This window comes from Cyphomyrmex costatus, unplaced genomic scaffold (assembly GCF_001594065.2).
Source record: "Cyphomyrmex costatus isolate MS0001 unplaced genomic scaffold, Ccosl1.0 scaffold61, whole genome shotgun sequence".
Lineage (NCBI taxonomy): Eukaryota > Metazoa > Arthropoda > Insecta > Hymenoptera > Formicidae > Cyphomyrmex > Cyphomyrmex costatus.
The window spans coordinates 544,896-607,692 of record NW_017280167.1 but is presented as its reverse complement, the minus strand read 5'-3'; the positions used below and the strand labels follow the sequence as shown (position 1 = coordinate 607,692).

General features: G+C 34.0%; 1 protein-coding gene across 2 annotated transcripts; it reads left to right on the top strand.

Moving 5' to 3' along the window:
- Positions 1-17,914: 17,914 nt before the first annotated feature.
- Positions 17,915-62,591, top strand: LOC108779743 (Rap GTPase activating protein 1). Of its 2 annotated transcripts, XM_018547219.1 has the most exons (10): positions 17,915-18,018; positions 18,180-18,272; positions 48,356-48,670; positions 56,341-56,523; positions 58,447-58,685; positions 59,301-59,579; positions 59,753-59,918; positions 60,070-60,378; positions 60,649-61,182; positions 61,267-62,591. In XM_018547219.1, the coding sequence occupies exons 3-10, from the start codon at positions 48,434-48,436 to the stop codon at positions 61,426-61,428; spliced, it is 2,109 nt and encodes a 702-aa protein (XP_018402721.1). In that variant the 5' UTR covers positions 17,915-18,018; positions 18,180-18,272; positions 48,356-48,433; the 3' UTR covers positions 61,429-62,591. The 2 variants fall into 2 exon arrangements, with proteins under 2 accessions (XP_018402721.1, XP_018402720.1); XM_018547218.1 differs by lacking the exons at positions 17,915-18,018; positions 18,180-18,272 and adding an exon at positions 26,195-26,462.
- The last annotated feature ends 206 nt before the right edge of the window (positions 62,592-62,797 follow it).

Here is a 62,797-nt window from a genome sequence, read left to right as displayed (position 1 = left end):
AAAAAAAAGAGAAAGAGAGAGAGAGAGAGAGAGAGAGAGAGAGAGAGAGAGAGAGAGAGAGAGAAATCGTGTTTGCATCAAACAGACGTTATCGAGCACGTAATCTGTCTGAATGGAATCGTACGCCGTAACCGCAATTCCGTCATATGTGGAAGCTCCAGCATAATGGTTATGTCGGGGGACGGTTCGAATGGCATACGTATATTATATATGTGTACGCCACAATGGTAATCGGAGGGGTGTGCGGGACAGTGGGCACTTTGTGAGTCATGCGTCATCCATCTCGTGTTATGTGCACCCCTCTCAAGATCATCATCGAGATGTACGGGCCTTCCCTTCTCTTCCAGGGCGCGAGGTTTGACCACGTTTCTCGCTTCCACGTAGGGGTACTTTGTATTTTTTTTAGCTGCCTCTGCTTACCCTTTAATTATGTCCCGACCGCTGCCTAGCTCGATGTGATATTATACTTGCGTCGATCGTTGAATGCGCAAGCTAGGAGAGTAAAGTTACGAAACGTTGAGTTAGAGCAAAAGTTCGTTCAACGGTATTTCATTTATATGTTTACATGTCTAAAGAAAAATTTATTAATAACGCTTTTCATAAATCTTTACGAATTTACGCTGTTAAATATCAAAAGTACAATGACAACTCATTATCTTGTGTTAAATAACATTTTTAACAACTTTCATGTATGTCAAAATATAAATTAACACATTTCTGTGGTTATTTGAAATTATATATACATAATTTCAAATAAACAACATTCATATTAATATATATACACTTAGTAAATAGTAAACTAAATTTAATTCAAATATAACACATTTCAAACGGTCAAGTGAATCTTTAGTGCTTAAATAATTTGATGTGAATTTATATACATATTCAATCCTACAAACCGCGCGCCGAATGTAATCTTCAGCCTTGGAACGTAATTTTAACAGAACTAGGGTAGTAATATCACAAATTAAATTGACAAGCAATTTAACTGCATTTCAAGATTGAACATTAGATTCGTCGCTCACTTTACAAAATTGGATAGATATATGTGTATCTACATATACATTCACACTGAATTATTTAAACTAAAAAATTCAGTTTGCCCATTAAGAATTTCATTTTCTAGTTTTTGTACATTTATATCACACGTTACGATCTTCAAAAATATTTTTGATATTTAATATCGTTAAAACATTTTCTTAAGTTAAAAATCGTTTAATTTCATTGTTTAAATTAAATTAACGACATATTAGAGTAGAAGCAGTGGTGGCGATCTATAGAAATGGTTAAAAATCCATCGAATTGTGTGTAGGTATAATTTGACATTATCAATTTGGCAATGCAGACTCATCCTATATACGTATGTATATTGAAAAAATACGCAGATAGCCCTCCATCAATTTGTGATGACTTCCAAAAAATTCTCTCGAATGATTTATAATTTATAATTTAGCCCGGAAGCATGCATTAGACAGATGGAGTGAACAAGTATGGACTTAACGTAATGGACCAGAAAAAGAGAACTGGTCACACCCTTTTAAGCACGCCTGAGTAACGAACGGACAGAGGAAGAGAGGGGAGATGCGATTCATCGGGATTTTGGCTGGACCAACCCTCGAGATTATTGCCACCCGATAATTCGTTCCGAGAGTGGCTTTCGAACTCGTATTTTATCTCGCGACGCGCGAACGTCCAACGGCTGCGCCACCCGTTGTTTGTCCATACGACTGCAACATTGAAGTCAAATATCAATTAGAGTCAGATATCAACGACGCACTTATTGATTTTTATTTTGCATTTTGTGCGATCAGAGTAAATAAGTCCTCTTCAGTGTAGTATTGTTGAATACATTTATTTTATTACAAGTTTTTTTCTTGCTATAACAATTCCAAAAATTATTACGCGAATTAATTTTCACAATGTAGTATATTTTAAAACTTACTGAGGAAAAAAATTCTTCCGTGCATTTTTATTATTATTTTTAGAAATTAAAGATATATATACCATTATATAAAATGCTAAAACGGAAATGGAATATTTTACGTTGACCTACTCTTTATAAATTCGATCTGGACCGTGAAAAAGTTAATGTGTTTAATTAAGAAATACATGGCTTAATTATCAAAACAGTTGGTAATTAAATTCAAAAGGTTTTTATCGAGATAGACGGTGATGCGCAACTTCAATGAGAAATCCGTGCACCGCGTAAAGTTTGAAATTACCGGCTAAACTATGTGGAAATAAGCATACGTGTGGCGGGGTATAATGATAACTTCATTTATGCAACCACTGCACATAGGGCCCGTAATGCAACAGTGGGGAACGAGAAACTTACAGCGATGCGTTGATGTGTGTCGGCCGATAGCATCAATCGCCACGCACGCATTTAATCTCCAACCGCCAAAGAGAGGAAAAAAGAAGAAGCAAATGGACGATACGTTCATTCAACATCATTATTTGCGCTCTGTTTAATCAATGATCGCATATTCCAAATTGAATTATTTTTGTGTAATTATTTATTACATATCCGATTTCTATTTCCAAATAAGTAATTTTACGTTATTGTCATCGAATAAATGCACAAAAATTTTAGTAATTCGAAGTAATGAAACGTGAAGCTAATTTCCTCGTCAAGTGTCACACTTCGGTGAATTATTCGTTCGAGAGTTTAACGAATCAACATTTGAGGTTTTGGGGTTTAACGGAACGATATAACGATCCGCCATATGGAAGCAAAGTGTAAATAACCGCAAATTACACGATCATGAATCAGCGCGCGTCTTCGATCGAAATCGAAGCGTGTCGATGTGGTCGGGTGGTACTTAAAACGTCAACGGACTTCAAAGCGAATTACCGCTGTTGTGGGCGCGTGCGACATGTAAGCACTCTAATTCTAATCCCGTTGGCATATGGACGTACCGTTGAATAAATCGGCGGAGCGTAGGCTCGGGCAACCATCACAAATGGCGTATACGCGAGTCGTTTTGCATGAATCACACTGAGTCAAACTTAGCCCGGAAAACTAATTAGGGTATACCAGAGAATTAAAGAAGGAAAAAGTCGACAGAGTGCGGAAATCTTGTATTTAATATCGCGTGAATGAAGTAAAAAGAAATTAATTAAGACTAATAATTATGTTGAGATTAATGAATGGTAGATGAATAATAAAATTATTTCGTTGTTAAGAGAGTTTTGAATAGAAAGTACTTTGAAATTTACTGACATTACTAAATACAATAGTACTTTGCATAAAGATTATAATTATATCACTCCGGCTTTTCGATTTAGAGTTGTATTTCAAAGACGAATTTGTGGCGCACAGTTCGCTTGAACTGGAAATTGTATAAATTCTGCAACTCTCTTTCACAAGAAATAAATATTATTAGACACGAATTACTTTTCTATATTTAAATAAGTAAAATTTCAAACTTTTATTACTTATTATATCACATAAATTCATTCTCTATAATTTTAAAATTTTGAAAATGTAAGAAAAATAGGAATAAAAGTAAAATATAGATGAATTAAAAACACAAGAAGAATGCAAGAGAGAGAGATTTAATATAGATTTATTTATATATTTTTTAAAAAAATTGTATTTATTTCGTATTTCGTATTTTTTTGTTTCCATAACATTTTGTAAGTTGGACTCTAAGTAAATTATATTCTAAATTGTATAAAATTCTATTTTATATAATAATTCTTACACTTATTAAAAATCGTAAAACTGTTTATCCGATAAACGACAAACGAATGAATTCATTTATATGACACGTGACTCCAATTAGTCCTCGTGTTATCATTTATTTATTTATGTCTCACCTAAGCCAATTAATTTTATATCTGACGTTAATTCGACCGAGAAGTGACCCTTTTCACGCACGTGACGGATACGAGGAACGTTTTGCTGGGCTTACTCCCCGTATATCTTGATGGAAACCAGAGATAGGTAATCCACACCGCGTGTTGCACGCTCTGCCCTCGCTAGCCCTCAGTATTGGCAACGTCATCTGCTTCGAAGAGCTACCTAGTAAGATATCGTTACGTATTGCCGCGACCGCGCGTGCAATCGCAATACAGTTTTGTATTTACGACTTTGACGAGCATTTGTATTCGATTCTCGTTCGTTCATTCGTATAATTTGCATCCCTGCATACCTCCATATTGCCTTTTCGTCGGCGAATCGAATCGGAGTGTTGCTTGTAAGACCGATTGTCCATGAATGCGATTCGACTCGAATTGAGTACAAAAATACGAGATATATGGACGAGTGCACCACATTGTTGTTAAGACGTTCATTTGAAGGGCATCGTCTTCATTAGCGAGTACAGAAATCTATTTACAATTTTATGTGCTGAATACAGTAAAGAAGAATCAAGGTACATACTCGTATGTGCATATATGGAATTTCGGTCTCCCGAACAGGATGCACAAGATGCTCATGAAACTATAAATAGGATTCCGGTCCCGAATTTAATCGCGAGTCATAAATATCTAAGGTGGATTTAATGGACTGGTTAATTGATTCCGAGTACTCCACGAGATGAGAGAAACCTCACTAAAGATGTTCCTTCTTTTGTGCTATTTTTCTGTGTATCAGGTTGATCATTCGGCAGGAAATACATATAAATGCATGCATCTTCCTCGAGTGCACGGCGGCGATAATGCATTACATTGCGCTTTAGCACGATGAATCGGCAGCGAGTGTTCTCTCGAGTGTAGAATTTCGAGGGTGCCATTGAGAGATAGAAAGGACAAGAAGGAGAGAAAGGAGGCGTGAATGCTCTCTTTGTCGGGATGCAAATGTCAGTGTGATGCCAACGGGGTTAGCGGCATTATGCCCGATGCACAATGCCGAAGTGCTTATAATAATGGTAATGAGAGAAGAAATATGGTCTATGCAAATGCAAGGATTTATAGTTGCCGTATCGTTAGATATGTATGTGGAATAGAGTCCCTGGATCTAAAAGCGAAATGGAGCCATCATGCAGAAATTAAATTGTCTTTTAAGTTAATTACTTTTCAATTTCTTTTTTTTTATTATTTATTAGTAATTTGTGTCGATATATTTAAAAAGTAAATTTCAACAATATATTATACATTTCTGTGATGATTTTATATATAAGGATATTATGACGTATTTGAAATATCGATTCTTTCTATTATTGCTGCTGTGTCTCTGAGAGACATCTCTTCCGTGCATTTACGAGTGTCGCGTACTTTTCCGACATTATAGAGACCGGAGGTACGCGTTAACATATACATATACAGCCACGACATATGCTACTGCGCATATATCACGTCTTGTCGTCAACCCCTCGAGCAACCGAGCTCCGGAACCCCCGAAATTACGAGAGAGTCTGTTTATTATTTTTCTCTCCCTCTTGCCTCTTTGTCCTCTGTCCAAACACATGACGCCACGCGAATGACAGTATTCATCCTTATTTAATTATTTTCTTTGCACGATATTTTCTAAAGATAAATATAGTGATGGAGGTTTTTCGAGGTTGTATCTTGGTTCATATCTTGTCTCGAAAAAAAGCAATAATGTCGAGGATGTTGGTTTATTTAGATTTGAACGTTAAGACTTGTTCTAACTCATATTATTATTAATAACATATATATCGTTTAAGATTAAAAATGCATACCTTAATTCTTAAAACTCCAGTCGAATTAAACCTGATAATAATATTTCATTTTAACAGCTGCAACGTTGAATTATACTCGACATAAAGTTTTTACATATCTTTTAGAACTTTTTAATTAAAAATAATTTTTTACTTATTTTTTTATACGATTTATATAATATATATATTGAAGCTAGGTATATCTATTAATATTTCACTTGTACGATCTCGTTATTCCATCGTTAAATGTTTAACAAATTATAACTTTTTTGACACTTTAATGTAAAAGAAAACCTTTTTCTGTGAAAAGAAACTTAGACTTTAGGCAAGAGCTTTAATTCAACGGTATATTATACATTATTAAAATTTAAAATAAAAGGAGGGTAATTAATATATTTAAAAATTATTTTTTAAATACGCGCGTATATGAATTAATATAAAATATTTAATATTATTCTTCTTTTTCTATTAAAAAAAAATCTAAAACTTTTATTGTGTGCAGAAATCTATTTTTAATGAAGCAAAATGTTTTTGTTGTGAAATACACAGGATTCATTTTAGATGATATATTTGTGAGATATTTTTTGATAATTTTAGATTAGTTTAAAATATATTTATGGATAATTTTTTAAAATAATTTTTAATAATATGTAGAAATTGATTTATCTTTTAAAATTAAACATCTGGCACGTGCCAAAAAGCGGCGTCACTAATAACATTTTAAAACGTAAAATATTTTTCTAAGATTGTTATATGAATATCAATTTTACTGTTTGTTGATTTGATTTGTGGTATTACTACTCTAGTCCTATTAGGATTACGTTTCAAAACTGAAAATTAAATTTAGCGCACAGTTTGTAGGGCTGGATATGTATATATAAATCCACTCCGAATTATTTGAGCACTAAAGATCCAGCTTGACCAGTATAAATTTAAAGCTTTCATTTCCAGTTATATATTCACATTATTTAAAAAAATACTTCGTTTAATATTGTTTAAGACATAAGGAATTGACCAATCACAATTGATTATTCCGCTTATATTTGATTGTGAATGATCGATTTTTAACAGTTTGTTATTGCCTTATATTCTCTATTATGATTAGCTAATTCACTTACTGCTTAAGTCTTATGCATGTCTTACATTTTTCTATATGCTATGGACTTTATACCGCATTTGTAGAAATTCCATACGAATAAACAATTCTCGAATTATATGGTCGCGCTATGCTATAGGCGGGAATACGTCTCTCTTCTTATTCTATTCTTGCCTCGTATATATACCACTAGATACGAAAGGCTGGGCTATGGTAATTCTGCGTTACGACACGACCGCGAACGTATTCTCCAGTATTTTGTAAGGCTCCATTTGAAGTCTAGCATGTAGGTGTGACAGAAAACTACACAAAATAAGAGATCGTAGAGATCGGTCGTTTTCTAGAACGATTCAAGATTCTGACGAAACTAATACGAATACGAAGTCTATAACAGTAACATTCTGACGAAACTTTCTATTGTCTTGATTGAGCTTTTATTCAAGTTTTATTTGCTTAGAAATTTTTTTAACTATTTACTGTTTCGATTTGCTTTGGAAATGTACTGGATAAAAAACCACCGCTTGATTGACAAATGATCATCACAGCGTAGCGAATATTCTATAACTGTATTCGATGGGGCACACGAGTATGTTGCTTGATTGATTTATCCGAGGGGTGACGGACGATCACCTGGACGTTCGAAAATCAGTCCACTGGCAGAAAAAACGTATCGCTAATATAGACACATCATAAATCATGGGTCGACAATGTCAACGTTGATACACCGCCGGCAACGATTTATCGATTCATCGAATTTGTATGTCGCCGTGATGAAGTCGTCGACAATAAAACAAGGGAGAGAGAATCCTAATAATTTTGTATAAGATAAATCAAACATGTAAACACATCTATAGTATATTTGCTAACGAAGGCCAAGGTACAGTCATATTATCGGTCATACGAATAATTTTGCGTAGTCTATTAAATTGACATAGCTACTGTAATACAGTAAAATTATAATAATACAAGACAGACATAAATTATTTGTTGTTAATTTAGAGTCTTATTCGCGATTTTATTTCATTTAAAAAAATTTGATTACAAAATTAACATAAAAGTAAAATATTGCGAAATGTATGCAAATATGACTTTTTTGCATATAGATTGCTCAGTACTAAAATCTATAATATATATCAATTTTAAATTAATAATAGAGTTACAATCAATTTGTGAAATAATTTCATTATACAATCTCAAAAAAAGAGGCCGTGTTAGTAATCAACATGCTTAAGGGAGTCATATTAGTAAAGTGCTATTGTTTAATTTAATATAACATGAAATACAGCTAAATATAATATTAAATGACGAATAATACACACAAATATACATATCTACAATGGCTATTGTAGATATGTATATTTGTGCCAATTTAGACATAGATCAATAATTTATGCGTCGAGCATAACAAGAAATACATCTTACACAATTATAATTTATAATTACAGCTCTCTTTGTAATTAATATCTTTATTTTTAATTTGTAATAGTTTTATTTAATTTGTAATAGTTTTTAATAATCATGATTATACTTAAATTTATTATACTTTAAATGTGAGAACTCTTTTCGACGTATATTTATATTATTTTATACATCTACCGTTTTTATTTTTTCTAATCTGAAAAATAAATGGTATTAAAAATACCGTTGTACTTGTACGACAGACGGATTATCTATCGCATTTACACGAGAAGCAGGTACACGTAGATCGGATTTCTATATCCAGTTGCTCATTTATACAAAGGATATCCTCATGTGTTCAACCCCTTTATTGCATACGGCATTCAACCTCGAAGTGTACCCTAAAGAGACGTAAAAACGGGTTAAATGAGAAAGTAGGAATAAATTTGGAACGGATAACTGCATATCAATAATAAATTAGATCGTACAATTTACGGAGAATCTTTGAAAATTAAAATAGACAAAAGATGATTTTTGAAAGTGTAAGAGAGGGTTCGAAATGGCCATATGGAGCTAGACAGGGAAGGTTAGAAACAAAGATGAAAAAATTTCGCTCACGCATCAATCATTAGTGACTATGAGAATATGATGTCGCGCGTGTGTATGTGTATTAACATATTCATGCGTGACGAACTGCGCGCAAGGACTCTCTTCCTGGACACATCTGTCTGTCAATCTCCGGGACCCTTTCCGCATCGTGAAAAGTGTGAAACCGGACGAACGAGACTGTCGAAAAAAAAAGAGACATTAAATTTTTTTACTTTTCTCCCAGCGATCTGATCACATGCCCGACGAGATGAGATCAAAATAAAAGAATTGCATTTCGAACTGTACATATTTAAACAGTTAGTATATTTTATATATATATACATATAATTTATTATATTTTAATATTTATATTTACAATTATGGGGGGACTACATATGTAGCATATAAAAATTCACATATATTTATTATTAGCACTTTGATCCAGCTTTGACCGTTATAGGCGGTAATTCTTTCCTTGTTTATATTTACAGTTAATATTTATTATTTATTACTATTTTTTTAATCTCTTCCAAGAATTATTGTTAATTTTATAACATTTATACACCAAGTAAAGTATGTCAGAACTCAAGTCGCAATGAATAGGGTATCCTTGCATCCGATGATATTTTTTCGAGATCTATTGCGTGCCTGGATCGTTCAGAGCGCTGTATCGATCAGATAGATCGGTCCTGACCCGTGGAACGGCCGATGTATTACGTAACGGAATTCATGGAGAATGCATAAGAAACATGTGCTCATCGATCAATCGACGAAGATACACACGCCACATTATTAGCCAAAGAAAGTTTCGATGATGTAATTAATTTGTATTTATATTATACCTATATAATACGGATATTATTTAATATAAACTTATTAAATAAAATATAAAATTAAATAGTATGTGCGCAATGATCGAAGTATAGACTGGTATAATTCTTGCTTAAGTTACAATACATAATTACATATATCATTGAATTGAAAAAGATAGAAAGATATTGTAACGTCTTGTCGTTAATTTATTGAATACGGACGAAGTTCTAAATACAAATCACGTGCGTTCCTTTATACGCCTACATTCTAGTCGGTTGCACATTTTTGTCGAAAGTGATAAACCCGTTGTATCTATACTAAATAAAGACAGTCACGCGATAACTTTCACGAGATAAAATTCTTGCTTGGGCCTGGGCACGATTTATCGAGCAGTAATCGAGTCGCAGCGATCGCACGAATTCCCGGATCACTTTATTTATCTAGCATATCTCGCGGGAAATCCGTAAATACAGCTGTGAGGTATACAGGTGATTTTCAGGTCCGAAAAGCTTACGTTTTTTAAATTTAATAAAATAATGGAACGATTGATTGAATAAATTGGGATTTGTGTTTTTAATTTGTACGTGAATAAATTCAGAATTTTCGAAAATGATAGAACAATAACAAATCTCTCTCTCTTCTTCTCTAATTCTGGTTACAACTTTCACTAACACTTCTATTATACAATTATAAAATTTGATTCGGTCCAATAGACAATTTTTTTTAATATTACACAAATATTAAAAAGTAGATTTTCTCACGAAAGTTTAATTTTGATAGTATTTTAATTACATTTACATTAAAAATAGTATTTTAATATCCGTTATATCGTTTTTGTAATATACTGACATTTTTTTTAGTTAATTATAAAAATTCATTGAAGTTTTGATTGCTTTCTACGGGATTTCGAATTGTCTGTCACTCTGTGCGCGCATTGCAAAATTGATTTTGCAACACGCAAGTGGCACGGCATCTGCCACGGAACTCGTTTGTCCGGTTACTTTCCATTCGCGGGTGCACTTCGGCTCGCGCTCGCATTGATCGCTCGCATTTTTTTTTGTTTTGCTTTCCATAAACGCACGAGGCCACGGCCCGGAATATTAATCGTTTTTTGACCGTCAGGACACTCCGAACGACGCGGATGAAGAATTTCGTGACATCCTGAGCCTGTCATGCATGACTTCGAGGTTGCTGTCAATTTCATAAACCTGAAATAAATGATCTTTAAGCTTCGGTGCATCTCGTTAACATTTTTTAATTCAAAATCTGTTAGTTTTGTGTTTGCATTTTAATATTAAAAAACGAATATGACTTCACTCTATTACTCGTACGCGAGCTCCTATTTTTCCAACTTTTATCCGTGGCCTACTTTCAGATAATAATGATAAAAATGGAAATGCGATGTTACTCTTTCTATTTATTACATTTCATTAATTATTATTGTTATACAAAAATACCTGTTATTGTAGATACAATTATCGATATCCTTTTTGAAGTTAAAAATAAGCTTTTAAAAGAGATAAATTTTCTAATTAAATGTTGGAGATGAGCGAAACTCTTGGAGCGTAATCTTCGTGAGTGTACGAGATTACGAACGTGATTATTAGAACGTTCATCCTGGCATGTGCTAATTTTTCCTTTGTTCGTCCTGCGACGCGCGTCCGGTCGCTTTCGGTTCAGAGCTCGTCATTCAAGCGTTTTATCAAATTAACTCGTTTAATTGGGCGCGTCCATTATTCCATGGCACCCACGGGATACGAAGAAACACGATCCTATGGGAAATATGTGCAATTCTGTGTTAGATCCGAATGACGTAAGCTCTTTCGCTTTTTTACAAACGCTTGTGTGATTATAAAAGACCTCAGATTTTTCGGATAAAATATATTTTGAAATTGGAGATAATTAATTAGTTTCTCTGAAAAATGTTTTGCAGACATGCTTTAAATTAAATAATTTCTGCGTGGCATCAAAAATTTTATATGGTATAAATTTTTTTTTATTTTGCTTACTAACCTGCTTATAAATTTCTAACTATTTTGACGCTGTACAGAAATTATTTTAATTTAAACCATCTCGCAAAAAATTTTAAAAGCCAAATTTTATCCGAAAAGTCCGAGGACTTTATAATTCTATGATGTATTGCGTTTCTAAATAAATTATAAAACTTTTGCTATATTTTTATGTCATATTGAAAATTGCTTTCTGAAAATGCATTTGAGTGACACGGATGTGCAAAGACCAGAGCGAAACAAAAATGTCCGTGAAATTATTTATTATTATTTCAATCGACCTGTTAACGGGTGATCTCGTTTGCGTAATAATCAGCTTGGGAATGGAAAACGACAATGGCAGCCACGACGAAATACGCGGCGCGACTGTCGATGGATATGTACAGACGATAAATAAATACCACTCATAATGAGATTGTCTTATTCGTTGAGAGTTAATAAATACCATCAATTGAAAAAAGATCGTTAAATTGTAATTGTTAAATTTAACACAATTGTTGTATTGGAAATTTACTTTGCAATCGATGCTTACATTAAATTGATATTGCCATTTTTGAATGTTATTTAGAAAGAAACATGATATATATGTATATATTTAACAAAATATTTAACAACAATTTTTGTAACAAATTGAAATAAGCCGTAGTTATTTGAGGAATTGTTTATAACTGTCTTCCTCTTTTTTTTTTTTTTTTTTTACTCAATTTCCTTTTCACTGCCCCTTTTTTCCTTGGCCAGTACTAAACCCAGTTATGGTGCGGTACGAGTTACGTTCGGAGATGTAATGCAAACAGCGGGTCTTTTATGGCATTCGGCCGAGTGTACTGAACCTGCAATTATTGAACACGACATAAATGCCAGCCGCGAGAAGAAAGATCACGGGCCATTGTAGAAGTGTACCGATTTCTTCTGTCGATAGAGACACGAGATTGCCGGCTTGTCACTTTCACGAAACTTTTCTTTCGTAATATCGCATCGTGCGCAACAATTGCTTGTTATTTCTCGTCCTGTCGCATTTGCATGCTGCATCAAAATTGTCTAATAAATCTTGATTGCATCGAATTTTGCGAATACTAACATTTGCCCAGACTTGCTAAAACGTACATTTTACTTGTTAAAACATTACATGAATGATAAATTTAAAAAATATCATAAGATAACAAATATGTTAAATGTTATAAATAACGTAAATTGTTAAATTAAACTCTGTATTAAGTTGAATATTAAAATATGATGATTTTCTGCAACAACTTCTGTTTCACTCGTATAATTATAATATTAATCTGACTTTTCTTGCACAGAGAGAATTCTCTCTTGCAATTTACCTTGAAAATTATAGTAATTGCAGGATAATATGATATTCCAGAGAATGTTACATGATTCTCTGTGATTCTTTAATTAATATCTTCACAATGAAGTATAAAGTTTAATTTATTTTACTAAAAAAACATGTAAAATTTGAAAATAAATTAAATAGTTTTATTCTTTATTGTTTTAATAGAATAGGGGAGGGGGGGGGTGCCAAGTAGTGATATCTAAACATGAGAGAGAAAACTCTTATATAAATTTTACAATATATTATGATGTTTTTTCAATCTGGTTTAGATGTTTGTGAAAATTTTGTCATGTTACATATTTACACACCACACGCGCACACACACACACACACACACACACACACACACACACACACACACAACACACTATAGTAATTATTTGATTATATCTAAAATGATATTTACCTTTACTATTTTTACGACGCGTTTTGTAAATATTTTACATTAAGACAATTTCCAATGTGCTTAGTAATTTTTATTGTGTATAGTTTATAAAATATCTCTCTTCTGTATTTTAAAAAAATTTATATTTTTACAACAATATTTAATAGGTTGCCAAATTATCCCATATTTACCATTAAACATTGTAAAATTTGTAGCAAATTTTGCGTTAAAAATAAAATGAAAAATTCTCTATGTGCAAATTTAGAATACCGGACTGCGATTATGTGGCAATCTCCATTCTCTTTTTTTTCTTGAGCTGAGTGAGGACAACGCAATGAGTCTCAGAGGAAAGGATGCCACCGCCGAGACGTTGTCATCATTGCGATCCGAAAAAGTCCGCAGCTGTTGTCGCCAGATGTAACCGCTCGATTTAGTTTGTTCCATCTTCATTTTCATTTAGAAGATATCTCGTATTAGGAATTAGGTGCTCTTAAGACCCGAACGTTTGACTTGAATAACGTTTCCAGAAAATCATTCCGACCTCGAATGTTAATATAATATTTAGTTTTAATCTTTAATTTTAAATTATAGTTTAATCGTTAATTGGTAACCTCTCATACAGTTCCTTCTCTATAAAATAAATATTTATATGTATATATAGATATTATTGCATATAATAAATGTTTTTTTAATAATAAACTACTGAATCAAAATATTACAGTTATTTAAAATTACAAAAATATAGTTAATTAACGATACAATATTAAGCTGAGGATTCGTTTAAATAAATTTAATATTTTGTATTAACAAAGATACAATTTTACACATACAATTTTAATACTGTTTTACAAACAAAATTTATATTTTATTATTTTTTTTACCATGGATTTATATTTTATTATTTTAACCAGGGATTTATATTTTATTATAAGTTTATAATAAAAGTTTAATATATCCACATAAAAAAATCGTTTTCCAGCTCGCGAATTTCTCGCGTTTAATTATCTTTGGTTCAAATATTGATTAATCGAAGATTTTAATTGATTTGATTGTACATAGCCATATATCGTTTCATGCGCATTTTATTCATTTATTCAACAGTTCTTTGCTTGAGTAAAGCCGCTTGTCCTTGAATTTCAAAGAGTGACCAACGAATCGACGGCGTAAAGCCAGCCATTCGCGCTTTACGTGCGTGATTTTCTCGTGTGCTTCTCGATCCTCTGGCGAGGCGAGTTCTCTCTGCCGCGCGCAATAGAAATACGATCGTACGAAGCGATTATTTCTTTGCGGCACAGAGCCTGGATAATTGCTATCTCGCTTATTGCGTCTCGGTTTCGCTCGTTGCGTTTTGGTCAGCGAGTATTTGGAATGAACGCAATAGTGTAGTTCGAATCTTTTACTGTTAATATTACTTGATGGGTCTTTCTCTGCTTTTTATCAAGATATAAATTGTTATTCTATCATTCATCTAACAATCAATATCTTAATAATAATTTGTATCATTAAATAATTAGGAGGTCCATAACGCTGTTTAACAAAAAAAATATGTTTAAAAACGAAAGTAATTATTTCTAGCAGCTCTGTTTTGAAGTCTTGTTGTGCCACAGAACGTTCTGCTGCTGCCCTTTTCTACTGATTATACGAATAATTCATACTAACCTTTATTATAAATCCAAATGAATCCTTTACAGTACAAAACATTGTGTATTTGTGTTAGAAACGGACCATTCATGTTTTTATTCACTATTTGTGTTAAATTTTTTAATATATTTCAGTGTCAATTTAATATATGATGTGATTATGCTACTTAAAAAATTAATTTTTTTAAATTGATATTCAACGTAGTTCTTTTTAGTATCGAAATAACATAATTTACAAGTAAGTGAACAAGTAATATAAAAGTAGTAATATATTTTATAACATAAATTCTAAAATGAATGAAATACGTGTTAATTTAACATGTCATAAATATTATACTAAAAATTCTCTTGCAAAGCAATCGTCCAGGTGCATTAAACTCTTTGAACTCCAGCTTGAGTTTTTCTATCTTGTGATTTTGAATTATGCGGTATTAATTTCCGCCGTGTTCATCTCGCAATGGAATTTTAGTAGAAAATGGACAAATCTGAATTTTTTAAATTAATTAAATCTGTTATAATTTTAGTCGAGAGAATCAAATATTAATAAATAATTGTGATAACTAGAATTGTGATTGATATGATCAGAATCTGGCTTGTTTATTTTTAACCAGAAATTTTTTTTCTGTAACTGTTACATTGACATCTGTATGAGAAAACTAGTTAAACTCTTTAAAAATATTTTTCTTCTATATTTCTGGGTTTTACATTAATTGAAAAGAAAAGGAACTAACTACGTTCCTGATGCAAATTCTCGTCTCGCAGTCAGTTGGCGGTTATGCAGAAAAGAGCATTCCAGTAAGTACTTGGTGCTCGATTCGACGGGATCCTGGTACCTTGTTAGAATTTATATTTCAGAGTATTTCAGGAAATTACACGGTGCCTTTCAATCGGATATTTTCTGATGAATCTAGGATCTTTTTTTTTTTTCTTAAAAGATCGGTCGTTAAGTCGGCGATTGTTTAGTAATATAGAACTCTAATATAAAATTTTGAAATATAGGACTGAACACATTAATTAAATTTTTTTCTTTTAATTATAATAAATTTATAGTATCGCTAATGTAAGCATTATTATGCTCGATTTTACGTCATGGTTGATATTGCTTTTCCATAAAAAAAGAAATAAAGAAGAGAACTAATTAATTTATCCTATCTCATAATGTCTGGAATATTATCGGCAAAAAGATAATAGAGAATATTTCCGGAAAATAGCAACAGAAGAATGAAAGATACTGACTAAATTGAACAACTTTTGTTAAGTAACTTGTGTTCAGTAATATCTTGTTCGAAGAAACACTAGACATCAGTTTTTATTGAATGCTGCTTTCAATAAAATTTCTATTATATAATTATCAATTAAAATAAAACACAGGTTGTTTTCGAATTTTGTTTATTTTTTTTTATTGCATTATCTGATATCTTCCAGTTTCATTATCCAATTATCAACAATGTTTAATGGACATCAATGTCTAGCATCTTAAGGAGATGTCGCTGAACATGTATTACTTAATAAAATAAAAGTTGTTCAATTTTACGAGATCTCTCAATCTTTAATTTTATCGGAATCACTTTCCGCCGTTACCTTCTATATATACGTATAGAGAAAGAGAAGTATACGAAATGTCCTTCGCGATTTCACTTTACCTTTGTTATTTATCGCGTGTTGTTCAAGTTTTCTATCGAAACCCACAAAATACCTTATTTTAAGCGTCATAGCAATATCGTTATGGGTAGAGAGGAGAAAGAGAGAAAAACGAAATTGTCTTGTATAATAATATCGTGTAACGTACGTACAGGCAAGTTATTATGCGCCTCCGCGGAAATATGTTAATACGCCTATTTCTTAATATACGACCGGTAATGGTGCACTTTACTTTATAGAGTTTATAGGATCGCGCGCACAAAACGTGTTCTCGAAACAGCCAATATCTCCCGCTCCGCCGAAGGAAATGATATTTTTCCATCGATACGTTTAACCTTATGTACTCCAGGAAATACGCTTGATCGGGAAGCTGACCATCGGGAAATTTTCAAAAAGATTAATAACATAAATTAATGGGAATATTCTTCGATTAGGGTATCGATAATTATTATATTGGTCCATGTAATAATGTAGATATTTTTTATATTGTTCGCTGTACTGTACCTTATACATACGTAAGTTGGCTTGATCTACTGCGGGAAAGAGGGAAGTTAGGATTGTATTTTAAACATATGGTATGTCTTATAATTAATAATATAATAAACAAGGTTTAAAGATTTACCTCAATAAAGCTTGACAACATTCAATTTCATAAGTCTTTTTTTACAACGATTGCACGCATGATTTTCTATTAATAAGATTTTATCCTGAAAGTAATAAATTCATGATGGAATCAATCACATGCGCTTATTAATTTTAGCAGAAACCCCGCTATCTCATATTAGGAGTCTATCCGTGTTAGGCGACTTTACCCTGTATACGTTTTATTGAATGGTTAATTATAATTATAAAATACTTATCGCGCTCATACATGTCATATAATCGAAATGACATGCGAGTGATAAATAAACGACGTAATTTGTATTATAATTATACATATTTTATTTATCACTGCTTTATATATTTAATTAAATTAGAATTTTTAATTGCAAACACAATACTAAGATTGACTTAATAAAAAAGTCGAAATATTACAAGCAACTTTGTTTTTCTGTTTTTATACGAGATGTATAAAGAAAGTTTCGCTACAAGAACGACGGAAGGCTCTTATGCTTTATTCTTAAGAATATTATTGTATTAATATATAATATAAACAAGTCAACACAAATCAGTTAGATATGCCTTTTATCGTAACATCTAATACAAAACGTAGAAAATTATGAGTTGACGTGAACGTTAAGATTGTTCCGAGACGATAATCAACATGTCTAGTCGCCATAACCATAATTTTAGCGTTTGTACATCTTGATGCTCCATTTATGGGAGAACTGTGGGAAGAATCGCTACTAACAGTTCATGACTCGCTTGTTTTTCAGGAGGCAGCAGCTGGAACAGCCCGTATACTGCGAGTCTGAGTCGCGGCGACCCACCACCGTGGAAGATGATAAGCAAGACATATCGGGCGCAAATCCGGAGAAAGTCAAGGTAAGTTGCATCGTCGACTACACTAATGTAATATTTCCAAGAACGAGCTGGTACCGTTATATGATCATTGCTTTACACTTGCAACAATTAATCACGTATAGCTTTGAATGAGAAGGGAATGGGGGGAAGTGAAGGGAAATATATTGAAATATCTGTTATAGAGCACGACGCAGGATCTATTCGAGTTACTCGAGCGAGTGCAAAGTTCGCGTCTCGACGATCAACGCTGTGTTCTACCATCATACTTCTCTCAGGTATGTGATAAAATTCGTACTGAAATATTTCATTACACAGATATGTATGCGAATGATGCCATAAGGTAAATTATCCAGAGAATTGAAATGATTTAGAATTTTTTTGGGCTTTTGTAAATTATCTGGAAGAACAGACAGTTTTTTGAAATAAGACTTGTTTAAAATGATCGAATATAATTTCATATAGTATATAAATATTTCATATAAAACATAAGTGTGTATTTAAGACCAACACATGCTTTTATTTTTATTTAAGATAACTTTCTGCAATGTAACACTTAAATTAACTACTATATACCGGTGCCCGTATGTACTAAAAGAACGGAACTGCTGACCTCTTGTTATCTAATTTCACGTATTTAACCATAATTTAACGAGTGGTTTGAAAGTCTCATGAAAGTTGAGCCAAATTTAGAACATTTCACTTTTGTCTCACGCTTTCACGGTCGATTTAGTTTTCCAGCGTTTTGAAATAATATCGATAACTGTTCCAATATCGCAACCAATATTTCAAACATAACTTAATACCTAATACTACGTAATCGTCATGTACAATATGCACATAAATCGTTACGTTATTTTGTGAAAACGATACAGAGACGAGAATTAATAGATATTTGTCTTGCAATTTAAAGAAAGACAAAAGATAAACGAAAAAAGAATGAAAAGACGGCAAGTGCATCAGTTAAATGCAAAATGCGACAACATAAATGATACATATTTTCGTTTTTCCACTGCAGAATATTTCAACTTAAACGGTAACATCTTTTTGTTTCATCCCTAACGTCAAAAATATTTAATGCAAAAAAATTGATACTGCTAGAGTTAATATATCTTAATATAAATACGACTATAATCTTATATAATCTTTTATATTTAAGTTTTTTTATATATATATATTTATATATATATATATATGTTGTACTTGAATGAGAACAACAACAGGAACACAAAGATACTATTTGGATTGGATTAAATTATAATGTGTATAAATTTGATTTTATTTGGTGCAATATCTTGTGCACTTTTTGATATTATTTTTTTTTAGAAATATTAAAAATACTATTACTTTGTAAATATTTAGAAAGAAATTTTGAGAGGACATACGAAAATATGTACTATTTGAATCATAATAGATTTTACACTAATTGTAAGTTTTGTGTATGATTAAAGTATTATCTCCGACTATTATATCACTTTTATGATATAGTTGACGTAATGTTTTGCTTAAAATGAAAAATAATTAATTTCTTTTTTTAATTTTATTGTGAAATGAAAAAGAAGCAATGCTTTTTTTTTTATAAAATCATCTATTCGATTATTTTCAATTTTTCGTTTCTTGCGCGTAAATCTCGCGTGACACTGTCCACGCCCTGTAAGAAGGAGCCGTAGATGAATGGACAACGATGAGAGAAAAAAGGAGACGGGGAGAAACTGAGAATGAATGAACAACACGATCCGTCACGGCTGTCTGCAGAACGCGGACAGAAAAAGTCAAAACGAATCGCCCAATCACGCATCACGATTTCCTGCAATCAGGCAGAGCTATGTTGCGCATGGGATCCCGTATCACGTTTTGAACCTTTCTCTTCGCTGGAAGGGGTATATTACGCCAGTCACAGATATATTAAATCGGCACGGCACAAGGGACAATGTCTGTCCCCTTTTACTCATTGTCAGCCCGAACGGTGATAGGAATGAGTAAGGAGAGGGGGAGAAGGAGGGGGGGAAGAGGGAGACGCACTCGTTTCGTGTTGTATGCGTGTAAGTCGCATTTGGTCGGTAAAACAGGACAACTCTTGCATCCCCGTTTAGTTTGATCAGTCACATCGCTAAGTCGGATCTTCTCTTTCGATTGAAGAAACCAAGTGACTTTTCATTCGTGAGAAAAGCCAAGAAAAAAAAAATCACGAATAACAGGCGAAGAGAAAAATATCACATCTGCAGGAAGTTGCGCATATGGGAATTAAACAATATTGTGCGCCTCCCGCTTTTTTTCCCACTGGTGAATCGCGATCCGGATTTCGACATACGAGTCGTAATCATCTGCGTGTCACATGTTATCCCACAATGTCGTGAGAAACATTCACTCCTTTTAACTCGCTTTTCTTTTTCTCTTATTGTGTTTATGTTTATATGATCGTATCTCTTTCTCGGTGAATGTTTTTTGCTGTTGATAATGTAGATCGCTTTCATTGGGATAATCGGAGAGATTGAGGTTATCAGCGGTGTACACTGCTCCTCGGATATTATTTTTTTAATTCGCGTAGCTCTGTCGTTTTAGCAGTAGCTCTAACTTATCGGCTTGATTTACCCCGACAAAGTCGATAAAATCGTGATGTGTGATCCACTTCAGTGGATCATAAATCGATAGAAATTAAAGAAGAAGTCAATAATGTTAAATACGCGCATATATATCATGGAAAGAGTAATAAACAATTGATTGTTTAATTTTCTTTCTTTCTTTAATTTAGAGATATTGTGATATGAATTATATCTTCAGCATGTTACAGGTCATTTATTGATTTTTATATTTACCTGTATAAATATATAATTCATAATGTGTTGTATTTTCAATTAATAAGAATAAATATAAGTGACAATAGATAGAAAGAAATAGTTAAGTAATATATGAACGAACGGAAAATGATAAATAATCATGTTATTTATTGAATGATAACGAGTTTTTTAAAGATATTAATTTTAATAAGTGACCTCTAATTATTTATCTTTCCCCGTAAGTGTAAACTAAACTTCTACTTAACAAAATTTTGTTTATGCTTCTGTCATTCTCTTGTTACATTCAACTTATGCACTCCACAAATATTTTTAATTAAAATCTGATTAACAACTTCAATTTCTGAATATTTTGAGCAAATTCTTTTATTATGCTATGTCGAACTAGACGAAATATTGACATCTTCTGAGACTAAGAAAAAATGAATTGCTCGGCCTTAAGTGAAAATATTGTGTCTTATAGTTTGTAAAAAATTTTGAGATGGTAATTTTAAAATATCTAAGATAAAGAATATTCTGAATAACCAAACAAAAAAAATCGTTGACAAAGAACAGCTTTTTAAAGAAAATCCTTGTAGGACGTAATCAGAGCTTGCAAGTACAAGATTATTTGTTTTTATATCAATAAACATATTTTCATTAAAAAGAACGAGAATTTAACTATACAAAATTCTGTCTTGTTTTCAGTTGCCCTTTTTTACTATTAATATTTATTTTAAATATTGAGAGTCTTTAAATTATTTTAATTAATTTTTGTAGTTTTTGAAAAATTATTGTATCTAGTCGGTCAAACAGGCGACTTTTGAATCTCTTTAATAGAAAAGTTTTATGAAGCTGCCGTTAGATGGCAGAAGGTTTTGTTACTTTGCTCTCAATTTTTTATTTTTTACAATATATTACTTAAATAAATTTCTTACATTTATCTAGTTTTAACAAATCTATGCTTTTCCCCGCTCTTTTATTTAAAGAAAAGAAAGAATGTAGAAAAACTAATTTAAGAATAATGACAAAAATAACACAATTCATGATATAGCTCATAATTATAGAGTAGAACACGGAAAGTTAAAACTTATTACTTATTTATTCCTTAATTAGACATTCCTAATTCTTGTATTTTTGAATATATATTTTTTCGTAACTGTGAAACAAATATCATATGAATTATATGTGCAATTATATTCCCATTATTTCTACATTTTGTGATTATTTGTATTTTGCTTTAAGAAATCGAGTGAGTAACATGATTAATTATTTATATAATAATTATGTATAAGATATTATTATCGAGAAATCATGAATTACCTATTTATTCAAGAAATACCATAAAGAGAAAACTTCGCTTCTCATGCTAATCTAACGATGGAAACGAAATTGCCTGTCATTTTCCACCGTGTTATTTTAAACGGCACATTCGTCAATCCCTACAAGAACCGAGCATTCTTTAAGTAGTAAATAATTATATGGTTCATCATACGCGAACCGAAACTCTCCGAAACGCATCGCTGATTTCGCGCAACGCGATAAAACGAGCGCTCCAGCGCAAAGGGCGAGGTAGAGGGGAATGGCGTCGCTTCCGGTCGGACAGGTAGAGGCGCACCGGAAGTTGTTGTAGCTTCGAACCATCGTACTCTGGCCAAACGGCCGGGAAGATTTTCAGATTTGTACGATCTTCGTGGCCCTCTGTGCAGTGGCCGTGAAGATCGTAGATTTCGTGTCACAGGTCTTTCCGTCCATAAAAAATAATCATTGTGCTCTTTGTGAGCTATAATCAAGGAATGAGGCAAGTAAGTACAAAAAAAGGCTGACTGATAACTGTACATCCATAAGTAATAAACAAATAATTTTGCATTTAAAATTATATACCTGCATTATTATGTAAAATTGGTATTTGAGTAATAGTGATAAAAGGCTGCAATTTATGTTTATTGTCAACTTGATGGAAGAAATGAGGATCTAAGAAAATCCTGAATAAGACTTCATAATTTTATACATATTTAAAATTGAAATGTTGTGTCAAATTGATACGTAAGCAGGAACATCATGTTAGAAACTTGAATCAACTTGAAGACCAAGAATATTTTTCATCAAGAAATTGTCACTTTTTCCTTTCTTTCTTTATACTTGATTCGTAATAACGTTACTGCAACTATTTTTTTACAATTATATGAATAAAGGTATTAAAAGTTATACATGATTCCGAATTGTACCGAATGTGAATTGGAGAATTTTCATCTTTATTATATCGATATCGAGTTATTACTAAATGTCGATTCGTGATGTTAAGCCATTTCCCGTTGATAACGATTTACATAGACTGCAGCTGCTTACAACTCGTTAATCTACTTGTTATCTACTAACTGAACTCTATTGTGAAAAAAGTACCAATATCGGTATCCGCTACACATACTCATCCATTTTTGGTTATCAGCTTTTCTCGAGCTTCAACTAATCTTTCGCCCAATAAAAGATGATTATATATCGTAACCGCTACGCTTCCAAGCGTTAATTACTTCCTGGCGTCCGGCATAATTACCGTAACATCAGTATAATTCCACATTTTATCCCTTAAACGAGGTTAATCTATAGAATTGTTTCAATGAGCAAGTTTCAAGTGCAATATCCGATTTGTTCATTTAATCCAATTCAACCTACAATTCCTACTATCCTTCTAACTTTATTCGTTCTTCGATTCGATTCATTCGCTATTATTAGCGTGCGTGACTGCAAAATATTGTTCGATTCATGAACGATTTTTACCGATTTAGTGCTTTGGATTCGATTTTTGCAAGAGAAAACTCTTGTACGATTGATCGTTACCATTAAGAGAATGTTTATCTTGCGAGGTCCACAGTTTTGAAGCGTCACGTATGTCCGTATGTAAATAATGGGGGAGGGAGTGGGTGAAGAGTGGGACGTTTTCGAATTTTTGGACGCAGGAAGTTGAACAAAATAACGAAACAAAGAGGCGTGGACACAAAGAAACGGGAAGCCTTGTCGACAACGAAATAAGTCAACCACGAAAGGACATCCGGTCTCTCTCGTTCTCTCTTTCCGTCTCCTTTCTCTCTCTTTCTCTTTCTCTCTGTTTCTCCCTCCCCCTTCTTTCTCTTTCCCTCTGGTTTTCTCCCCTCGATTCTCGCCACAAACTTACGTTTCCTCTCGGTTTCACCTTCCGCACCACCTGTCGTTACCATGCGGATGCCAAGGGCTCACTTTGCTCTTGAAAAGCCCACGTACGCGTACAAATTTCGATCTAGAAGCACCGCGTTTATCACAGTGTCACGATCAGAACACTGTGCTACTAGAGATTGTTATTTCCTATAAAAATTTACGCTTTTGTAATATAAATAGAAATTTTGCAAATTCCCTGCGAATAACAATTTAGATACATCAGAATCAATATAAGCAGATCTAATTAGAATAAAGTTGCATAGTTGGTCCTCCATCCTGTACGTTCGAAAAAAATTTACAGTCTCTACTCTTGATTTTCTTAATTACACTTAATTAATATGCAACTTACGTAATTAGTATCTACGTGATTCGCGTACGTAAATCAACATATGATGTTTTGCCAAAAATGTTTCCATGTTGATTTATGTACGAACCATTGTAGGTAGTATAATAACACAAAAGGTCCCAGAGCGTGAAAGAGATTTTGCGATACCAATTTGCCTTTTCGAAATTTTGAAGACCCGACGTGGCGCCAGTCGCCGAGTTGGCCCGGTTGGAAAATATAGTACCCGCTGTGTACGAACAACCGTAAAACATCGAAGAGCACGATCTGACCTAATTGATTGGGAATAGTTACGGGCTAGACAAGAGCGTGCGGTTTCAGGAAGAGTTTACGCGCTCGATGGCGACCATAGCAACGTTTGCGGTCCGATGGTGGGAGTTTTAAGAACGACAGACCGATGCGCCGTGGGTGAAGAGGGCATAGTTAGGACTGTCGGGCGAGACGGGGGGTACGGCGCCGGGTACGCCGCAATGACGGATGTAGAATAGGTGGAAGGCGCCCTTCATTGTCGTTGTTATTCGTTCGCTTGGCGCCTAGAAAAAAAGAATCGCTTTCAATCGATGAGGAGTACGTGAGAGAATGTATAGAAGCAACGCGTGGGAGAAATACGTATTCCTTTTTATGTTTCACATTCTCTCATGAAAGTCTTAGAAAACGATTTGTGTAATCTTATAATGACGACGATATATGGCACTGTCGTCGGAGACTCTATTGACGCATCACGAATATTTTAGATGATTGGCGATTGCAGTTCGAAACAAATCGAGACGCTTTCAATAGGAACGTTGAAAAGAAAAAAAACTTTTCACTTCTCCTTTATTCGTAAGGAAGACTGTAAATTCAACGTGATTGAATTTTATTTCATTCAGAGGCATTTCCTTCGATGGACGGGAACATAAGAAATTTGCTCCAGTTTCCTCCAGCGTACAATCCAAGGTTTTCGTGTTAACGTTCGTGTCCCCTTCCCTTAGGCTCCTCTCCATCCGGCACTGGCAGACGGCGATCGCGTTTGCCGCTCGCTGCTAGTCGCGCGTCCAGTCGCGTCTTCGTACTCATAGCGTGAGGTCACGTGGTGTGCTGTTCGAGCACCGTCACTACCGTCTCGTTTCGCGCGTTATCCTCTCGCGTGCAGTCGCTCGCGCGCGTTGCACCGTGTAAGACGTGTGATTTTCTTGCGTGATCGCTGACTTTCTATTCCGACCTCGCTCCGTGAACCTCGCGTCGCCTACTAACGGCACGAACGCGACGTTTTCGCGAAAGCTGCGGCGTAAAGTAAAACAAGAAAGAAAGAGAGAGAGAGAGAGAGAGAGAGAGAGAGAGAGAGAGAGAAAGAGGGAAAACAGGTTGCACCTTGTTTCGGGAATGCGAAATTCGGAGTAGTCGACACGGAATGACAGTCAGCATGATCAGCGACGAGGATCGTCGGCGCTGGACAACGGCGGCCGCATTCAGACCAGATAAGACACTGTAAAATTCTACACCGTTTTTGGATTCATCTTCTTTTCGTAAAGCAGGCGATGCGTTCATCGAGAGGAATTTTAAATCGTGAAAAACGCACCGCTTTGAATCGGCGTAGAATGCAATCGGCGCCAATTTCTTCGTATAATTTGATTGAGGAACGTTAGCACGTACCAAAGACCGGAGTCTTGAATTTTATACATCCGAAGTCAGCGTCGAGATATCGCCGGTCCGTAATACAGCTGACGCTTCACGCTTGACCGGTCGGTGTTCTTCTGAAAACAGGCGGGTAATAAATGCGCACGTGCCCGCTTGGGAAAAGACGAGGGAAAGGACTTGTGTTCGCGCTGGGGCAGAAAATACATTTTCTAATCATTCAGAAGGTACGAAACTTGGACAGGATCCGAGATTTCAAGTCCGACGAATCCAGATCGAAAGCGAAAACGTAGACGCATAGAATATCTCTGAACAAGGTGAAGTTGGTTGTGAATCCGAGCGCAACGTCGATCAATCGGAAGAAGTGGTTTTTTAAACGGCGGTTTTTATCGTGACCGCACGTTATGATGGGGGTATTGAGATGGAGACACGATCTTAGATCGGATGCTGCGGCGCAGCAACAGCAGGAACAGCAACAACAGAGAGCGGAGCGACCAACCGGACACAACAGTCACGCGCACACTTTCCCAAAGCTCTTGTCACAGGTAAGACACTCCGCTCCCATTCTCAAGAATGCAACACCGATGCGTCCATTTAGATAAGTCGACTTTTCAGGCAAACAGATTTTTTTGGTGTTTCAATCATTTTTGAAATGTAAAATTTCAAAATTAATATAATTGACTTTAAAAATGAAAAGCGTAAAAACCAAGAGAACGCGCAATCATAAGAATCTTAAATGATCAAACAATATGGATTTAAATTAATACTATAAATATAACACATCAAATTCAAATGATAAACAAGATCACATCTAAATCGTTCGGAAAAAGCATGTGACAGTTAAAAATGTCTTTGTTCTAAGCATGAATGAGTATAACAATGTTGTGCTGTTGATTTGAAAAACCATCAAATGCCAGAACTATAAAACTGTCTACGATCGTTTATACGAGAACTGTCTATGATCGTTTATACGAGAATCAATTGAATCTAATGTTTAAAATATTGAGAATTATTGTATATGATTATTGTCAATAATTGACTCTTGATACATACAAAGATAAATAGGTATTGTAGGTATTTAATTGCAATAATATTTAGGTTATTGTGATAAATTGCAGATATAAAATACGTATACGAATATAACATTAAAAAATCAGAGACGGAGAATGTAACACGATGATGTTTTTCTTCATGAACGTCTTTCGAAGTGATAACTCTTTTACAGTAATTATTTTGAACAGTACCATGTTTTTAAAATTATATGTAAACAAAATTTTATTGAATTTTACAAATTTTTTACTATATAGGATAGAACTGAGTTTTCGATACGTATTGTCAACGAAATATAAACATATATGTATATTGCATATTGTAAACGAAGTTGTATAATTTATTATAACGAAATGTATATTTAGTTTAATGTAGTATGGTAATAATATTATACGAAATATTGTTATTCTGAATGAGATAATGTAGGAAGAATGTGAGAATACGGTATACATGTATATACGATATACGCGCGCGGAATTCAGATATGTCGTACATTCAAGTACTTTGAATATTTACGAGTGCCATTTTCATCGGAGGAATGCGAATTCGTTTTTCAATATGAAACGGCACTCTCGTTTTATAAATGAGAAGATTATAGCGGTTTCTTTTCTTTACGTGTCTAAGAATGCCGGTAACGAAGCAAGCTGCGATAGAGAAGCAGCGTGGCGTCGTGAAGGACAAGAAGAAGTAGAAGAAAGACATCGTATCGCGAAACGAGAGCATTAACTGTAACTTCGGCCTAGTGGTCTGTTCATTTTCCTAGCATGGTCCGTTATATGCTCTTAAAAAAGTTCTATTTTCCCACGAGTAATCTCCTTGCGGTTTCCGCACGTGCGTTATTTTCTTCTAAAAGACGCGTGAGGAAGAGAGAAAGAGGTAAAAGGCAGCCTCATATGCGGAGTCATCGCAAACGTGTTGGGTTTTTTCTTGGGCAAGCACCATCCGTTGCTCGGGTTTAACATAAATGTAGGAGCAGTACAACAGTCATCTGCTATAAATTGTTTCAATCACTTTAAGGGGATGCATGCGATGGAGTGACCAAGTTATGGACATTACAGTCGTATAAAAATCTCCGAATTGACTGAACGGAATAAAAAAATCATTACAACATTAAAGTAGACACAAAATCAGGAGATGATGCAGTGGGCTTTACATAAAAATAAAAAAAAGTTAAGTGTTCAACTGTCTTCCAATTTTAGTAAAAAGTCTAATGCATTACCTCTTAATTTTGCATCTATTTTAATCCTATAAGGATTTTTTATTTTGTTGAGTCAATTTGGAGTCAATTTTTATACAACCGTATACTGCAGAACTGTGGAACTATGAAAAGTACTACTGGAACTATTGTAATTTTTTTGATATCGACAGAATGTCGTGCTGGCTTCACAGATCCATTGTCGCGCATATATTAGACGTAATTATTAATTAACAAAAAAAAACCAACTCTGTTAGCGATTCTTTGATATAATTGGTTCTTGCCTTTAGTTCTTCGCTGGAGCTGAATGTAGGAACCAATCACGTTAAAGAATCACTAAGTATTAACTGATTAGGTTGTTTCTTTGCTGAACGCAGCCATTGTACGAAAGACCGTGGCGCTCGTGCTCCACCGGCAAGTTAAATGCGATCTCAGGTAAGCACGTGCTCGATGACAGGCATTTTAATTCTCCGCAAAAGACACCGCACTGGACTCCGATCGGCGAGAACTACTCTTGTCGCTCGGATGACCGGTGCCGGCCACTCTCGTGCGAAATTTAACCATGCGCAGTCAATTAACGTTCTCTTCTTTTTTTTTTTATACCTGACCTCGCCGTGAAATTCGTAATCGACTTTTGCAGCTGTGACAGACGTTAAATTGAACGAGAATCGCACGCAATGATCTAAAGCGTTTTCATTGAGATATTAAGAATCTGCTGAATAAACATGGAAATTAAATAGTATAAGAGTGTAGGTTCTTAACTGAAAAAAGATCCAGAAATAACGAAGCATGTATACCATGATAATATTTGATAAAGAAAACTTTTATGTCTTTTTGCGTACTTATGTCACAATTTACGTAGTCGTTAAAACGCTCTTGAGATGTTGAGTTTTTGAGATGTTATTCGTAGCATGCTCGAAAAAAAAAAATTTGCTTGAAGATTTTGATATATGATGCGCCTTTGAAACTTTTATTCGTGACGATACATGTATGATAACTTTAAACAATTAACGGAGTGCTCGATCTCAGACATGTATATCAGATATGTACGAGGTAGAAAAATAACTCTGTGCTTTTCAAATCATTACTAAAGATTTAAATGTATCTGCGTATACTCTGACTCATCCCTTCTCTTTCTGTCGCACTCTTTCGATAGCACACTCTCTGTCTCTCTCTCTTTCTCTCTCTCATCGTTATGTCACAGCTTCATTCCTTCAGCGATGGTTGTTGTGAGGAATTCATCTGTCGCGTCTTCGAAAGTCTTTGGCCGTGTTGCGCAAATTTTCTCATTGTTCCTCTATCTCGGATTGCGTAATTCACATTTCCGAGCGAAAATATAATTCAGTTCCGAAATAAAGAACGATGCGATGCGATGCGACGCAAACGCAGCATTGCTGAGAAGCAGCATAGGCTCGAAATTACACACCGTACGAAAGAACATTTTCTCATAGTCGTGAAAGACGATAACTGGGCGAACGAACAGCCGTTTTAAAAGTCGTTCCGCAAAAGGGACCGCACAGCTGTTCGCGTTCTCTCTCTTTCTCCCTCTCCCCCCCCTCTCTCTCTCCCCCCTCTCTCTTACTCTCCTCGTTTTGACATATAAGGCCCGAAGCCAAAGCAGGCTCGTATGAACTCGTACGAATGCGCAACCGAAGGAAGATTTTAGTCGGTTAACGTTACTAACGATACACCACCGAGAAACATCTATATAGGGTGTTCCTCAGAGAAAGGGCTTCTTTCGAAATGTCGAAATAAATTCTTTTGTATGCAAGCTAGGACTGAGACGATTCCTTACAACCGAGAGTATACAATAAAATGCTACAAGTGGATCAGAGAAATAAACGATAATGCAATCTTAATTGGTGCGAGATAGCACTAATAATTTTTGCGACAAGCATAATTGCGGTGTAAATGTATTCAATGTTGAGAAGAAAGAACAAAGCGAGGAAACATACGTAAGATATGAGATAAAAATGAAATCATAATTAAGAATTAATAGATAAATTTTTTTAAATCGTTTCATTTTTATCGAAATAGTACAATTATATCTAAGAGTCGTAAAATTAACAAATGTATGTAGTTATATGTTCGATATGTAAGTGTTTCTGTATAAAAGTGAGTCCGCTGTAGTAAAAAATTGATTTGACTTAGTATTTGTCGATTGCGAAGTGGAAAGCAATGTCACATTCGATCTAAGCGAAAAAAAAAGAACGCGCAAATGTTAGAGAACCACCCTATATAAACCGCCAGGTGCACTCACCCTGCAGCTGTCGAGCCGCCTGGTTTCCGGCTAACGAAATGGCGAAAAATCGATTTGTCTTGTCCGGAATTCGATCTCTCTCTCTCTCTCTCTCTTACTACTGTCTTTTAATATCCAGAAATCGCAAAATGTTGATGTTTGGAACAGCTACTTGTTACTTAATCAAATTCAAATTTTCCGATCATCAGAATGACCATACAATTAGAAAATAAATTTTTATATCAGAGTAATCGAGATTTCTCTCGGATTTTATCGCGTTGATCTTTGGAAAATCGTATATTTGGTTGATGGTTACCAGCTTTGTATTTTTGACCTTAACCCCGTTCTTGCGTAGAACACAATTATAGGCGCTAAATGCGATAAAAGCTCCTATTTGAGCCAGATAGGCTTGATTAAGTTAGACTACCCGCGGAGATTCGCGCAAGCGATTAGACGTTCTCGACAGAGCTGAACGAAATAAAACGTTGATATAATTTTGCGGAAATACAGTTAGCCTTTGTTCTTTATTTAATATTAATATTGTTATTATAAACTTAAAGATATTTACCTAATATTAATTTTTTAAAGTAATTTTGTTAAGTAATATTAATTTTTTTTAAGTAATTTTGTTTAAAAACTTTTAATTGACGTGAATAATATCAAGAGATTAATCAAACATTTATTTAGTTTATTCCACTAAAAGCACTCGAACATCAGAGATAACTAATTTGTAATTAATTGCAATGTTTTGTTATCTGTAACCTTCAAGCGAGCTTTCAAGTCAGATAAATACGCGGTGTCGGCTTTCATGCAACAAATTAGAGCGAAATTCTTTCATAGGGCACAGAAAAGTGAGAAGGGAAAACCTACACGAAACGCATCCCTGACCTTTTCAATCCTGTCCAACCAATTCTATCGGATAGAATGAGGTGGGCGATGATGTATAGTTTACGATTCGTTTGTACACTGATAATTTATCAGGGTTTCATTACATCTTCGTACTTCTGAATTCTACCTTTCCGAGAAATCGGAAAGACAATGAAGACCTATATCAGAGGTAAATTTATATTTAGTCAAAATTATAATTAAAATACTGAGAAAATTAACAATGCAATATTTACTCAAGAAAGTCATCTGCAGTTATAAAGTGATTTATTAGCAAAAACCGAAATAATTAGTTTACTCGATCATGTACATTGAGAAATAAAATTTTCTTAATTTTAAGAAATATATTTACTAAAATTAAATGTATTGTAATTTAAATAAATAATGATTAAATTATAAAGCTTTCTTTATGTCTTAATTATAGTAAATTAAAATACTAAAATTAAAAATAATTTCTTGTTGATAAATTTATTCTAACCTAATTTGAATTTAATATATTACAGTACATTATTTGTTGAAGTCTAGTAAAGTGTTAAAATATTAATATAATATCCGGATCTTTTAATTTTAAAAATAATACTTTAATAAATATTCGTTTAAATTCACTTTTTCAAAGTTACGAAAGTAGTAAATGAATTATTTATAAGAAATAGATATATTTTTAAAACGATTTATTTGAAGAAACTTAATTAAAATTAATATATTCGACAAAAACAAAAAGAATTTTTTTTAAATATACAGATATTTTAAATTTTAAATTTCATTTAAAGTAGTTCGCTTTCCAGCAGTATGTAGCATCGCCATTAGATGGATACTCTCTAAAATCTTTGAAATGGAATCTAATTCTAAAGAATATGAAACAATGACAATTGAGCTAGATTGAAAGAGAATAATTGTCAACTGTCAATTTTAAAAGAGAGATTTTACCTTTTAGAATCTAAAGATTTTAGAGAGTAGTGCTTTTCTTAAATAGAAAAGTGTACAGGAAAGAATAAAAGACGCAGCGTTACTTTTCATCCGTGTTCTAAACAGCATAAGAAACATTCTATCGTTTAAGCCAAAATCCAGTAATTTTACTCATTCTCCTTTCAAATAATTTAGAGAAACTTAATTCATTTTTTCTCATTTCTTTGATTTTGAAATCATTTTAAATCATGATGGTTTATACAATTTTTTGGTTTTTCTGACTTTAATTTCAAATTAGATTTCGCCAAAAATAAAATTTCAACCAAATAACTCCAAACTAACTTTGGGTAAAGACCGCGGTTTGCCGCGATTCTATAGGAACCTTTTCGCGCGGTTCTCTATTTGACGAAGCTTTTACAAGTGCGATTACTACGTACGAATGATCGGAGTCTCACCGACTGCATCTAACATACAATATCATTCCTGGCACACCTTACAAGTCCGTGTATGTACATACGGGATTGTACATGGGCGCGTCCAACAATGCGCGCCTGCATTGAATTATTCATCCTCGCGAGAGAAGAAAAGAGAGAAAGAGAAAGATATTCAAAGACTACTCTCTCATTCGCGGCTTTTCTTTGTCTCTCTGTCTCTCCTTTGCTGCCTACTCTACCTACTCAAACCCTTTTTTTCTCTCGTACATAAAGGCAGAGATCCCTTATTCCATGGCTTCCCGTCCTCCCTTGGTTTTTTTCTCTTCCCATTTACGCGTACAGGTTGTCATTCGAAGTAATGAAAAAATCACGAGCATCTTGACCCTCCGCAATCTAGACGTGTCACGTTGTCGAAAAAAAAAAAAAAGAATATCGCAGAATCACGCGTTTTACTCGAGAAGTCCTGTCTTATTCGGATTTGATATCGAACGGGATTCGATATACGATAATGTCTTTTTCGAATACCTATATTTAAAACCACATATGATACGTAATGCGTACTAAAAATAATGACAAGTTCTCGTCTGTTGCTATCACTTATGAATGAACAACTGTTGAATGTCTTAAGATTCAATAACGGATCATATGATGTACTCTTCGGTTAGAATCTTTATAAAAATAACTCTTCAAATTTTCATAGAATTTCATACGATTGTCCTTGAATACGTAATGCTTCCACGGTGAAGTGGATTTAATCCAGTAATCCATAGTTCTAAAGCGAAAAGAGGACTTGAATTTTTGCAAAGAGGGGATTTTGGTCTTGGATTTTTGTGTCAGCTTTGATTTATACTCTTTCGCATTTCCTCTATCATTTCTTTGATTTCATACAAGAATAGAACTTACATGACTCTATGCTGAGGTAAACGATGTTAATGATCGTTACGATGCGTCGAAATAATTGCTCCTTATCGTGGAGCGCATTACATCATCGTTCATATGTGATTTCACTGCGAAGCATGATGCACAGTTATTTCGTACGCTATCGCAAGCATTAAAGAACGTTTGCCTCTACGTGTCATAACCAATACTCAGACCTTATTATTGCTTAAATAAAATACAAACTACATTTGATATAACTAGTCGTCATAACTTTAAGAAGAGGTTAAAACTCATAAATTTCACTAACCGATGAAAACTACCGTAAAAAAGAAAGTGCCGTAATACGCTGCGTGCTTGGTCGAGCAACAGAAATAAACGAATATAAAAATAATCGTTGCAACTAAATTGGCAGCTATTAGCATCCAATTTTTGTCAATTTCGTAACATAATAGAATGAATTACAGTCCTAAACTTGGATTTGTTTTCGAACAAATCATGCCTTATTTCAACAAGACAAACATTAGATTTACGTCGTATCATAGTAAAAATGTCTTATGTGGAATCGCCAGCAGTGACAATGAAGCCAACGCTTATTTAATGCTACGACTGTCAACTGACGGCGAAGGTTCTGTTAATCAGTACTGGGGCAAATGATAGGGCCAGTACTGTGCCTAAACTAGTACTGACCCAGTTCTGAGCCGACCCTATAAAACCCTATATAGGATATTCTATATATATATATATATCTTCAAAAATTATTTCCATTTTATAAAATTAAAATCGAGCATTTTATCGTCAAATTATTCGCGACTTTAATCAATAGTAATTTTCTTTGTTTTACTACTCCATTGTTTAGACCAAACATTTCTCTACCAAATCCCCAAAATGAATAAATGAATAAATTGATCAAAATCAAATATTCCAATATCAAGTTGAATCATTTTTTCGAATTTTCTCTACCTTTTCAAAATTTCACTTTACTATGTGACGATTCAATGAATAAGAACAATGATACTTGTTTCGGAGGTCAAATATTACATACAAAGACAAACACAATACACAAGTGCGTAATCTTCGCATAAATTTTGCATGGCATCTCTAGATTGTGTGAAATCTCTAACAAATTTCATTTGTTCTCTGAGAGATTTTTCTGAACCGTATTACATAACGTCATAATGTAAACAACGAATTATACGTCACTATCACGAATAACTTGCGATCTGAACTTGTATATTCAGTCAGTTAAGATCTAGTTATGGAAGGAATGAGTCATGGCAAACGCGAGATCGATTTTCCGCGGCCGCGTTAAGGATCGTCCGATATCATCATCGGGGTTAATCGCAAACGACACTTCGTCACGAAAGACACGCGCCATAAGGTCATCCCCTGGATATCTTACGTAATGAGTAATGACAACGCACATGCGTGTGCACATGTACGTGATTATGACCATACGATGACGTACGTGCTATCTGGAACGATGAATCGGCCGTTCGTGGTTGGTTTGAGGAAGAGAATAATAAAGGTGGCAATATATTTCCCGTTTGTCATAATAAGGGTTATTACCATATTATTGAAAGATATGCTTGTGTGTGTGTGTCTACATAAAAATACATTAAAAGCATAAACGTCGGTAAAAAAATAATCTAAAAAGTTATTCAAAAGAACTTTAGAATACAGATTGAAAAATAAAATCTGTATTTCTTAATAATTTCGCGATAATATAATACGTGTTAATTATGTAAATTACGCGAATACATGATGAACACGTTGTGCATTATTAATTACGTCATTATGATTAATTATGATCAACACGTAACTACGATATTTTGTATTACGAATATATTTTAAATTTTCTAAGGAAGTTTAGTAACTTTTTAATGAAATGTAAATTTTTTTGGATTTTCTTCAAACTATTATTAAGATCATTATTCCATTAAAGAGGAAACATTCTTCGTAATTATACCTACACGAATGCGTCATGCTTCCTACTTAAGGGCTCTTATCTTATGTAACTAAATATGATATAACTATTGCAACTAATCAGCTCGTGGAGGTGGTCTCATTAACGCTTGAGCAGCGACTCGTTAGCATGCCGAAGGCAAACATTGACAGAATACACGTGTTATAAGCAACTGCTAAGCTCATAGTAAATTAATTTTAACGAGGTTGTGGTTATAAATGACAACTAAGCTACATAAATTGGTTTCTTTTATTGCGCAGTATTTAAATATTACTTATAATTAACTGTAATTTAATTTTTATACTAATATATATAACATTTTGATATTTTAAATTATAAAATATCATAGAGGAGTAATCTCATAAATGTCATAGGTGTCCGCTTGTTCTGACTTTTTCACTGCATGGCATATCATAAAAGTCACTCATCATTACAAATGAACTCTGTACGATGTTTTTATAACATATTTTACATATAAATACAGTGTAGAATATTGTATAAGAATAAAAAGATTTTGCAGACCACTTTGGCATTCGCCAGTCTCTCTCAGTCTGTCCTATATTACTGAGACAAGGTACGGGAGAAAGAATTTGTCTGCGAGAATATTCGTATTCGTCGTTGTCTGGAAGGAGGCGAGAAGGAGGCTTATTACGGCCCACGGATGAATTGCGTCGTGGAGCGTGGCATTATACGTATACGCCCTTCCGACATTACCATTGCGACCGATACATGACTCATGGAGACGAAATTGCTCGTGCTTATCGTAACTAGCTCTAGCCTGTTTTGATCGATTCCGGCGGCGCAAACGGCTTTTCGTTATGTAAGAAACATGTATAGTATCGGGTGCGAGGATTCGCAGCATCGACGCCTAAGAAACTTTCCTTTCTCTTCGAAACGCTATCGACCGCCGTTCCTCTATACGGCGGTAGTTTGCATTCGCCCCCTGAAATTCTGAGAAAAGAGGTGAGGAGATACTCTTTCTCTCCCGAAAGGGTTACATTCCGCTCTCTCTTTCCTATCTTCGGGACGCTCTCTTTTAAGTACCCTGCAGGCACTTTCGCGATTCCTGGAGAGAGGAGGGGAAGTACCTGTACAAGAGAAAGATTCTCACTTCCGCATCCCGAGAGCTAACGTAGCATGCGGTAGCATCTGTTCTCTGAGCAAAATGCCATTAAGTACTCTGTTTTCCGAGAAATGTAACAATTTTTTTTAAATAAGCGAACCAAGTGTTGCTCTTCGGCTTCTTTTATGTTTAGTCACAAACGATGTCATAAAGTTTCACGAAATTAGAGCGATGCAACTGAGGAATCTTTGATATAAGAACGGGGTAACTTTTTTACAAGCACGAGAAGTTTAATTTTAAAATGGAGAAAATCAAACTTACAATTAGATTTATTTTATTGAGTTTATGAAAATAACAAACGAGAGAAGATTAAATTTAAATTAATTTTCTCACGTACTTTGTTACACTACTCAACAAATAAAAAAATATATAACATGAATCGAATAAAGTGATTCTTAATCGTTTTATTAAGTACAAAAATATTAATAAAAACTCTGTAGCATATACAAATTTTTTATTATTAAAATATTTATTAGAACATTATTTTTAATAGAAATATCTTTATTTCCTTTCATTTATTTTATATAGCGAAATGGATTCAATTTTTCTTTTCTTTCCTTTCAACTACATAAGAAGAGATACATAATGTAAACAGCACATATAAGGAATCCAACAGGAAGACCGTGAACTTTCTTCAATGTTTTCCTGTAAACGATCTATTTCATGATTTCGTAATAAAACAGCCACACATGTAATAACATTTGTTCGATGCATTTATACAAGACCTGAGGGAAGAATTCGCCATATTTTTAGGTTAAAAAAACAGATTTATTTGACTATCACAAACATGTTATGATTTGTTGAATATCCGATATAAAAAAACATAGAAGCACAAAATTTAGATTTTTTACCAACGTCGCCGAAATCTTGTGTGTTTATTATTTATACTGATATAAAATAATTACTTAATTTATCCTATTGTTGTTTATTATTGTATTATTATTTCTTCATTCAATAATCAATGTTTAGTTCAAATTTTCTCGCAATGTTTCAACATTTTTTTCCTTTCTAGAAGCAATTAACTACATATAACATCGTATATCCTGGTGATTTCGCGATTCCCAGAATTTTCTGTAAGTCCTATATATTCGTCTATCCCTCCTCGTTGATTTAATCGAGGGTTTCCTGCTACCCACAACTTGATGAATCATTTTATACATGCTACTTCTACCTCCGTAATCCAACTTTCACCATCTCTTTTTTTTCCTTTTTTTCCTCCAGTCCTTTCTCCTTTACCATCCTTATCTGCATCTTGCCTCTGCATCAACTTCCTTCTCTTAAAACTTGGTGCTATTTTTTTTTCAAGAAGTTTGTCCTTACAACTTATCTTTATGCAATTAGGATAAAAGCAAGTAATATGGAATGAGACTACTAATGTAAAATAAGGGCTTGTTTTTTTTTTTAAAAAAAGCATTTTGGTGAGAGTCGCTGGGATCATTTATTTATTTTTATTGCTCCTGGAAATATTACAACATTGTTTTAACCGTGTTCTCACAAACTTAAAGTAAATTTTTTAATGTTTATGTTCCATAGACGCTTTTGATGTTACATAATTAATATTGTGCTGTTTAATTGCATTTTTAAGGGGATTCTAAAGACGATTAGCCGTGGTGTAAGCAAGACTTACACACAGACGATTTACGTGTCACTGACACACTACATACTACGCACACATAAATTTTCATATAACGATCACGTTTTAATTAAACGTCTAAGTTTAATTCTAAAAACTCTATTTCTTCGTACAAATTAGTCTGCGGACTACTATTTCGTAAATACAAATTGCACAGTTTTCATGTATATGAAGTAAATGTTGTCACAATGCTCTTAGAGTGCCACCTTATTGGATTAAGAAAAAACAAAAAAGAAGGTCTCAATTTCGAAATTTGTTCTCGGCATAAACTCCACAGACACGTATTAATACGTATATTAATATTCTTTACTCTTCAAAATTTGTATAATGAAATGTTTGTAGTTTTTTAAATTTAAGTATGCATTTGTAAGTTTTTTATTTCTTCAAACATCAAATATACATTACTCCCTGCAATCCATCTTTTACTCACCAGCTCGTTTTATCCGGATCAGACAATTTCCACGCTTGCATGCTGTCAGCCCACCGACCGACTATTGTTCGCAACCAGACCGAGGTTGATAGCGTCGGTTAGTTAGCAGTAGGTACCTACGCACTATCGACGATGATTCCCCCGATAGAAGCCGTTATTCGACGAAGAGTGTATCATGCTGTTTCGAAACTTTCCGCCCTTGGGAAATAGCAAACTATTCCACGCGTGATCTTCTCTTCTCTCGAACTTGAAGCATTATACAATCCTCTGACTTATAATTGAATCGGTGGTAGACGTTAGTCTACATAGCCAATTTGCGATCTTCAGTCTCGTAGCTCACCAGGGTCGCGGTACGATTTATGTTCACAAAGCATCATTTGTATTTGTTTAATATTTGATAAACAACATGGATGAAATAATTCAAGCGTTGTGAGCGTGAATTAGGTCGCGGTGCAACATTCGTATTTTTTTTTTTTTATGATCGCATGATGTACAGTTTTGGAAAATTCAAATAAATAATAAAAAATGTTAATCTATTATACAATCTACAATAGCGGCATTAATCAACGAAGTACGCAAAAGTAATCACATATAACATTTGCGGCGTGGTACTATCTCGACATTGCAAATAATGCGTGCATGCGAATTAGCTTCGAAGTCCAATAACGATCGAACATAAACTGAAGCAATCTGTGATAACTCGAAAGGTATAATTATCGACTATGTACTCACACATATACGGCTTTTCACATTTTCTACCACGCTGGTAGATATTTATAAACATGAAGAGAGACATTATATAAGTCGGATATGGGCGGTACGTATATACGCGATCGTACGTCGCATGGCGGACGGATGCTAATGAGCAATACGATTTCCTGAGCGTCGTTGACCAAGAGATAGGATTCCCTTTTACATACATACGGACAATACGCTCTTCGCTTTCGTTATATAATTAAACACATAGATCGCGATACATCGAAGCTGAAACAATGTGATAAGCAAAATATGTGATTTCAAATTCTTTCTTTACTCTTTGCTGTATAATCTTCTATACATGAAATATCTACTTTTTTAAGGTAATTCGAATTTTTTATGCATTTCATAAATAATTTATCACGTTCTCTCTCTTGATATCTTTATATTTTTAAAATATGTTAAATAACATAAACATATAATTATTTTATAATAGATACATTAAAAAATTATAAACAATATAATATAAATAAGCGAAGAAAAGCTAAAAGTGGATTTTGATACCTAATAATATTTTTGCGTGAATTTTACAATTTTCAGTTTATTTTCAGGTTTATTGACTCTACACGGTCAATAGTATTGTCATTGTTAACAAATACTGACAATATTGCTGATCATATATGCGGTTAATTGACGTGGATATAATACTGACGATGATCAGAATTTTGATTCTCCAGAGCATCAGTATCACTTATAAACAAAACACTAAACATACATGTCTAAAGCTGATATCTCATGTGTCGTTTGGAACCTGTTAATTAATTAGTTACAAAATAGGGAGATTCGAGAACCTCTCTGTTTCACAGCCAATCAACAGGCTTGAAAAGCCTCGTCGACCGACACATGAAATATAACCGTGTGAAGCTGGCCCCCCAATATTTAAAAAATCGATTTTTTTTCTTCATGCATTCGTTTGCTCATCGTTTGCTCACGAATGCTCAGTTGGAATTTTCATTTGCTCACCCTTAGTTCAAAAGATAATTTTCAAACATAATTTTCATATATCTTTTGAACTAAGGATGAGCAAACGAATGCATGAAGAAAAAAATCGATTTTTTAATATTGGGGGGTCAGCTTCACAAGGTATGAAATATCAGATTGAGGCGCAGTTTTACAACTCATGGTTAACTTTTAACTTATGTCGTCTCTTTCCAATTGTAGAATTAGAAAAAGATAAGGAATAAGTTAAAAATCTCAGTTAAGAGTTAATTACGAGTTGTGAAACTGAACCTAACAATGTGTTCAGTTTTGCGCTTACAGCATTATATAAGCATTATTTATTCTTGTTGCAATATTGGTAGATAACAAGGATGAACTGATACAGCATGTGAGCATGGAAAACAGAATTCTAAGTGTGCAAAGACTGCTACTCACTTACTCAGTCCTATGATATATTGACGTATCTTGTTAGAAAGTTGTGACACATTTTTGAAAAATTGTACACATAAGTAAATATTTTTATTCTTGAACTTTTTATTTTAAAGTCATGTGTGTATATACTATATATGTATACGTATTTAGATAACACTATATACACACACATATGATTTTAAAATAAAAAGTTCAAAAATAAAAATATTTACTTATTACAATTTTATTATTTCTGTGTTTAGATATAATAAACTTTTATTTAATAAAGCCTAACAGTTTGTTTTTTTCTCTATCTGTCTTTGTATTCGTATACTGTATGTCTAATGTTTTTTTTAAAATGAACTTTTGTGACTTAGGCTAATCTTATCATAAAACTATATGACTCATTTAGTCACGAGTATTTTTTTTGTTTTAAATGCACTTAATGCAATAACTTTTTTTGAATTTTAATAATATATAATAATAATTAAATTTTACATATACTAAATACTAAATTATATGTATAAATAAATGCTATAATTTTAATATATAGTATATATATATATATGTATATTAAACATTTTATTAAAAAGTACACACACAATAGATTTTTAATAATTATCAGTTTCTTATTATTAAAATATTATTAAATAGTCAAATGTATGTAACTGGTTTAGAATTTACTTTTTCGGTAAGTCTTTTAATTTTGTTTGTACAAATTCAAAACTGAAAGCTTGGCACCATTCCCTTCACTAACACTCATTGTCAATAAAACTTATTCGAAAAACTTTGTACAACAAATAGTAAAAATAAATGAAACTCCGATCTAAAATTATAATTATACAATTTAAATGTTAAAATTATATAGTTTTTGAAAATATAGTTTTTAATATTAAAATATTAAATAATTCACGCTGGTAGAATTAAGATGTTAAAACATGTATCAAATAAAATGATATTTTTCTGCTTTGCTTTATTTCTGGCGACTCTCAATAAACTTAATACGGATTTAAACTATAGTAAAATCATTCGAAATACGCATCGAGTTTTTATTTCGTTCAATTGGCAAGATCCGAATGGGTCTCTTCCTAAGACTCGTCTGCTCCCTCGCACGTGTGTGACTCAACCACGTGAATCACTTTAGATAAGCCAATCGAATACAATCAGCCCTTGTGCTCTTACAAGACGGTGAACGCAACTTTCTCCAGAATTTAATGCGCAACCTTCCTGTTAAATCAGAATCAATTAATTGTAGACAGATAAGCAATGAATACAATTACATGTGATAATAACACTAGTTTACAAAATGTTTTTTTTATTTTATACTTTTTACAAGGTGTTTCTTTTTTGGATGCCAAAAATGATGACGCAAGTTAAATTCACTTCATAGTACATCAAAATTTCGAAATAATTAAAGTTCAATGTGCAAAAAATGGTTTTTACGATATTTGATATTTTTTTAATAAAAGAGGTTATTTTCATTATCTTGAACTACTGATGAGAAATCATGAATGTATTGTTTATTTCCTATAAAATGCAATTGTTTTATTTCCATATCTTATAACTATATTTAGCTATAAAAATATTCAAATATAGAGAATTTTTCTAAAATAACAAATTTTCCACCTATAAAAATAAAATCATATTTAAATAAAATCACTTTCTAGTTTGTAACTATCAATACACAATTTATACATAATTATATATGATTTCATCATCATAGATGGAAAATGTACTATTTTAGAAAAACTCTGTATTTAAATCCTTCATATAACTATGGCTAAAATAATAATGGCTAAAAAGTAAGATGTTAAAATAAGAAAAATTAATTTTATAGACGAATAATGCATTTATGACTTCTACTCGGAATTTCAAGATAATTTATTTTACAAAAAAATGTCAAATATCTTCAGAAAATCCAATTTTGGACATTAAATTCAATTATCTGGAAATCCTGAGGTGCTGGAATTTTTTGGCTTGCGGCATCATTTTCAACATTCAAATATCTATAAGAAACACCTAATCCTGTTTAAAATGATTTTTTTGCTATAAACTAGTGTAATCTATAAAAAAATCTGTAGTTATTTAAAATCATTTAAAAGATTCATACAATAATCACTTGACAGCTTAATAATTTGTATATTATAATTTAATTAAATAATCCAAATATCAGGTTTAAAATTAATCCAGATAAATTTAAGATTTTCCAACTCTGGAATCAGTTTTTTCATGCTTTTAAAATCGTTTGCGCTTTAATGGAAAATGATATATCGGCGCATTCTTGCGTTCGATCATTATCGTCGTTAGATCATTATTGCAATATACATGATGTTACGCGCGTCAATTTCTTATTTAACCAAGCCAACGCTCATAGCCGTAATTAATTAATTCGTGGAAAAAAGTTGCCATTTGCCGGGAACGGACATTTATAACGAAAAGCGCATAACGAGGGACATTATTCTGCTCGTTATTCTCTATAATGTATATACAGGCTGGCTCTCACGTTAATAAACCGCCGTAAATGTCGAAGACGCGCGAGCGCGTTTTGATAGTAAGGAGTTTCACCTCGAATTCTCCGCGATGGAAATAGAATGCATGGTAGATGTGCACGCATTGCGGACGTTACAATCACACCGGCGCTTGACAATAAGTCGCGCGAGGAATTATACGTGAGCACATATGTATACCAATGTTTCTGTTATTTGGCAAAAGTAGAATTACCAAAACTTGAAAAATTAATTGAGTGTAAAAAAAATCGAATCGCATTAAATATTCAACGTTGATGTTACGTAAATTCATGAAAGCTAGATAATTACTATAATATGAAACGTTCCAATCGCTATATATGGAGTATTTTTGGCGATGTTCTTTTAGATATTTTTATATACAGTCTAAAAAAATATCAATTGTTTATAATTTTTTAAATGTATTATTTATTTTAAAAATGTGTATATTATAATATACATATAATACTTCATCGTTGATATTGTCGATTCGTGTTTGTTCTCTTTGAAATCCTAATTAAAATGCAATTTCTTGGTCGATTTTATACGAAATTCTGTTTATCTCAGGAATTTTGTTTCTGTTTTTTTTTTTTTTTTATTATAATTTCGAGAAGTCCGAATGACATTTAAAGTCATCTGTAAAGTACATTCCGTTACACGTCGTATGGCGAACGTGGGACACTATAAACGCGAGCAGTGGGTGCTAATAATACGAACATATGGTATCGCGGCAGGTGGTACCGGTAATAATATATTGACAGCAGCTGCTGAATATCGGCGTATGTGTTATCGGGTTTTTCTCGACACTTTCGAAAGCCATCAAGATCCATCCGACACAAAGTGTCTCGAAAGATATGTGTATCATCTTCAATATGTCGTTCAACAACTAAATAATCTTGGCGGAAGAAAAGTTAAATACATATGCGTATTACCAAGCGTTCCAATTAGCCCGAATCCACCCAAAGTCACGATCGCGACCGAACCTCGAAAGTACTCTAAATATAACGAATATACGTGGTAGCAGAAAACCGAAACGTTTTGCAATATTTGCTTCTCCCGTCTTTTACCCAGACTGCCATGCCGAAGTTTATATTTGGCGGAGGAGGCTGCACACATTCCCTGTATCTCTCTCTCTACTTTTGTTTTCTTTTTCGAACGCTTCCATCTCCGGATTTTTTCTTCTGCTCGCATTCGAAATTAGAGGTGCTTAAAATTAGCGGGCGAAAGGGGAGTTTCTCTTTCTCTTTTTTTTTCTTTTCCACTTTTTTTTTTCGGAGACACGTGGCGGCTGAAAAATTCTCTCGCAAGAGGAAGAATACAGAAAAGTCGAGACGAGGAAGAAACGTAATCCGAGAGGCCACATCCGCATTACTTTTAAACCGCGTTTCACGCCACTCCGCCGTTTTTCCTCGTCGCCTCGCCTCGTTATAATCGTGTTCATTCTATACCGCGCCGTTTGAACGGAACAGAACTCGAAATAGAATGATTCCATTGAGAAATAAATCTTCGAACTGAGTTTTCTTAGGCTTGACTAACTTGACTTCGATGTATTCGTATCTTCTAAGGATAATAAATGCGAAAAAGGTATAGATAAGTATAGATATATATACGTAAGAAAAGTTTTATTTCAATCTGCTATAAGATGCAGTCTCACTTATAGTCATATTACACAATATTTTATACTGCTAACAATACAAATGTTACTATAGTATTGTTAGTCAACTTTTTCTTTGAAAAATCACATAAAAAAGTCACATTAAAGTATCTTTAATAATATCTTTAGAATATTAATTGATATATGCTGAGAATCGGTTGCGGATTGACGGTTAATACGACGCTCTCGAAAAATCGTCGTGATTACCGCAATATCGCGCGAATTGCAATTAACTCGCAATCGACATTAATAATCCTCGACTTGATCGGTCGATCGAGGTCGGCCGATTATGCCGTGTTGTTTTGTATAGTGACATTTGATAACTAAATCGCGCCAATGCACCTGATGTCGCGGATCGGTCGTATGCGACACACGTGCATTAAACTGAGCGAACGAGGCGCGTGGTAATGTAATCCTATTCGCTGATCGATAAAGCTATCGCGGGTTGCACCTCCATGAGGATAGAGTATTATTCCGTCGAGAGGTCATAATGTATGTATATCGATCTGGCGACCGATCGCGTGTACGCCTCTAAACTCAATGAAATTCTCCCGCTCGAATGTTTGTAGAAACCTGCAAAATGTGGCAAATTTTTATTCAATATATTTCTTCCTATCTTTCTTAACATTGTTAAAAAAGACACACAAAAAGTTTCCGTAGGTTTTTCGGCACTAAATACGATAAATATTCAAATTACTTGCCAAATTGTTACGTACCACAATTTTGAGACATTTGCAGTAAAGTCGCAATAAGGACTATTTAAGTATACGTCGTGTTCAATACAACGTATTATGAACTACAATATTCTAACATGTTGAAAAACATGTTTAACATTTTTATATAAAACTTTCAAATAAAATAAATAATTATATGTTAGAACTTTCAATCTTTAAAAAAAATTTGTATTGATTGTCAGTTAAAATATTTGTAATTAATATAAGATCTACTGCAAATTTGTGACTTACATATATACTATTAAGATACCTTCAATGATTAAACACGCATACGGTACACATTAAAAATTTGAAATGCTCCTTAAATATCCAGACAGTATCAATTATCAAGATTTAAATACTTCATAAAAGTTTTGGTATAAAGATTATTATTTCTTCCGATTAGGATCACTTGGATAGTCTTTCTCCTGACTGCAGAAAAAATCCATCGCTGCGATCATGCGGAGCGACTCTGAATCCTAGTTAATTCCTCGTTTAATTCCGTGAACCTCAATTGCCATTTCCAACTAAAGTTATAGTCTCTTGTAGATCCTGTAAGTATTATTATGCGTAGCACAGGTTACTGCAACCTTCTACTTGCAAAACTCCATTTACATGATCACGTCGTAAGCAGTAATCCAGAGCAGTGGGTCCAGAACGGGTCTTGAACTCCGCACGTTACCTGGATTTTTATCAGATGATCGTTCCTATCCGCGTATATACAAGCCGTTTATCGCGAAGATAGCTGTTATACGGTCTTAAAGTAACTCGGAAATTCCTTCGTGATCATGACCTCGTTAATATGTGGCCATGGAAGCATGGTTATGTCGAAACTTGCAGCGACAACTATTCTTTCTTCTTTTACTGCAGACTTCGTTATGTTCTTAAACCAAAGAATTACGTCGTAGGTACGTTTACTCGATAGAGTAATTTAATAAACGTAATTATATAGCGTTTGAAAAACTGTAGCAAACGATTACCTTTATTCTTATACCCGAAAAAATTATATTTTTTTTAGTTGTACAACAATTAATATTGTATATTTGTGAGGATACATTTACAATTTGCGTTTAATTAAGTTATACCTGAGAGAAAGAGAGAGAGAGAGAGAGAGAGAGAGAGAGAAGTACGTGAAAGAAATCGATTTAATAAACTCCGTGCTAACAATTTAAAATTGGATTTAGATTACACATAAATGTAAAATAACCGATTATACTCGATATTAGTGGGCCACGATCTTCCCTAATGAAGACCTGGAGAAAACGCGCTTTTATGCGCGACCGCGTTTACGCAGCTGGAGAAATCCGCAGGTGTTCGATGCGCGTTGACTTAGTAAAAGCGCTTAACTGCACGCGGCTAATCGCGAATGAAGAAAACGCTGCTTTTCTTCTTCTATTAAAATAATCGAAGAGCATTATGCATCCTTAAGGAAAAGAAGAAAGTACAAAAACGTCGACCGAGATTAACCCGACCGTACCGTGACTATCGTCACGAATGTCACCGACATTATGCAGACATTAATATCCCGTCGAATAAGCTATTAATTATCCAATCGGTGTGTTTCCGCTCGTGTGGGCGAGATGCTTAGAGTTACACATATTATCGATACCGCGCTTCGTCACGAATACGGACGAATACGGAGTACTCGTATCGAATAACAGTCGATATCCGACCGGTTGGTATCCGCAGGATCTCTGCGTGGGTGCGCTCGGTGTACAGTGACACGTGGACATATATCGTTTCCGTTTCTTCAGCGTCGCCAGCGTATAAGATCGTCGTACCGTTCGACCTACTCGCCTCGATCTCTCTACGACGTTTACGACACGCGCGGCTCCTTTTCGGTTGCACTTCGTTCTCTCAGGGCGATCGATCGTGTTTGCCTCAGAGAACAGAGAGAAAGAGAGATATATATGAGCAATATAGAGCAATCAATGTCGCCAGCCACGAAAACGAACAATAGAACACCTACGTTGCGACTGATAAACAAGTAGCCAATAACACCCGGTGACATCAATATGAGGAAGTTGATGTGAGAGTATCGACGTTCTGTATTGTACTTCTGCCTCGAATTCGTGATTACATATAATAATAATAATATTGGATATCGATATTGAGCATGAGGTAGTATTTAATTAAAAAAATTATATTAAGGAAATTGTTGTTATATATTGACAAACAGATATTCTATACATATAGCTGCATAGAAAAATTAAATTCCTCAGTCTATAATTATATACGAAATAATGTTACTTCTCTTTTTTGTTCATATTATATTAAGCTTTACATTATATTATTGCGTTATATGCGATTATTGATTGGTTTTATTAAATTTTTTGGACTTTTTTTTAAATAAAATTGATAATATTTGATATTTTTTCAGTTGATATTTAATTTACGTTATATTCCGTATTATTTAATTACATATTCAAATAAAATTAATTAGATGAAAATTTTGTAAAAATATTAATCATGAGTGTCAGATATAAAATACTTCTAGAATATAATGTGACACACACATACAAAGAAAAAAAATGATATTACATGATGTGAACTAGAATTTAATTAATAGATTCCAGCTGCGAACTAAGAAAATGAAATTATTCAATATGTAATTATATAAGCAGCAATGCTTTTTTATTCTTCTATACGTCAATATTTATCTGAATACCTCGCACGAAATGACCAATCAGATGAATTAATGAATGTTTTGCAATTTCGTTGCAGACACCGAGAGATGACAGGACAACATCGAGTCCCGGAGGTGCGACTAGCAATCACACCTCAGCGCTATCGCCATCACCGATGGGCGATGCGCCCTTGGGTAGAGCATTGATGGAAGCAGCTCTGCAACAGCAAGCTGTGTCTGGCGTCCAGTCACCCTTAGTCGTCACGCCATCCGGATATTGGGTCGACGGTACCGATCATCGACATACTCTCGATTCCACCGGTAAGGCATTACTACCGGCGCAACCAGCCTGGCAGCCCAGGATAGATCAGGATGACACAGCCAAGTGCTATCGCCGCTTCTTCGTCGGCAGAGTGAGTTTTGTTTTCATCAACTTTTTATATCTAACTGCGTGATTTTTTACGAACATTTATATAGCTGGGTAATCGAACCAGTAGAGAACAGTAGAGAGATTTCGGGAAACGTAATATGACGCTAGGATTGAGAAAATTACTTTGTAGAATTAGTTACAGTTAGTTTTTTTCTCTTAAAAAGTAATTAGTTACAGTTACAAGTTACCGAGTCTGAAAAGTATCTCGTTACGAATTACGGTTACTTAAACGATCAAGAGTTGCTACTTTCCGCAGTTACATTTCCGTTAATTTTTTGTACTTTTTGCATTACTATTTTAAATACAAGGATCTTGTACGTTTTTAACGTTATTAAATTATTTTATTTATACTAAATATTCAATTATATGCTTTATTATTTATAATAAATTAATATTTTTAGAGTATAATGGTTACTAGAGATGAAGATTTTTCAATCACAGAAATAATCTCTAATTGTTTACTGAATACTTCATTTTAGTCAGTTCATATGTTAATGAATAAATTTGATATAAAGTAATTATGTGTAGTTTGATATAAAGTAATTAGTAAACTAGTTATTAGTTATCGCAAAAAATGTAATTAAGTCAAGTTATAGATATACAGTTATAGATGAAAAAAAAAGAATAAAGTTACAGTTAAATTACAGTTACTGAAAATAGGTATAACCGTAATTTCAACAAAAAACTGAATATAACTTTCGACCCTGTACGGAAAAGTTTGAAATGTCAGTGGGACCTTTATACCACACACACTTTTGTCTCTATGATCTTTGGTTAGTATATACGAAAAATATGTGATGGTCTGGATAATTTACGCGTGACAGACGCGCGATAAAATCGTGCAGTTTTTCAACTGCAGACAGCTATAGACGTCTTTATTTTAAGACATCTACTCTAAGATCTAATAGTTTCGGAAATATCAACGGGTATTTCCACAGTCTCTCTTATATTTCGTACCTGCCGATAGTTTCTTTTTTTCGAACGATTTCTTTAATTTATTCGATGTGTCATCGGGATCAGGGCGGACATTATTCCGCTCCTGCAACCATATTCGAGCGCAAGAACCGTGATGAACCACGATCGCTCAACCGACGATGTACATACGTAGGTGTACAAGGAAAGAAGGAGGACGCGTGTACGAAGGAGACTGAAATAACGAGAGGGAGAAAAGGAAGAGTCATGGCGCGGGAGGGAAAAGAGGAGGAAGCACGTAGGAAAAGGAAAAGAGCACTTTAGACGTGGGAGTGGGAACGTTCTCATAGCTTGCACGAAAGTCCGATGCCTGGAACTAAGAGGGAATCCTTCTCTCTCCTTCACTCCTCCTCCTCCTCCTCTGATTCATCCGTTGTGGTCGTTTTCGCGATTCTTACCCGCGATTTTCTTCTGTCTTTAGCTTCTACTGCTCTCTTTCAACCTTTTCCATCTCTCGGAGATCCTATCTTTCTCTTTATTCCTTTTCCGTCGTTGAATCATCGTCACACATGATGCGATTAAAAATTTCCTTTGATAGTATGTGAGAGAGAGAGAGAGGGGAAGAGATGCAATTTGTGTATGAAAGAACAATTTTCAATTTAAAAAAAGGGCATACACGCGAGAAACAGAACCGTTGACGATGGAAATTTGCGATATAAAATTACTAAAGCTTCACAGGAGAAACGACGGTAATCGTTTACGACAGTATAAACGGTATAAGGAAATTTTCGAGAGAGAATAAGTTAGCTTATTTATTATAGTCATCTCGGATAATTTTTGCACTTTAACAACGAAAAACTGAAATTTAGTCACAATAGTTTTTTTATTAATAAAAAATCTATTTTTTTTATTAATTACCTTATATTTTAAGAAAATATTGAGTAGGTAAGCTTACATAATGATATCAAATATTAATAAATCATAAAATAATTGATAAATATACATATAAATAGTTAATAATAGGTACTTTTACTTGTGATATATAAAATATTCTAGCTAGATAATCGTTTACGCAAAAAAATTGATTATTCTTAAAATAATTGCGGTTATTATTATATATAAAATGCTAGTGAATCACGACATTCTTTAGATCGTTACTATTATTATTAAATTCTACTAGTATTTCAGAATGTTGCTTATCTACTCGGAAAGTCTGCTAATTAACGAATAGTTAAGTCGTGCGTAGCTCGTAAGAAAAAGAACGCATTATTTTCCGCTTCCGGCACCTCACAAGCAGTTTTTCTAGATAAGACTCGACGGATGAGTTCCCGTTCCGCCTATTGTTATCCGACGATGCAGCGATGTTCGGATCGCGCTTGTTTTTCTGACTTACAACGTGAAATTCTTTTGACGTACAACGTTTTAAATTTTTATACGCTTTCTACAATAAGTCATTACCTAAGCTTAAGTTTTAAGTCGTAAAAGAATTGACTAATTACATCGAATATGAGAAGAATAATCGATTATGATTGGTCAATTTCTTACGGCTTAAGACTTAAGCTGATTCTATAATGAGTCAATAGTGGAAAATCTTAAGACTTGACTAGTTTTAACTTAAATAAATGACTATGATTTTTCGCATCTACAAATTACTAATTGTACAGCGAGTCGTTTAGCTCGACAGAAGGAAAGAAATAAAATTGAGTTTGGCCAGTCTTAAAAAAGTCGATAGTCTAGTTGTATATTGGTTGTTGGCCAACGTCATCGATAAGACATAGAATTATCGAATATCGACTCATTGTAAAATCAGCATTAAGCTTAGGTAATGGCTTATTGTAGAAAGCCATTACCTAATTACTTTTATTTATTGTAGAAAGTCATTACTTTTGTGAAATAACGCCTTAAGGCTAATATTACATTTATCCGTTGTTTTTTTTTGTCGTACGACAAGCCTTTCAAGCCTGTTGATTGGCTACAGAACAAAGAGGTTCTCGGATCTTTCTCTGTTTTGCAACTAATTAACGCATGCTTGAAAAATTGTCGTACAATAAATTCATTTTAATATCATCAACTCAAGCTACAAAAAACGTAAGCGGTAAGATGTGAGCAGTAAGTAAATGAATATTTTGGGTTTGCCACTGTTTATTGTTTTCTTTTACTGTGATTGCTTATGATCTCCGCACACACTTTCCGTAACCATAAGACCGGAAGATTGAGATTAAAAATTAAAATTTGATTAATGAGAATGAAGAAATTTTAGCTCCCATTGTTTTGATTGATCAAATTTCAATCTTTCAATTTTCAATCTCAATTTTTAATGCGTAGTCTGATTTCAGTCTAAGATGTACTGTAAAGAGCATTTATATACTAACTGTAATCGTATGTCATAATCTGTAAAAATTGATCCGTCACACAGTCGAGTTATTCCCCTCTCATTCGACTGTAAAAGAGGAATATTCGATTGTGGTTAGTCAATTCTTACAGATTACGGCCAGTATAAATGCTCCTTAGCAGTTAGCCAATTACAGTCAAGAATAGTCAAAAGTGTTCAGCTTTGATTGACTGATTCTTATGGCACGTATTATATAATTACTGTTACAGAGTATGTGCAGGCCCTCTCACTACTTACGTTTTACTGCTTACGTTTTTCTGAACGCCGTAGTTTTCATAATAATCCGTGAGAAAATGTTGGCGTAAGTCCAACTTCTTGAATTACATAACTTAAATACTGTATATATTATAAATATAATATAAACATAATGTTATAAATCTCTCCGCATACAAAATTAATACAAAATAATAGAAATTCAGAAAGCGTATTTCCTAATTTCCGAATTTTGCTCCTCAATCTTCATTAAATGTTCCATAGAAAAAAAACCTAAGTCTCACGTCTTTCTTACTATTCTGCTAATCTCGTAAGAAGTTCAGCAGAGAAAACACGATGCGAGTGCAACCCACATTCGAATTATATAATAATAACTGTAACACAAGCCGGATCCGATTAACCGATCTGTCAAAATTGAATCCTTACGATCTCGACACGTGAGATCGATTTTTTTACGTCGCGTCGTGAAAATAGCGCGGCATGAACACGCACTTTTGCCAGTACACGATACACCGGTATCGCATGTTCCGTCGTAATGTCGTTTGTTACGCGCGTCAAGAAAAGAGAAGAAATGTGGATCGCACACGTGGAAGAGAGAGAAAGAGAGAGAGAGCCGATTACTCGCGGGAGATAACAACGGTGCGCGAGTAATTCGAACCGTAACAGCAGAAACGGTTATACACCTCGAAGCCGATCATAACGGCTAACGATATCAATCGAGAGGTTGAAGAACAAAGGAGACGTCGGAGTACAGAATAAATCCGTGTTGTGCTTACAATAGAAGGGCGCGCCGTCTTGGAGTTCGTGTAATGGCAAGTTAGAATATTTTCTTGCCATTTAAGACACATATCTCTCACTTGAGACCTCTTGATAAAAATTAATGTAGCGAAAATAAAAATAAAAATATCGAAAAAGAGAGAAGAGAGATACACAAGAAATACAGCGCGCGTGCGTGATCGCTCTTGCCTTAAATTATATCAGACATTCTCTGAAATTCGCTGCAATTTTTACGGATCATAATTTCAATTTGCGGCTGATCTATAAACCTTAATTTCAATTTGCAATTAATTTAACAGTCATTTTAATTATAATTCGCAATTAATTTCGTTGAAATCCACGCTAGATCAGTTAACGTACGCAATATTATCGTATTTAATAATTTAATAATCACACCGTTGTGTATTATTACAGTAATGCACACAAGTGCATTATTACAATAATGACAATGATAGTAATAAACGTACGTACAATATCTCGATGGCATGAACTCCTGTGAACTCCGGGCACGTTGCCCTTTCTAACTCCCTCCACTATTTCCATCTGAAGGTTAGTAAAACACTGGAGAGGAAGGGAGTGGTGTGTGCATGCATTTCAACGTGCACCATTCTGTGCGACCTGACCTTCCATGCGTTTCTCTAAGCCTCTCTCGGCATTTTTGCTCGCATGCAATCCTCGGTCAACGAGGATGCACCGTTTTTATTTGCCCGCTGTTGCCCTGCCGACTATCGCGCAGCTTCGGTAAAATGGAGAAAACGCTTATTGCTCGCAGCTAATTTAAAAGACCCGAGACACATAAGAAAGTCTGAGGATCGTTCTTTCCCTCGCGTCGAGAAGCCTCGCGGACTCGTGTGGTTGTTCCATGAACTGAATGAAAAATCGGATAATTGAAGTCTACGTTTCCCTTGTATAATATTGGGTTAGAACAAAAGTTTGTAGTGCTACTTCTTTTGTCTATACATATAAAAAAAGCAAAGTTTCAGCTTTAAGAATCAGCTTTTTTTTTGAGGTACAATTATTTTTAACGGAATTATGAGCAATGAAAGTCATGATGCTCTTTTTATTTAAATCTATGATAACTCAATATAAAAAATCTCAGGAATATTTAAAAAACGATTTTGTAAAAAAAATTTTAAAAGATTTTAAACTTTAAGACCCTTTTCTAAATTTTTTAAAATTTTGTACATTTTTTAAACAAAATTTCTTAAATTTTAAAACTCGTGACGCTACGAACTTCAGTTCCAAGTTAAATAGATAGTTGGACAGGCGTTCACTAGGATTGTATCTTTTTATCTTAGAATTTCAATTTTTTATGTCATGTATTATATCTCGTTTTTATCTTTGGAAATCTAAAAAAGACTGTTTTCAAATATTTTTTTCAATAGGTATTGCAAGCAATTTCACAGTCTTCTGTAGATGTATTACATATATTGAACTATCTTCAATAAAATGTAGTATATCATTGAAAGAGCAAAATTGCTATTTCAATATAGATACTCGTGTTCATTAAGTTCAAATAAGACGCTGCGAAAATTGGAGTATGATATCTCGACTTTGATCAGAAACAATCTAAAATAAACAAGATTTATAAATAGTCGACAAATTGCACGAATCTTGGAAAAAAGAGAAGAATAACAAAATAATTATTAAAATCTATTAAAAGTCGATTTTTCTCGCATAAGACTCAATATGACAGCAACAAAATTTATGTTTACAATCTCAGAAAATCCAAAGTTTTCTCATGCTCTTCTACACTTAACTATACTTATAAATAAACATTTCTTAGAATTTCTGTTGCATACAAATCATCTAGTTACCTAAGATATCATGCAAATCGTGTCTTTTGTATAGTGAAAGGCCTTTTAAATAACTTTGATAATAATGGATGCTTTGAATATTTTGCGACTCGTGCAACTTACTTTTGCGAGGATATAGATGTATTAAAAAAAGAAAACTAAGGTAAATGTATTATTTATTCACAATTAGTGAGCATGAAATATTAAGTTCTTAATATGTACAACTTCAAGTTATTAAAAATTTAGTAACAAATTTATTTAGAATCGTACGTATCATCAAAAGCTTAATATTTGTTTCATCACTTTGTCCAACAATTGACTCGTGTTTACTAACTGATGATACATTTCCTTTAATGTGAATTTATTCTTTTTCACTTCGCAAACATACATTCGAAATAAGGCTGCGACGAAAAGCTGCTAATCGAACAAACCTGCTAATAAACTCGCCGAAGACCGTTTGCGTAATATATTGTCCTCAATACGGAGTCTCGCACGAGGGACACACCGTGTATAACATACACACGTGGGACAAAACGCACTAACTGCAGTTTGCAAAGCGCATGAACACGTTGCTGCGTAACACAGTGCGCTCAGGGCCGCATCGCACGCGTACATACTATTTTACTTACGGCAATTTCGTAACAACTAATTGAATCCGGAACGCGTGAACTACCGTAATTGTTCTAACGCACGCGCATCGCTACGCCAATTGCATCCCGCGATGTTAACATGTCCGTCAACTAACGCTTTTTATATCCGACGACATATAGGTATATCCAGAATGTATCTGGAAGGTAGCGGCAAACATAAAATACTATTGAAAGATCTCATAAAATTAAATAACTTTTTAAATCAATTTTAACTCTAGGCATCAATTTTGTTTAAACATTGTTGATAATTATACAATAGTAATGATGCTGGAGGGCGCCATTTTAAACATTTGTTGTAAAAAATTGAGCAAAATTTAAAAATTCATATAATTTTTTTATTTCAAAGAATTATGCACAATATTTATATCAAAAAACTGACGTCTGACGTTGTAAAGGAAGAATATCGCCGAACATGAGTTACTTAATAACGCTTAGAACAGTTACTTAAGAACACTTAGGATCAGTTCTACAATTCACAGTTAACTCTTAACTGTGAATTATGGAACTGGGCCTTAACAGTTCAGTTTGATCTATCATCTTCTTATTAAATTTGTCACTTTTTAGCAACAGTTTCTCTATTATATTTCTTTTTTGAGTTGACATTCGAAAGCGCACTATAGAGTCTCGATGATCTCGATGAATTTAACGTTTCTAATACATTTGAGAAAGATTATCGCGAGATTATCGTGAGATTATCACGAGATTGCACCAGAGATTAAGATGTTTTTTCGGCTAATCTCATTCATTCTTAAACATTGTTCGTGTTATTCATGATTTTCCTAGCTTTTCGAAAAATTCAATTAGAAAACGGTACGTCAGGAACCAGAAACCGTGGCTAATTATTATCGCACATAATTGCCCTGCACAGCTATAAAATACGTCGTCTTATCGTCTCGCTTTGTTTTTTTCGCAGGAACACGTAAATCTCGTGGGAAGGGACACTGAGAACGGCCCGGTCTTGGTCTCGGTGAAGGCCGAGACGGTTGCCGGACAGGAACACTGGCGAGTGTTGCTGCGACTCCGGGCAGGATCAACGCATGACCTGGTTCCAACTACGAATCTCAGTTCGAATCCTACACCAAGGAAAATGGTCAAGGTAAAGACATTCATCTCTGATAATAATTCTTTCTAATCAGCATGACATCATGCAATAAAATGTAGATTAAAAAACGCAAGGAGATACATTAAATGCGCTTATATAAAAAGCGCGTGAGACTCTGAGAAATTCTTACAATATTAATTCAAAAATTTAAGTTCATCACGTTAGATAAAAATATAACACTTTTGTTTAAAATATTGAATTGTACAATACCTACATTTAATTGTGAATTGCGTAATTCGTCAAATGGCTCGATATATTCTGAAATCTATCCAGAGGGTAGAATTCTTTTAGCGGGACGACTCGTTCTATTTTTTAAACTTACGACGTGAAAATTGTACTTAGTTTTCTTTGAGCTGTTGTGCAATTTATCATACGCTGTTTACCTATTGGAGACGCCACTTATACTGGCACACCCGAGACAGGCATACTCGATTACCTGTGTGTTTGAAGAGATAATAAGAAACGCCTGAGACAACAGTCACGTTGTGTTTACAAAGAACGATATTAATACAAGCAAAATGAAACGCTCACAGACCCAGTTTTTTGAAGTTGTTTTAAAATCAAACAGTTGCTCGCAATCGGATTTCTCGAAGGGCGATGAGGATTTTATAAGCGCGATACGACATCATCGCGCGTTTGAATTATTAATTATACTTACAATTAGATGTGTGAGTTACGTAATAGCATAGTTTTTTTTTTACACATAGTCGCCATTGACGTAATAAGGCACCTTTTTATACAAAGGGGACTTTAACGCTTCACTTAATATTTTTATTTATCATTCTTTTAAATAAGCTATTTTTTTTCAATAAATTTTAAAATAGTTTTAAAAAGAGCGCAATTTTTTCATTTTTGTTCTAGAATATTATAATTTTTTCTTAGAGCGGAAATATGAAAAGTGAAGTTAGTGTAATGGAGCAATTTTTTCACTTCTCACGTTCTTACGCCTGGAGAAAATATTACACGATCAGTATTCTCGTATTAAAACGACTTGGTATAGCTTTATATGAATTGAAAGATATTAATAGTATCGAGAAATAACTCCGATCCGCGATTAATGATTTCAGATTTTATATTTCTCTAGATTTATTAGTTATACAGTACACGTTTTGGAAGAAATTAAATTTAACGGCAGTGATCACACGCAATCGGTGTATTACAGGATTGATTTTTAAAATTTAGTTTACCCTCCCCTTGTAAATACATACTATTGTGCAGTGCACAATTTGCATATTTGCTTGCGGCGGCCTTTCACATTGGCGCACTTCCACAAAAAAAAAAAAAATGATAATCGTAATAAAAGAAACAGTCATTACAGACAAATTTAAAGAATTTTCAAATTTATACGTGAATCTTTATCAAAATAAACAAATAAATTATTATTATTAGTGGTTATTTGAGAAAATCGTGTATTTTTTAAATCGATCGCGAATATGTAGTATTATTTTGTTATTTTTTGTTTATTTTATATCTATATCTTGTACTATTACTGGCTATAAAAATATTTGTGATCGTGCAAAACTACAAAATATTGATAGAAAACTCAAGCGCTTTCGAAAAATGAATAAAACATTTCATAGAGCGACTGTTTAAAATGCGTTACCTTCGGGCGATGGAAATGCTATATCCGGCCTTGGATCCTATATTCCATTGGTATATTCCTATGCGCGCAAAAACGCATAAACGCGCTGAATAATTTAACGTTCGTCGTGTGTGCATGCTTTATCTTTCTCGGCTGTTACGTGCACGATCGTGTGGTAGGAAGCGAGAGAAGGAGAGAGGAAAATCGAGGAAAGGAGAAAGATAAGGAGGCATGCCGGTGTGATAAAACACAGGAAAGACCTTGCCTCGCTTTTTCGTAATCGTACGTCGATTACGTATTCTCGCGCATCCTCAGCAAAGAATATTTTTTTACAGGCGATCAATGAGTCTCTAAATGTAAGCCCCCTGATGCCGGTTATGTGCCCCGGCGCCGGTACCTTGATAGCACGATACGATGAGCACGCCTTGGTCTCCAGGTTTAAGTTTGGGGTTCTTCATCAGCGAGCCGGTCAACTCACTGAGGAACAGCTCTTCGGCAATCGACAGATCACCCCGGCCTTTCAGGAGTTTCTTGATTTGCTTGGTCAGAAAATCGATCTCAAGGATCACAAGGGGTAAGATTTCTTAATCCTTTGCCGAAAGTCTTGTACATTAGGACACCTATCTTTTTAAATAAAAATTTCTTTGATATTAAATCTTCTATTTTGAATTTTTAAATTTTTATTACAAATTTGAAATTGAAAGTTCAAAAAGTCCTTACTTATAAATTTTAATTATACATATATATGTATATGTATATCGTAATCAATTTGTTTTTATTTGGTCGCCATATTGGATACTTTTTAAATATATTGGATTTTTATAACTTTTTAAATTTTCACTTCATTCAACGAGCTCTACGTATAAAAAAATATGTTCTAAAAAAATTCGTACCTAAAGATCGTAATAAAGATTAAAGAATTAAGAGAATATTATTTACTTCTAAAGTGTATGTTAAAATTTTTTTAATACATGATTCATATAATGCACATATCTGTTCATATATTTTTGCGTAAACTTAGATAAAAAATATAATTCCATAAATTATATAAAATTGTAAAATTATTAGAAATTGATAAGTAAAAATTGTAATATGCCTATTTTTAATATTTACTTTATTTTACTTTTCCTTTAGTATCCCTCATTTCTTTTCGATATTATTTTCTAATTGGCTGTCCTGTGTATTACAGTTATCGTGGTGGGTTGGATACTCGACACGGCCAGACTGGCGATTCGGCGGTGTACGAGGTGTTTCGGGGTCGGGAAGTATTGTTCCACGTTGCCTCGTTATTGCCATATAGTCCGGGCGATTCGCAGCAGTTACAGCGCAAACGACACATCGGCAATGACATCGTCGCCATCATATTTCAAGAGGAATCGACACCCTTCAGTCCGGACATGATCGCCAGTCACTTCTTGCACGCCTTCATCGTCGTGCAAGTCATCGACCCCTGCACTGCTAATACGAGGTATATTTTTAGGTTCTTAGTTGCTTTCCGTTTATATGCTGTTTGCTCTACGAAGCTAAAACTTAGGAAACAATTTATTTATTTTAATATTTCTTATTCTCATCGATTGTGAAGACAATCGCTATTGGCTAACACAAAAAAAACAACAAATAACAGAGGTATTAAATTTTAAGATACAAAGTCAGCGTGACAGCGCGCGACGACGTTCCCTGGTTCGGACCAACTCTACCAACTCCAGCAGTTTTTCTCAGAGGTGTAGAATTTAAAGAGTTCCTACTCACGAAACTTGTGAACGCCGAGAATGCCGCTTATAAGGCCGAGAAATTTTCCAAATTGGAAGTAAGTCTTTGTCTTTGATGCTCCTTTCCTCATTTATTTGTATTGAGAAAACTCGAAGAATCGACGTAATAGACATTCAATAGATCACTATGATAATTTCTGAAAAAGATTATGAAAAAAAAAATTAAATAATTGTACGATTGTATTTCAGCTGCGGACTAGATCGGCCTTGTTAGAATCCCTAACAGAAGAACTGCAGACCAAAACGGCAGAATTTCTCGGTGGTCCACTTGGCCTAGGAAGTTCCGGCTTAAGCGTTTGTCCGGTGAGTCCAACGACGAACGACGTATCCACTTCAGGAAGTAGTGGCAGTGGCTCGCGATTTATCGACACGGTTCGGAAAGCACTGATCTCTCGTGTGAGAAACGCATCAACGGAAAGCGTACCGCAACAGTTAGCTAAAAAAGGTCAACAGACAGAGTCCAGTCCTCCAAGTAATCGACAGTCGACTGTTACGAAGGTAAATGAGAATAAATGATAGAGTATTTATTATGTTTTATATTATATAACTGAGTAAGTAAAGTACTGTTATTTATTATGTATAATGTATAGTATGTTTTTTTAAATAACTAATTTAATGACTACATAAAAGAAATCATGCAAAGCAATAAAAATATATAGAAAATGCAAACTATATATATATATAAACTAAACTATAAAATTTTTAATTGTGGATTATAAATTAAAGTATCAAGATTAAATAAATTGATATTTACAACAACTATTCAAGGTGAGCGGTAGCAAACGTTCGGTGGAACCGTCCAGTCCTCTCGGCTCGCCGGATCTAACCCTGAGAAGAGACTCAGAGCGTGGTAGTCTTGGTAGCCAAGACAGCAGTCTCTCCACCACCGACAATCAAGATAGTAGTCTGGTGACATTGCAGCAAGACGAATATGATCGTAGAGAATCACAGGGCACGAGTATCATCTGCCTCAGCGATACTACTGTCATCGACAAATCTCCGGCGCCGACATCGGCAGTGGTGCAACAACTAACGCACGAGAGTTTGCGCACACAGGAGAAAACAACGGAGGTGACGCAGCGAGTGATCTCGGAGAGCGATGACAGTTCGCTCAACAGCGAACTCGAACTCGATCAGGCCGTATATCCCGATAGTGACACAGGCCTTGAATCTATGAGTTCCGCGGAGACTCACGATACCACAAGGTGTACAAGTAAAGATGGGATCGTGGAAAACGAAAACTTGAGGATGGAAGTCACTAGACTCAAGTGCGACAAGTTAGATTTGCTGCGGCAAAATGTGGTAAGTAAGAAATAAATAAAATAAAGTTTGTTTTGAAATTTTTCAAACACTTGCGGTCATGAAAAAATGCAATCTGTATTGCAGACATGCCAACGTGAACTAAAACGACGCCGAGAGAAGGAATTACAACTAGAATCCGATTTGGCGGCGGCGTCCAAGGAGATCCTACGATTACGTGCGATGCTGAAGGAATGCTCCACGAGCATTCCGCTGGATAACAACAATCAGCAAACGTCCACCGTGTGAAGTTTACAAGCACAACGTATAATCTTAGGCGTAATCGATGGTTATTCTCACGAGATATTAGATAATATGGCCTTTATGGTCGAATGCAATTGCATGTGTAGATCTGGAAAATTGTCTTTGAAAATGCGCGTAATAATTTTTTTGTCTTATTAGCAATCTGTCGCATTTCACATGGCTTTTGCACGCTGTTTCTTTTTCGTTACATCACTTTTGTGTATAGTCTGATATTGAGATTACCGAAATGACATGCGAAATACCAATAGATGTCTAAAGGATATAATAGGAATCTAAAGTAAAATGTCAAGACGTCTTTCAAACGCTTTATGAGTACTCAATACTTGAACACTATGTACCTTCACCAGGAATCATTCATTACTTCCAAAGGTTTATCGTTAGTGCTCCATAAGAGCATATAGAGCATATATTTGCAATGTAGATGCTTTATTACAAAAATTAATCGTTCAAATTGAGTTTTCTTAAGATAGAGATCGGTACAAGTTCTATAAGTCATACACGAGATAGTAAGATTAACACAAATCCTGAAACTGTGTATAGTGACCAAAGTGTCCTCGAGATACTTGTAGTATAGATTCAAGATTGTTAGAGTTCTTGATTGACTTATAAGACACGTGTAATATTTATATCTATTAATTTATTAGTAGACTTAAGTTGACCATTCGTAGTCAATATACATATGTGGATATAAAAAGAAGCAGTAGAGATATCTGTAGTATTAGCTGTCTTAAGAGACGGATTGAGCACTCAACATTGTGAAGAAACAAAAATTACCATGATTCGCTGCAATAAGAGTGAGTTATATCTATTTATCGAAGCTGACAACATCCTAATAACTTCCGTTTATTCTTGCATAGCGTGGATTATCCACAATTGGGCGAAACATTTTCCATATTTAGATACTATCTTAATCGGTAGACTTTTTGTCAAACGCGATTGTAGAAGAAAATAACATGTCATTAGCAGCAGTATTTGTTACGATACACTTATCCGGCACAACACTTATCCGTTTATTAGTTTTTTAGTACTTAGATACCAGAGAATAGATTTAGAAGATACTTCTATGAAGTTGAATTATATTCGCACCTTCCGTGTGCTAGTTTTAGTAAAAAAAACTAATTTCAAGCATTTTTTTTAATTGCGCACAGCACCAAATTATTTAAGTATATGCATCACATGTTTTCACAAAATATTATTTTCTTCGCACGTGCAAACGAAAGATGCGTTATCGTTTACCATTCACCATCTAAAGTTAAGCATTTTGTATTCATTTTTAGTTGAAAGTCAATTTTTCTGTTATCTTGTACGACTAGTATTAATACGATTCTTACCATTATTATTATCACAACCTTAC

Excerpts from the sequence above, each read along its gene's own strand:
- LOC108779743 (XM_018547218.1), top strand. The coding sequence starts at position 26,322 with ATGATGGGGGTATTGAGATGGAGACACGATCTTAGATCGGATGCTGCG. Across the intron at positions 59,580-59,752 it reads CCCTGCACTGCTAATACGAG|ATACAAAGTCAGCGTGACAG; the intron begins GTATATTTTTAG and ends TTAAATTTTAAG. Across the intron at positions 59,919-60,069 it reads AGAAATTTTCCAAATTGGAA|CTGCGGACTAGATCGGCCTT; the intron begins GTAAGTCTTTGT and ends ATTGTATTTCAG.